Consider the following 72,089-nt stretch of genomic DNA (forward strand, 5'->3'; position numbering starts at 1 on the left):
GAATAGAAAAGATTTTGGACATTGAATTTGTGTTTACCCACTTAGATGATGGACTTAGGGCTTGACATGTTTTAAGGTAAGTCGAGCTAGCTCATGGATTAGGACAAACCCACCCGAATGCATGCAGCCACGTATAAAATTTAAACCAAAAAATGTTGGTTTTATCTCGGGCAAGCAACCATAGTCGAGGACCTAGGATCTCGAATAGTCGAGAGTCCAGACTAAGTGAGCTAACCAAATGTATATTTGTTTTCAAACATACTGAGGTAGCCCAAAACCTAGGGCCGACTAGAGATAGCTAGCTAGAACTAGGAAGCTAGCTTTGCTTAAGATCAAATAGATTTTGAGATTCGAGTGTGCAAACTTATGTGTTTGATATAATCTTATATTGTTTTTCTTCATTTATTTTGGATGGATATAAAGATTATATATTTTTTGAATTGATTTTTAATTTGAATAATTTATGAACATGTCATTACTTAAAAAAAATTACAAGTTTTATTTTTGGTTGCAATATTTGCAATTAAATTAATATATGAAAAATATTTTATCTTTTCAACTTTTTTTATAAATTTTAAATATTAAAAATTTATATGTTGTAACTAATTAAAAGCTCAAACAAATAATTTTTTTCAACAATCAACAAAGTTAGTTTGATCTGAATTTCTTTTGGATTTTATCATTTTTTTATATAAAAAAAATATATTATATCAAAAACATTCAAGCAAATCACTCATTTCAATTAAAATATATTTATTTTATTTTTATTAAATTTAATTATAAATAAAAAAGGCATTTTAATAATTAAACTAATAAAATTCTAAATGATCTACTTTTCTTATCAAACAATTTGTTTTTTTTTATCCAAAAAATCAAAATCAAACAAGCTCAAGTGGTCATTTGAATAGTTATAATATATATAATTGTATTTTAATCAAAATATCTTTATTATCGTACATATTTATTAGGGTAGGTAAACCAACCTTTTCTGCAGTAATTGCACTGGTCTCTTTCCTATTTGGGTCTCACATGTTGCAGTTCTATTTATAAGGTTTTTGAATTTTTTTGAATTTTTTTTATAAATTTAAAAATAAATAAAATATATATTTTACGTTACTTTAAATTAAGACATTTTAAGTGAGAATCAAAATTCGTTATATTTATTCTCTTAAGAAAAGTTTGTGTGTTTATTAGGCATAATTTTGATATTTAAATAATTTAAAGAATAAAAAAATGATAATTTGTGATGATTTTGAGAAGATGGAGATTTATTTTATTTTATTTTATTGATAAAAAAGACTTACAAAATATTAATATATATAAATAAAATAAAATTAAATTAATAATTTAAAATAAAATTTATTTTAGTATTTTAGTTAATAAATTGATTTATTTGATAGATGAGATAAAAGATTGAAGTGATGTTTAATTTTTTTTTTAATAATCAAAAATTGAACCAGTCTTAGGACTTGTTTGATGTTGGATATTGAGATAAAACTCAATTTTTACCACGAAACTCAAATATCAAATCAAAAATCTAATTATTAATTTTATTCATTTAAATATTAAAATTACCTTTTAAATCTATCATTTATCTCTAAATCATCTTTCTCTAACTTAAATCATATGCTCTAAACTCAAAAGGTAAATTAGTCTTCAAATTTTGAAAATTAATTTTTTTCTAATTTTTATCAAACAAAGAATTTTAGAAGTAAATACAGATAAAACTCAAAAAAATCATTTCTCAAACAAGCCCTTAGGTATTAGTATTGGTCATATATTTATCATCCATGGTTTAAAGCATTTAATGTCCGGTTGATTTAGGGTTACTTATATATTTTAAGTTTGTTTGATGTTATTTATTTGAAAAAAATTAATGGTTTTTAATATAAAAAAAAAGTAAGTTATTTTGATTTTTAATTGGTTTAATTGTTATAATGTTTTTTTTCTTTAATTTAAGTTTTATAAAATAAAATAAAAATATTTTAACTAATGAATTATTTGAGAGTTGAAAAGATATAGTATTGAATAACTGAATTTTGTATAATTTTTCATTACAACCCACATCAAACGAGCTCTAAGATTCGTACATTAAATAATATATTCATTTAGTTGATCCACTATAGAATATATAATTTGTTTTGAAAGTCTTTTGTCTTAAAAGATTTGTTCTTTTTATATATTTATTTTTAGGTGTTATTTATTTTGAGCATTTAATGAACTTAATTGTTTACATCTTTAATATTGAAAAGCCTAGTTTGGAGGTGAGTTATTTAAATAGTTTAATTAAATCAAATATTATTTCACTTCCTCTTTAAATTCTTTTCAAATCTATAGTCGGGAGTCTGACAAGTTCAAACTCAGAAATTTAAAGTTAGTATCCATCTCGTATTGCCCCTAGACTAGAGGGAAGGGGAAAGAAGGATTTTAGGTGTTTGATGGTTTTGAATATTATGTTTAACATTTAACTAACATGTTTTTTTTAATAATTATAACTTATTATTAAATATATCTTAAATTTAATTATTTATATTATATATACATAAATTATTATTTTTTATAAAAATTAATTATTTAATTATACATTTAAATTATTATTTTATATTTTTGAAGTATAATTAGGAGTGATAGTTCTATCTAAATATTATATATATATAATTTAAAATATCACCTTATCTATAATTACTTATAAGAAAAACTTTTTTAACATTAATATATTATTTATTATAAAATTAATTATGACAAAGTATTATGGAGTAGTTATCAAATTCAATTTTTAGTTATCAAATATTTTATTTGTTTATTTTATAATGTTAAGTCAGATGACTAATAATTTAAAATAATATAACTGTAATTATTTTTATCAATTATCAAGTTATCGTATTATTATGGTTAAAATAGTTTAAATTAATTAGTATTGAGTGAGTATTTAAATAATTAAGTGAATATTTATTATATTGTATAAATAATAATTTAAATGTATAATATATATATATATATATTAAAATATAAATAATTAAATTTATAAAAATAATAATTTAAATATAGATATATATACATAATATAAATTAATTAAATTTAAGATGTATTTAATATTAAGTTATAATTGTTAAATTTAAAAATAAAATTAAATATATATATTTAGTTGAATAGTAAATTAAATTAGTTTATAAATAAATGAATAATTAGTTTTGAATTTTAAAGAAGGTTGTATTAAAAACCACATATCATTTAATTTATAGAGTGAGTTTTTTTTAATATGTCTTACGAACGGGGCGATTACTTGCGTCCTTTAAGTTTTATCATAATTTATTTATTTTTAGAATAAGTAGTATTTAATATTTTTATTTGAAAGATAAAAAAATTTGAGCCTTGATTTTTTATTATGTATTAAACTAGGGGATGACAATGGCATTTGGGTACTATTGATTTTGTACATCATCTCAGTATAATTATTCATCCCTAATTTTGTTCAATCATCATTCTTGATAATTCAAATGTTCCATCCGAAAAGAATTCCAAATACGTTAAATTATGACATTTTTATAATTCATATTTTCTTTGTCAACTTGTAATAAGAATGAAAAAATGATAAACTTAATATTATGGATTTCAAGGTTGGTTATCAACCACTTACTATCCCCGAATCCGACGAATATTTTAATTTTACTCCATACCCCAAACTCGGTTTGATTTTAATTATTCATCCCCGATCTCATCCGAGGAATATATGTGGGTATCATGTTTTTGGGTACCTTGGAATTCTTGGTAGTTTCCTGTTTTTATTTTTATTTTATTTTACCTATAAGATATCAATTTGTTTGTATTTATTATTCTTACAAGACCAACTTTAAATAATGATGTTCCTATGAAAATTTAACCTAAGATTTTTAATCTTTTAGGTAAAACTTTACCATTAAAGAATAAGCTTTTTCTTTTATTAACAAGCTTGAAACAAATGTTTAAGAACACAATTTGTGTTATTTATTCACTGTTGTATAGCTAATTGGGTCATATGAGTTACATCATTTATAAAAGAAAATAATTTTGACATGTTAATCTATAATATAAATATGTATTTATAATTCAAATTTATATGAAACTTGTCATTGTTTAAATCTATTCCAATTTCCAAATAATAATATAATGGAAAAAAAAAGAAGTTCATTTTATTTCTTAAACATTAAACCTGATTTACTTCATCTTCTTGCATCAAACCTGTTTTTGTTTCATTTAATATCTTATTTATTTAATATAGTAAGTTAATAGACATTTCCAGTCATAATCTTCTTCTAAAATATTTGTTCTATTAAATTTTTAAAAAAATTAAAATAAATCAATTTTTAATAAATCAATTTTTTTATTAGTAGAATCTCACAATTATGACATTCATTCAAAGTTGGGTAACTTGAAAAAAAATGTTAAAAATTCAATTTAAATTTAAAAATATTTATATTTGAGTGGATGTATTTATATAAATGTTGTATTTAAAAAACAAATTATAAAAAAAACTCTATTATTCCATCTTAATTTTTTTCAATCATTTAATTATTCAATTTATTCAAGTACTTAACTTTTATAAAATTTAAGTTTTTAATATAAAAAATAATATAATAATTCAACCAACTAAAAAAACAAATAAAGAAGTAAAATAACCTACTTTTTCATTAAACAAAACTATATTTTTTTAAAACAAATAAAAAACTAAACTAATCCAAAATAAAACAAACTCTTAGAACTTGTTTGATTAGATATAAAAAGGAGAAATTTGACGAAATGACCTTAAAGACTAGGTTATTTGACCTGGTGGTAATTTGATAATTTAATTGCGCTCGTGGTTCTATATTTTTTTATACGATTTTGCCCTTGTCGCGAAACGCTAAGTGACTTAGCGTTTCGCGAAGTGGATTAGGGTTAGTATAAATACTCAAATATTTTCATTTTCTTAGTTTTCTTTCTCTCTCTTCTCCCGTTCTCTCCTTCACGGCGGCCAGCGGCGACGACGGGCGGCGACGGACGGCGGCGGTTATCTATACAGATCTATACAGATTTACAAGATCTTCTAACATAATCCATTTATGTTTTTATCTATACAGATTTACAAGATTTATAACCCTAAATCTATTTTGCATGCAGGTTTCCAATTCTAGGGTTTAGGGTATTCAGATTTCCGTTTCTAAGGATTTGAAGGTCGTCGAGGTAGATGTTCATTTCAGATCTGATAAACAGTTATGTTCATGTTTACATTTTCTTCATTTCAAAACCTGTTCATATTTCGTTCATATTTGGTTCATATTTGGTTCATATTTGTTCATATTTGTGGGTTCATATTTGTTATTTGGTTCATATTTGACCATTTCGTTAAGTGTGGTTCATTAATGGGTTTTGCATATAATCTTGGATCATATGAGTTCCGTTTCAGGGAAGATTCGCTAAGGACTTACCGTTTCGCTAAGTGCTTAGCGTTTCGCTAAGTGCTTAGCGTTTCGCTAAGTGTTTAGCGTTTCGCTAAGTGCTTAGCATTTCGCTAAGTGCTAAGCACTTAGCGAAACGGATCTTGTCTGTCTTCATCACTGGTGAGACTGAGCTCAGGATTCCTAAAGGCTCCAGTTAGAGCCATGAATCCTTTGATGGTTGCAAAAGCCTTAGGTGTAATGTAAGAAAATAAGAGTATAATTGAAATTTGTTTGTTTGATTGATTGTAGTTTCGAGAGGGATTGACTACGGAAAGATCTGAACGTGATTGGGTTTGGGTTGATCGGATGGTTAGCACCTTCCAGTATTCCGGCGATCAACGGACTCTTTCCAGCATTGGGACTGAGCAATTAAAATATATTTTTGTTTCTTTCTAATATTAATATACATAAACAAGTAACAAACAGGTTAGGCTGGTTACTTGACACTTGAGATTGTTCTTGGCATTGACTTTTGGACAAATTGGATTCAAGAGCAGGACTGAAGATTACTTCAGTAAATAAATAAATTAATTCTAATTAAGAAAATAATAATATGTAAAAACTGAACTACTTTCTTTGGTATTTGTTAATGAATGTTTAAGCTGCTTTTGGTATTTGTTAATGAATGTTTAAGCTGATTTTGTTTCATTTCTTTCTATACCATTTCATTTATGCATCAAACTAAAACATAAGCATTTCTCTACAAATGAACATTTGATTTATGCAAAAGTAAAAAAAAACAAACAAACATTTTCTATACCATTTCATTTATGCATCAAATTAAAACATAACCATAACAAACATTTTCTATACCATTTCATTTATGTATCAAAATTAAAAATAATCATTTCTCTACAAATGAGCATTTGATTTATGCAAAAGTAAAAAAAAAAAAAACTATAAAAATACCATCTGTGGGAATTGAACCCACAACCACATGGTTAAAAGCCACACACTCTACCAGCTGAGCTAAGACAACTCATGTTAAAATATTTAGCGAAACAATAAGTCCTTAGCGAAACGGTAAGTCCTTAGCGAAACGAGAAGTCCTTAGCGAAACGGTAAGTCCTTAGCGAAACGGGAAGTAAACCCTAAACAACAGTGATTCGAAGATGCATAAACCAAACATCAATAAACTTGAAATATCATAAGATAAACGTACCAAGTGGAACAGTGCTCGTGCTCGTCGTGAAACTCATTGTCGTTTCGCCGCCGTAGCCGCCGATCGCCGCCGCCCAGTTTAGAGAGAAGGAGGAGAAGAACGGGAAGAGAGAGAAGGAGAAGAAAAGAAATGAAAAAAAATGAGGGAAGTTATATTAAATAGTAAGGGTAATTTGGACATTTCACACATTTTCACTTCGCGAAACGCTAAGTCACTTAGCGTTTCGCGACAAGGGCAAAATCGTCCAAAAAAAATAAAATCACCACGAGCGCAATTAAATTATTAAATTACCACCAGGTCAAATAACCCAGTCTTTAAGGTCATTTCGTCAAATTTCCCTATAAAAAGAGTTGTTTGAATTTTTATTTAATTAAATTAATTACTAAAATATCTTTTATATATTTAGAATTTAATATAAATATAATAATAATATTTTAATTAATAAAATAAATAATATAAGGGTTGATAGAGAGAATTTATTAAAAAAAAATAAAAAACCCCAAAAAATCCAGATCAAATAAGACATTAATTGAGTCTTGAATGTGAAAGAGATTAACATTATTTCATAATGTAACAAAAGCTATATAACTCTCAAACATAGTTCAAAATAAGTAATTAAAGTTTGAAGAAGCAAACATAAATTAGTTTAAACTTTTAAGGGTAATAATAAGCCATTGTTGCAACTAATAAATTAAGCATTAAAAAGACCTAATGCCCCCAAAATTACAACATCAAGTTTCTTTTGCAATAGATAAAAGTCTCAGCAAATTGTATTCATCAAAACCCCAATCTTCTAAATATTGAAGAAGCGATAAATAACCGAAAACCGAACCTCCAAATTAGTGGGCTCGTGTCATTTTCATTTTAGGCATCGCCTTCTTAAGCTGACGAGAGCGCTCTTTAGACTCTTTCTTTCGAATTGCTTCGGAACTAAGCTTGGTTTCACCCTCTTCCAAAACCTTTCTCCTTTCAGCCTTCTTCTTCTGCAAAGCTTCTTGTCTCAAAAGTTGGTATTCCTTGTACGCCTCTTGCGCAGCTTTCTGTCGTGGAGCTTCTGTCTTCGCTCGAGCCTGCAAAAAGAAAACAATGTAAGAGGTATTTCTTTTCTTTTCTAATCAGGATTTATTCTATGGAGAAAGTCGGCACAAACCCAACTTAAATCAGAGAAGACTCTTTCCACTTAAACAAGTTTTATGGAAATCTAACCCACCTGAGAACTGAGTTTGTATCGGCCAAGAAAATCGATGTAGTAAGGAACGAGAGCAATTAAACGAGACATGTCAGCCATGTGATTCGCATCGGGGAGAGCAAACTTGAACACTAATGCTTTCCTTTGGTTTTCGGTTGGGTGTTGATCCGAAAAGTGCATTGAGATGAAACCCTTTCCATATTTTTCAAATGCTTTTTCACCAAATACCTGTAAAATCAGCCATTGATATGATTTAGGCAGTTTGACAAAGGGTTTTGGATTTAATCCAAATCACCATTTATCTCATCATCAAATAAATCTGTCAAATTATCAACTAAATTAACTGGTTAACCCAAATAATCTACTTTTTCAATAAGAAACGCATAAATAGATGAAACATAAGAAACTATTGCATCACATATAAACTATTTCTCCCCATCTAACTCTCCTCAAGCAATTACATTATAACAAAACTCCAAAAATATGAACTCTCATAGAGCAAATTAAGCTTTGATTAAACACCCCTCGGATACAGATGAGATATTGTTCTACAATTAGGCAAACTAAGAGTGGTAGAGCATTTAAGTTGCAATCAAACAACACCTAAAGGTCGTAGTGAAATTCGGTAATATGTATGGGTTGTTAAACATAAGCTCTTATTTATTTGACAAAGGATATTTAGTGGAGTTAACTATGATGGGAGAAAGACAAAAGGAGCAAATTGAATTGATTTGATAGTTATTCGAGAACCACAAATTGGAGCATTACTCTTTTATATTTGTTTTGTGTTTTTCTTTGAGGTCTTCTTAGTTTTGATTTTGATTAACTAATGAATGACACATGATGTCAAGACTTAGTGACAATTGAACTCCCTTTCCTAAAAGGATCTCACACCCTGAGATAGCAGATATTGCTTTACCATGGGCAAAACTCCATAGAGTGATAGAGCATTTAAACTGCAATCAAACAACACCTAAATGTATGCAATGAAATTTCGATATATGAATGGATAGTTGATCATAAGTTTTTGTTTGTTTGTTTTATGTGATCAGAGTTTTCCATACCAACTCGATCAATCTCATGCACTCCGCAATGACACCTATTTCAATCTAGGTGTTTTAAGTTGGGAATTGGGATCGAACCTGACATATGAGCTTATTGGGATGGGTGATTATAAGTTCTTGTTAAAACAAATATTTGACATTTCCTATAATAATAGTCAATCAACCAAGTGTGTTCTCTCTATAACAAATCAAATGTTGGTGGCCAAAGTCAGCTAATTTCAATGAACCTAACTCATGATGATGATCATCACTAAATTGAAACCCAAGATCACTCCCCCACTATCTAATCCTTAGATGGTAAGAAAATCCATATAATATTTGTTGACATTCTAAGAAACAAAGGATATACCTGTTCAAGAACAGTTTCCGTAATCAGATCTCCAGACACCTCCTTAGACTCTGAAATCGCCACCAAATCATCAGTTACCCATTTCCGGTTGCTTGGTGGTGTGATCAAATTTCCAAACTTCTGAAGATCCCTAACCTCCTTCTGCATCGTCTTGGCTAGCTTCTTCTTTGCAAGAGCAAAAACTACCTGATCCATCGCATCATCATTCATATAGACCTCAAAAGTGATCTCATCCTTACAAGGAACAACTGCATTGTACAATCTTGATATAAGATCATGTCGACTTTGAAGCTCCATTGTAGCCAACAGTCCTTGACAAAACCTTCTTCCACTAGCATAGAACTTGAATACAGTTTGTCCTTCTTTCAACAACAACGGTGAATCATCACCTTCCCCAACCCCCATCAAACTAAAATTCTTCTCGAAAATCGAATCTTTACCTGCAAACTTAGCCGCCCAAGCTAGTGCAATATGCTCATTCTCCTTCTTACCAGTAAAATAATTAATAACAAACATGATCAAAAACGATCCGCATACAATCTCCACCGCATACGATTGCGGAAACCTAGATTTACTCGATTTGAGTGTATCTTTCGAATCCGAACTCGAATCATCAGTGACGACATCTTCAGCCGCTTTTATACTTTCCTGCGGCTGTTCTTCAGGAAGACCCTCGAATTCATCTTCATCCCAATAGAAATCAGATGAAGACGAAGCTTTGGTACGAAGATCGGCCGGCTGAGGTGACTCATCAGACGTAATCAAGTCGGAGATAGTATTGGGTGGACCGTGATCTGATTCAGGTTCGGAGTGAGTAATAGTAGTAGGCGGCGGAGTACGTCGGGGTAAATCAGTTAGCTGGAGCGATTCGTCATCCAAGCCTTCGTCTTCATCAGCGTCAAACCCTTCGAAGTGCGAATCGGCGGCGTTGGCGGATAGAGAGAGTCGATGGATAAGGAGAGAGAGGATGGAGATGAGGGCTAAGGAATACCATAGTGTTTCGCCGGTTCTAGGTATGAAAATGGAGAGAGGAGAGCACCAGAGTGATGAAGATCGGTGTTTTGCCATGACTGAGCAAAACGATGATGATGATGATTCCTTTAGAGATTGGGGGAAGAAGGGGACCTCTCTCTTCTGCAAAATTGGAATCGTGGAAAGCAAGAAAATCTGCTAGTTTAATTACAAATATATAATAATAATAATAATAATAATTCTTTTCACCTTAATTTTTTATTTTATAAATTCAAATTTTAATTTATAAATTCAAATTTTAATTTATAAATAATATCTAAAAATAATTAAAATAGTCTAAATAAAGGTTAAATAATATAAAAATTAAAATTAGGTTAAATTTATATGAGAAATATTAAAGGATTAAATTTGGGAAAAGAAATTTGAAATGGAAAGTATGTAGATTCACTTTCATTCTTTTAAATTCTCTCCCTTATTACTTACTTTATATTTATATTTATATTTATATATATATATATATATATATATAATAAATAAATAGTGTCCTTAATATTTAATAAGAAAGAAAATTTTCATTTTCTAAATCCATGATATCATGGGTTGTCACATATTTTCAACATTATTAACATTCGTCTCATTAAACTTCTCGATATCAACCCTAGAATTTTCAAAATTATTGACTGAATCAAGAAAAAAAACTCACCAAAAAATTCAAACCGCAACTAATTAAAACAATAGGACGGTGGTCATGGAAGTCGAAATCCGCTAAAAGTGTAACAAATAACAATTCACTTGCCAAAAAATATCATGAATGCGAACGATCTAGAAAAAAATACGTTAATTTTGAAATATTTATATATATATATATAAATATATATGATCAAAATTTTGAGAAATTCTTAAAGTACATACCAACATTTGAGAATCTATTATTGATGATATATTTGATTTTTCTTAAATAATGCATAAAGTTTAAATTAATAAACAAAAAATAAAACATTAAAGTGGTGAATTCAAATGACCTCAAATGAGTAAAAATCAAATCTTGCAGACTAAAAACCTTCCTCTTCTCAATTCAAATCCTTAAAGCAAATTTATTTATTTGTAAAAATCTAAAGAAATCCAAATCAAATGTAATAAATACAGATGACAACAAAACCTTAGTAGCAGCCTATCATGGGTAAAACATAAAACAGACAAATAAAATATCAGAATCCAAAATAATCCAATAAACCCGGTTTTGATTTTCTATAATCCCAATTTCGATAGAAGTTCGCGCCATCTTGGAGTTTCTTCGTCGAATATGTAAGTCAGAGGTGAAATCAAAACTCCACTACCTCCAATCTGGCAGAATGAAGAATTCAAGATAAAAGAAGACAGTCATGTAATTTTCTAGAATTATATAAAAAAAAAAGGGCAGGAAAGGATCTTACGGCTCTAAGCTGTTGAACGGATTGATAGAGAGATTTTTTGGGCACGCAAATGACAATGGCATAGTAGTCCGCTGATACTTTCCCATCGCGCTTGCAGAACACGGGGCTTATGGTTGGACCCTGCAAAATAAAAAATAAACGAACTTTATTAACATTTTAAATATTAAATATAAAAGATATTTTAGTCATTTAACTCAGCTAACCTCAGATAATCCACTTTTTCATCATTAGAAGAATAGAAAGAAAAAAACACTTAAAATGAGCACTACAGGAGTGAGGAAAAGAAGGAATTGAACATTGCCAAATCAAAGTTGGATAAAGAGAAATGAATGTTGCAAAGTGGTGTCATTTCCGTCGTAGAATAAACCAAAAGGATCAAACCTAGAAGTGATTATGTTAACGTATATGTGGAAATTTGTCTCTATATGAACCTGAGTACTTACAAGAACCTTGATCTAGATCAAAGACCCACAAATCAGAAAAGACCCAGTTTGGAAGGGTAGACAAAACATCTTTTTCATTTCTTGTGCTGATTTTGATGGAGTCATGAGGACATTATTTGTGGCACATCTTTTCTTTATGACATCTTTTTTCTTGCTTGTTTAACTCATAACAAAATGAGCTGCAATTATCTATGATAGATGCTACACAAAACTATATTTCCGAAGATTGGTTTGGTTATGTTTTACAGAGGTGGATAGGCTTGATTGATGTAATGGGCCATTAGTAGTAGTTAGCTGGTTTATTATAGCTTTATTATAAATAGAGGAATAGTTAGAGTTTATTGTTAAAAGACAAAATAATGTTATCATCTATATTCTTTTGTTTCTCGTATAATTTCTCTATAAACCCTAGATCTGTTACATTAGTATCAGAGCTAGGAGCCTCTGTCTGTGGAAATCCAAGCATATAAATTTCTCTATAAACCCTAGAAACAGTCTTTTGCCTTTCAACATTAAACATCTGCTATCATAAACCCTAATTATTACTCTATTTAAAATAAACCAACTAACTACTAGTAGGATCAGCCCGACCCATTACATCAGGCCTATCCACCTTTGTATCAGTTACAGGTAACAGGTTATTATTATTTAGACAGAGAAAGGATGCGAGATCAAACCTGCAAGCCAGATAATGAATTTTGGCTCAATATACGTTCAGCCACCTCTTCTTCACTGTTTCCTCTCATGTTGGCTGTTACCTGCAATAAATAGTTGCAAATATAGATGAGAAAGAAAATAAATAGTTATCTTCTTGATTGATTCAGAAGAAAATAACACACAGTGAACTGTCCGGCGGCCTTCAGATGAGCCTCCAGCCTTTCAAGAATCTCGTGGGTAGCATCAAGAACACCTTTCCTTTGGACAAGTGATTTCCTACTAGCAACAAGAACGGCCTGACTTTCCAAGATGATTCCTCCTTCAATTTCTTTCAGATCATTTTCTCTCAATGTTGTGCCGCTACTCACAAGGTCCACTATAGCATCAGCAATCCCCATCTAAAATAATGTTGAACCCATGAGAGATTAGCCAAAATCCCTTCTACTATAGATTTTATTTTTATTTTTTCAACAAGTTCAATCAATCCCCTTATCCCATCAAGTTTTTTTAGTCATTCAAATCATTAGCCAAAAATATCTAATTTATTCTTACAAGGATATTTTAGTCACTTAACCCAAATAATCTACTTTTTCATCCAACAAGGTTTGTTTTTTCAAATAACCCTACATCAAACAACCTCTAAGGCTCTCAAACAATTCAAACATGACTGCTCTCACGTTCCTTTCGTTCCATAAGATCACATAGATGATAATAAAAATTGGTGTACAAATTCTTATCAATCCCTATATGTATTAACATCATGTTCCTTTCATTCCTTTTTATATGTATGTCAAATGAACATGGATTTTTCAATTACATTGGAAGCAAGGAAAAGCTCAATCAATAACTTAATGAAAAAAAGAAAACAGAATTACTAAATCCTTCTATGACTAACAAGCATGATTATAGTTATTAAAGCTCAAAATCCTCCTCTAAATCCCTCCACTAAAAAAACTTAATCCTAATAATCTTTTTGTGCTGATGCGTCATAATCCTATTTAGGGGAGTATGTAATTAATGGTGTAGGAATTTGGAGGAGAAGATCTTGATTCAAATGTAAGATGCAATTCCAAAACATGTAATTCTGCTAGCATTCCATATCATGCAATTCCCGTACAACTATTTGCAGAATATAGACATTTTTATCTAAAAGATGTATGATAAACCAGCTCAGCTCACAATTCTTACTACATCTTCCTATTGTTAATTTTCATTCCAAAAACATAGACATAAAGATTTATACGGAAGAAGCCTAGAGGGGCATAATTTAATCAGCAGTTGGATAAAACGTGCCCTGTCAATCAAAGATCTTGCAAGACCACCAGGTAATATCCAGATTATATATAGATGTTAAAATAGTTCTCAATTGACAAGAAGAAAGATTACGGGCTTGATTGATCTGTTTTTCTTTTACAAAAAATGTATATATTTTAAAAAATAAAACTGGCTTGATGTAAAAGTGGTTATTTGAGTCAAATGACCAAAATAACCTTTGTATTTAACATTTTTGAATGTTATAAAGAATAAAGTAGTTATCTTTTGGTAATTTTTACTATGATTTGATAGAAGAAGTGATTGATGACTGATAAACCACATCAAATAAGCCCTAAAGTATAAGAAATTATCACCGCAGGAGCTGCCTCAAGTGCTCCATCAGCAGTTGAAAAGATGACGTGCTTCAATCCACTTTCCTTCATGAATTTTGGCCCCAGCTGCCCAAATAAGGTAGAATATACCATTAATACCAGGAGCCTAAAAAGGAGAAAACAAATGGAGCTTGACAAAATTAGTGAGAATTAAGAGTGAACTTTCTACATCATACATAGGTGAAACCAGTGGCAACTCTCAGAGGCTTCTCAGCAGTCCACTGGGGCATCGCTGCCAACTCTTTCAATGAGTTAATGTTCTCAAAGATACCGTACTTGGGAATCTGCATAAAGAAAGCTGTATCATGAATTCTACTCAAGAATTAATGGGGAGTATAAGTAGTGGTCAATTAAGGAAAACAAAAACTTACTGCAAGCGATAATCTGCAGTCTCCATAATCAAGGGCATCATGAACAAAGATTAGATCTTCATTTTCCTACAAGAAGGATCCATGGTTACACAAAGAAGTTCAAATGGTTCCATTAAGTTTCATTCATCAGATGATTCATGATAGTAGAATTTCTAAGCATCTGTCTCCTTACGTCTTAGTGTTAACAAATGATACAAGGTATTTGTGGAGTGGTTGCAAGAGTCATTTATCATATTGGTGACACTGTAAAGTAAATACCACATGTCATTATTTTATTTGTTAATACTAGAGGAGGGATTATCTAGTTAGACATGTTCCAAACTGTCTTATAGAGCAAGATTGGAGAAAGCTAATATTTTTAACATGATCTTTGGAAGTCTACAATTAAGGGTGCTGATAAAACTGAAAATTAAGTGTGAATGTTGAATACTAAATTTTAAGTGCCCAACTAGTTAAGTGCAAAAATATGATAAATAAACCAAATGAAAATCTTTTAATTGTTTCTATATATGTAAGTTAAAATGTGGAACTAATATAGAGAAAGTACTTGAAGACTATTATACCCTTATAACAACGCAATTTAATTAATTTACATGGCTTAAAGTTATCTTTTGTACGCTCTTAATATTTTACCAAGTTAACTCATTCATAACTTTACCGAATTAAGCCAGAAATTTCTAGTTTAATTTGAGTTGAGTCTAAATGATTAAGAGATTTAGACAGTTATCAAATGAACTTAATTCAAATAAAAGCACTTAATTATTCAGATTAAGTGATAAGTTGTACTTCTGAAATACAAAAAGCCTCTCCCTTTTTTTCTCATATTCTTCTACATAGTATCATACTGTGACCAGGGTAACTTATGTTGCCTCGGTCAATGATGGAAACTTTCTTCCTTGCTGGTGGAGATTAATATATATCATACTAGAATTCGTCTTATTCGTTATTTAGTTTCCTTGTTCAATAATCTGTCATGCTTCTATACTCCTCTTTCGATCCTTATTATCCAATTTAGTTTATTGGCAGTTTAACCCTTTATCTTGTCTTAAGTTTGGATTATTTTATTTCCATCAAGCTGGTTATTCCTGTTTCTCCTTAGCTAGTTAAGGCTGTAGACGCTGATGGTTTTATCCTCTTTTACTGTCTTGGTCTGTATCAAACTTGTAGCCTACAAATGGATGGTGTTGCAAACCCAAGACATTTAGGATGTTTACTGAACATGGGTCTGAGGGAGAGCGCTACAATATTAGATTAGTGATAATCTAGTCAAATATGTTTTTAAAGATAAATTTATCTTGAAATTAAGTTTAGTTAATCAACTCCCTTGTAAACCTCTAAAGGCCCCGCATTCTCTACAACTAAATATAAAAATAAAAAATCTCACTGCTTATCATATTTCTTCTGTAATATCCAATTCAAAATATACATTCACCAGCCACAGGTGGGAACCTGTTTTTGTATCACTTAAACAATCGTTTCTCCTTGACCACATTTAGAGACAGGTTAGTTTATTTTTTCTATCTACTTTTCCCAGGAAAAGCATATGGATATTTTTTAGGAAATACTTTTAGCATTATAAAGAACTTCGCTTGACAGCATAAATATAACAGCTGGCCACGTAAACCCCAAACATTGTGGTCTAATTTATCATTCTTTAGTCTCCTGAATATGAGTCCCACCACCAGATAGAAAAATATATATATTTGTTTATCACAATCATCTCTTGGAAGAATTCAACTGTCGAGGATATATAACTTCCTGAAAACAATTAAAAACAACTATTTATTTTTTTTACCTGTCCATATTCATAAACTGTATCCAGGCCCACTATACCAAGGTCTAGATCCCCTGACACCAACTTCCGAACTATATCCTTTGGCCGCTGAAACCAAACTTCCAAGTTTGCCAGCTGCAATCAACAGAAATAAGTGTCTATTATATTTTAACAAAACATAAATACTGCAAGTACATTCCTAGAACATTCAGATGTCAAATAAAACCTTTTCAAGCAGGTGTAAGTAAATCATATATATTTCTCTACTACAACTCACTAAGTTGAGGAGGTCTCCAGGACAGTATTTCTATGGTATGTGCACAACCAGACTAGGCCAAGAAAGCAAACCCCAATAATCCACAGTCAAACATAGGATCAAGCCTGAATTATGGATATAACTGCAATAGATGGTCCAATACTAAATAAAAGAGTATTTCCTCTAGATGGAAGAAGATTCTCTTTGAAGCCAAGTTCTTACTTATTTTGAACATAAGATAAGTAATGAATAATCTTGAATGAAAGAAACACTACGGCATTTTTGCGAGAAGAGTGACATTCACAACAACATCAGTGGGATTGCATATACTAGTGAGTTACAGAATAACACGGGATACTTTTAGCTTCTGAATATGATAGTTGATCAACTCAAGCATAATCCCACAAAAAAAGAAGACAACATAGTAAGCTCATGAAAATTCTTTGTTGAGCCCCAATTATCTATGACAGAGAACTTATCAAGCTACTTACAGCTGCATAGAACTTCAAGCATGTACACAATTACAGACATAAACATATTCCAATATCATTTTATACCTGAGGAATCTGTGCAACATACTGACGAGGATTCACCTGTCTAACTGATAATTGGCAGTCCTATTAAAAACACCAGCACAATGCATTAGAATCAGAAAGCTTAATTACAGTTTCCAGCAATATAGAGACGAAAAGAAGGCTTGCATGTTGATACCTTGAGGAGATCGAGAGTATCTGAAGCCATTCGTCCCTTGCTAGGCAAGCCGAATCGAATTTCATTTCTATCAGGTATTCTCTTATCCGTGTTGACATACGATACGGTGACAGGAGATGCTGCTAGAGCACAGGAAGAAATGGTGAATTTGAGTGACATTCGTGAAGAATGAGTAAATTTAGGAAGCAAATCAGACGTCGGAGAATAGGCAGTCGAGGCTGCGTATGGACATTGCCGGAGGAAGGGATTAACGACTGACATGGCCGGAATTTAGTGCTGAAGAAGAAGAAGAAGGAATGTGAAGAAGCTAATCGCCGCCTAGCGAAAGGAAAGAGAAATGGGGGTAGATTCTGTGACTCTCTTTCTTCTCTCGTAATTTAGGCTATGATTATATGTGACGGGTGTATGTTTGTGGACTGCATTTGACCGTTCATCTTCAAGCATATTCTGATTGAAAATAAATAAATAAATAAATAAATAAATAAATTATAACTAATTTATGTAAAATAATATGAGTTTTTTTTTTAAAATTACATCATCTATCTACACTTCTACACTTTACACCGAGGATACATACAAATAGTTTTTGTTTTCATAAGAGCACCACAGTTGGGGAATAAATGGTGTAGCAGGTTACAAATGGGTATCAAAAATTTTGATATTGGTGCAAATTTTATTTCCAATTGATGTAGCCCAATGACAGTGCAGGTGGTTATTTTTTTGTTTTGTTTCTTTTTTTAAATACTACTTTTTGCATAATAATTGATCAAAATAAAAAAATATATATATCATTATTTTTTATTTTTCGAGATCTATAAATAGAGGCTTAGTTTGTGTCATTTGGACACCAATTTTTTTTGAAAATTTCCACCATATTATCATCCTTGTTTGTATCACTTTTCTTTTGAAATCTTCAAACTCTTTCATGGATCATTCACAAAATTACAACTTCTTTCTAAATTACTTCCCAAATTAAGCTCAAAACTCAAATATACAACATTCGAACCAAAACATTGAACGTCCAGAAGATCTCATGAATACCGGAATCCATCCTAATTTTCCACAACAATATATGAAGCCACCCAACTTTGGCATGCAATACCTGTATAACCATCCTTATATGCCTTATGGCTATCCACATATCTCTGGAAATAACTTTCATGTCGCTCATACCAACTATCCAAACAGTGAACAACCAAATGATCTAAACACACTCCGTTTCAGTAGTGGTTCAACTAATATTCCCGAATTTTCTACACAAATATCTCTAGGGGATGTTGATGGGAATACCCCAACCACTTTTCTTGCTCCAACCCAACAATCAACCCGAAAATCATACGATTCTTGAAGCACGGAGGACAACAAAGCTTTACTAAATTGTTATTTCCATTTTAGTAATGATAGTGAATTGGGGAGGAACCAAAAGGGCGACACTTTATGGGGTAAAATTGCAGAATTTATAAATGACAAGTTTGAAGGTGAGAAACCAAGGACTGGATTATAATGCAAAAGTCATTTTCGTACCATCAATAAAAAATCGCAACTTTTATTGGTTATTATAGTTCAGCATGCAAAACTAAGTGTAGTGGTTGGTCTGATGATAACTACGTGGAAAAGGCTTTAGAGTTGTACCGCGATAATGAAAAACAAAGGTTTTCCTTGTTGAAAGAGTGGAAGATGGTCCGTGACCAACCAAGATATATGGTAGGAGCAAATGAATCTAAAAGTAGTGGATCAAAGAGAAAAAGTGGAGGTGATGAAGTTGAATCCTCAGCTCCATCCATCGTACGTTCAGAAGGTAGGGACGCAACAAAGAAGAAAGCTAGAAAAGCATCAACTTCAAGAAAATCAAAGGCTAAAATTGATGAGGAGTTATCTAATGTAGCCTCTACTCTTGAAAAATTTGAAGAAAGGAGGGCTAGTACTGCTTCGGCTATGTTGGAGTATGCCCGTGTTAGGAAGTTGGAGATGTTGATGTCCTTGAAGAATAAAGAAGAGCGTGATGTTGTGGACGAGAATACTTATCAAATGTAACTGAGGGAATTGTTCACAAACTAATTTGAGTGTTATGTACTTTCAAAGTGTGTGTTTCAATTTTCAAATGGGTGTTCTTCAAATTATGTGTCAAATGTGTGTTCTTCAATACATAGAGATTCCAACTTGATAAGAACGTCCTCACCCCTACTACATTCTGACTTGATAATGACAACACTCATACATAGAGATTTCAACTTGATAAGAACGTCCCTACCCCCACTACCTTCTGACTTGATAATGACAACACTCATACATAGAGATTCCAACTTGATAAGAACGTCCTCACCCCCACTACCTTCTGACTTGATAATGACAACACCCATACATAGAGATTCTAACTTGATAAGAACGTCCCCACCCCCACTACCTTCTGACTTGATAATGACAACACCCATATATAGAGATTCCAACTTGATAAAAACGTCTTCACCCCCACTACCTTCTGACTTGATAATGACAACACCCATACATAGAGATTCCAACTTGATAAGAACGTCCCCACCCCCATTACCTTCTGACTTCATAATGACCACACCTATATTGAGAGATTTTCAATATAAAAATGGTATGCACATCGTATGATTTCTCAATTCAAACTTTTCAACTTTAATCTTCTTCTTCATATCATCATATGGATATTCCCCTAGACCCTTTCAATCTCGAAGAGATTCAACAACAATGGGAGTTGAAGGAATCTTTACTCAAAAGGTAAAAAGAACTTCTCGAAGAGCTTCAAAGGCGAAACAATCGATCACGTAAAAGAAATTCTATAAACAGGGACCATGGAGCTACCCATTAGAGGCTCATGGACGACTATTTCGATGAGCCATGCACTTATACTAAATTGCAATTTAGACGTAGATTTCGAATGAGAAGGCAATTGTTTCTCCAAATTGTGAAAGCCGTAACAAATTACAACCATTACTTCACCCAAAGGCGGAATAATGCAGGAAAACTTGGATTGACACCGATCCAGAAGTGTATAGTTGCCATGCGCATGCTTGCATATGGAGTAGTCGGGGATGCCTGTGATGAATATGTGAAAATTGGAGAAACCACTACACTTGAGTGCACTCGTATTTTTTGCAAAACAATAATTGCCTTGTTTCAAGATGAATACTTAAGACGACCAAATGGGGAAGACTTGCAGAGGTTACTCCAAGTTAGACAAGAGCGCGGTTTTCCTAAAATGATTGGAAGTATTGATTGCATGCACTGGGAGTGGAAGAATTGTCCTAAGGCTTGGCAAGGGCAGTTTATTAATAGACACAAGGACACAACAACAATTATCCTCGAGGTAGTGGCATCTTATGATTTGTGGATATGGCATGCTTTTTTTGGCATGCCCGGAACATTGAACGATATTAATGTATTAGACAGGTCACCAATTTTTGACGACATTGAGTCTGGTGAAGCTCCTACTGTGAACTTCACTGTGAATGGTCGATAATACAATCTTGCCTACTATCTTGTTGATGGAATCTATCCTAAATGGCCCATCTTTGTCCAATCAATTCAAATGCCCCAAGGAGACAGAGCGCAATTGTTTGCAAAACAATAAGAAGCATGCATGAAGGATGTAGAATGTGCATTCGGGGTACTCCAAGCACGGTTTGCTATTATTCGCCAACAAGTTAGTATGTGGGATATTGATGGCCTAGGTAACATAATGAGAGCATGCAGAATTTTACATAATATGATTCTGGAGGATGAACGAGATTCGTATTCACGAAATTGGGAAAATATTGACTTCGAACGTTTGAATAGTTTCGGGTCTAGTTCCTCAGTTAATGTCCAAACAGAAGTGCTACCTCAATTTCAAGTGCATGTTCAAGGCCGATCTGAATCAAATATTCATACTAAGGTCGATCTACGTGACAAAGCATAACATATTCAATTGAAGAAAGATCTTGTCATGCACATTTGAAATAAATTTGGAACAACTCTCGATTAGAGTTTTAAAAACACTACTTAACAAATTACCAATGTTTAGAGTGTTTGTTTTCTTCTTCGTTTTAAATAATATATGTATGTTTGATTTACCAAGTGATGAATAATATTGTTTGTGGTTTAAAAAAAATGAAATTATGTGTGTATATGCTTCAATGATGTGGAAGTGAGAGAAAATGAAAAAGTAATTTTGATACCTTCAATAACACTCTACTGTAGGACATGCTAAAAAGTGAGTGTTGGAATAGGTGTTAAGCTAATGTGGCAGGGTATTAAATAAAAAAAATGATACCCTGTTGTGGATAATCTAATGAGCAGTGGCGCCCGGCCACCGTACACGTATTAATTATTTTTATTTAATTTAACAAATATTTCACTGTCATAAATTTTTTTCCTTAGTAAATATAAATTAATTTTTTCATTGGTAAATTATTAAATTCTTAAAATAATAAATTAAGAAAAAAATTATATATATAATAATGTTTAATTTTCAAAATGTTCAGATTGCCGGGTCGAGAACCGTGGTTAATTTATATATATATATATATATATATATATATATATATATATATATATATATATATATATATATATATATATATATATATGAGTAAATGAATATTTGAGTTGGATTGTGGGTTGACCCGCCTATAAATTTAAAACGGTTAAAAATAAAATAAATATATATGTGAGAGTAAATTAAAAATGTTATCACATTTTAACCATAATTTTTTTCTCTATTTTTATATCATTACTCATGCAAATGTACGTACTATATGCTAGTTAAACTAATTATGTTGTGGATGTGTTGCACATAAGGTTGAGTCCAGACTGATAAATGAATTGTTAAAAAAATAATTTAATAGTTTTAGCTTTAATTGGTTAGAAAATAATTTAATAGTTTTAGCTTTAATTGGTTAAAAAATAATTGGGATAACGACTTATAAATGAAAGTAAAAAAACGAATAAACGTTTGTGGCCATTTTTTTTATCTCTTCGTATTCTTCTTCGTATGTGATTTTCATTTTTCCATAAACGAGCAAGTTTGCAGAGAAGACTATGTAGTTCATTATTTTCTTCGTCTATTCTTTTTCCACAAAACCTTTGTTCATCGTTCTTATGTCTTTTTGACTTTATTGTCGTTCGGAATTACTCGTTCTTTATTTTTTAACGTTCAAAAATGGTAAATCTTCAACACTATTTATCTTTTTCCATTTGAAACCCTTTTTTTTTTTAAAATAACAACGATATGTTCTTGTACTTTCTAGGATATCATTCCTAGAACTGCATCCAACACGTCTGTCGAAAAATTACAAATGTAAGTTATTTCTAATTTTTTACTATTTTGTTTCTATTGTAGATGCTTTAGCTTTTTAGTTGTTAGATGTGTAAAACCAATATTCGTATTTGAGTAACTGTTATGTGTTGAAACAAGATTTATGCTCTATCTTTTTAGTTTGGTAGTTGTAAGTTATATGTATTTAAATTAAGATCTAGACCAATATTTTTGAAATTTATGTTGAATATATTCTTATGTTGATGTCATCAGACGTTTAAACTTTTCTTATGTTCAAAATTTTCTGCCATTTGAAGTGTTTGTCAATTACAGTTCTGAAGGTCATGTTAAACGTTAAACAGTTGCATGTTTAACACTTTATTGAGCCGTGTTTAGCGCTTAAATGAGACATGTTAAGCGCGTCTACAGACTAGATTTATTTCAAAAATAACTTGAAATTGCAATTTTGAATGTCATGTTAAGCGCTAAATAGAATAACACGTTTATGGGTTTCTTGGATGGAATTCAATCACCAAGTCGCTGTTATAGCTGAATTCCCGATTAGAGTGTTAAAATTTCCATAACAATCTAAGAAGAATAAAATAGACCGTGGAAACTACCGTATGAGACACATGAAGACATATGTAAGAGATGAAACAAAATGGGATTGTGACATTACAAAATAAAATGTAAGTTATACAATTCTAACATGTTTAATTGTTTGAGAATTCTCTGTACTAACCTATGGAGACTTGCTTTTTTTAAGACAAGGGGAATAATTGAGACACTTAGGATAAAATACAGTGTTGCGATCCTGAATTCAAAGTTCAACAAACAGAGGAGCTTATTGCCTAAAATAAGTAGAGACTTATACCAAGTTGAAGAATAAGGACATACGAAGAAAATGTGTATATATTTGACACAAATGTATATATGAACAAATATTGTTAAGATTTATAAAAATGAAAGTCTTAGTTTAATAATTTAGTATTATTGATTTATGGAAATGAAAGTCATTTTAATAATCTTATTTGTAGTTATGTTTTAAGGAACATGATCTTTTGAAGCACTAAACATGACCTTAGATTACACTAAACATGATCTTCGTTTGTACTAAACATGTTCCCAACAGATACACACAAGTTCAACAGAACACAAGTCTAATGCAATGGATAACATTGACAATATTCATAACATCATTACATTATTCAAAAAAATGTAATTTACAATATATTCAGAAATGAACATCCTTAAAAAAACTCAAGTCTTTACAATGTTCACAAATAAATATCATAATCTCCTGTGTTGTCAATGGGGTAGTAGACATTCACGTCAGTTTGTGCATTCGTTGTCGACCTTACGATCCTACCTGCGAAAGTTGCCAATAACATTAATTAAACCGAAAGAGCTAAAAAAAAGAGCCAAAAATTATTTCAGTTCAAAAACGCTAAACATGGTTTTGTAAAGCACTAAACATGGTTATTTGGTGCGCTAAACATGAAACTATAAAGCGCTAAACATGGACATATGAACAACAGTGTGTTGAATATCTTTGACGCGTCTATTTGAAAAGCCATGTCAAACATATAATTTGGCAGTAAAGACTTCTAATTTATCTCTAAATTATTCCAAGTTAGTCCGAAAGGCTTAACATGGCTCTGTAAAGCGTTAAACATGACTCTTTTTAGCGCTAAACATGACTCTGTTTAGCGCTAAACATGACTTCTGAACAATAGTTTGCTGAATATGTCAATGAATGATTATTATCTTTCATTCATAAGAACTAACTACTGACATGATTGGCTAGTAGATTAGAGTTCTAAGATTAGTAACTCTAAATTCATTCCAACTTAGTCCAGAAGGCTTAACATTGCTTAGTACAACGCTAAACATGGCTATGTTTAGCGCTAAACATGAGCTTCTAAGCAATAGTTTGTTGAATATGTCAATAAATGACTATTATCTTTCGTTAATAAGAACTAACTATTGAAATGATTTGCGGGTAGATTATAGTTCTAAAATCAATAATAAAAGCTTGAGAAATATTGTTAAACATGGCAATTATCTTTCACTTGCATACTAGAAACATTAAACCTAACTAAATTAATAGCAAAACAATGCTAGAAACAAACTACCAAAATAAAGCAGTGTCAAAATAATACAACAAAGTATAAGCCTCAATAAACAATAACATAACAACACTAGAATTTATCAACCAAACTACAAAAATATTAAAAAATAGTACATTTCGAGTTTCAACGGACGATTTGTTCCATACTTCATTTTCTATGACGTTGTCTCTGTTATATAACTAAAGTTGAAAACCTATCATCTCGGCGAAAAAAATTATAGTCTCTGAGCTCACGTATTGAATAAATCTAATTTTAAATATAAAAAAAACATTATAATAATTTAACTAATTAAAATTTTAAGTAATATTATTTATCAAAAGTCTCCTTAGATATATAAATTGTTTAGAAACCTTGGTTAGAGTTTGAAATGAGAGTGGAGATTAATCGGATTTTTTTCTGGTCTAATAGTTATTTTAATAAGTTGTTTGTTAAAACATATTTAATTGTGTAAACAAAAATTATTGACAAAATCGTTTTAAGCAATTATAGAATACAAGTTTATATGATTGGTAATGAGTTAATCACATTAAAGATAAATAAAACAACTCCATACTACTCCCAAGTCAAACAAAATAGTCACAAATTTATTTCTTCAAATACTATACATCTCATTAGGTGCTACACTCATGTTAGTATTGATTTCTTTTTCGTAATTGACCTCCACTACAATCATCTCATTGCTATGTATATTTATCAAGACTCGTTTACACACTATTTGTCGTTTTGATATCTCGTATATGAGTCAGTAGATCTATAGTTCAAGCATTTGAATGTTATCTTCATTTAAGTCTTTCGTAAATAGAATTCTCTTATTCGGTAAATCTTAAGACATTTTGATATAAGTTGTGAAGTAACAATCTATTAGGAGGTAGTAATATGGTCTATGAAATATATCAATTTTATATCACCTTTCAATTAACTATGGATTGTATATATTAAATTTCAAACATTCATGCTATGAATAAATTTAATTATATTTTATTTTGTTTATTAGTGAACATTACTGTTTTTTCTAATAGTTTTTATCTCATTGTTGGATAAAATCCATATTTGGAGCCTATAAGTAATTTTTTTTTTTTTTATCTAAAACCATAAATATTAACCACTTAGGTACTTATGTTAAGCTTATTTAATTTTGTAATATATATTTTTAAATTTATGAAGTTAATAAAACTCTCCACAACATGGACTTCAACTTTAATTTAAAGTGTTCTTCATTAAAATACATTATTTAATAAATATATTTTGTCTTCAGAATCCAAAACAAATTTAAACAACATCGTACAATTATTTAATTATTTTTTGTTTGTTTGTAAATTTAAGGTTTGTTTTTTAGTGTTAAAAAAACTACATTTAAAACATGTTACACGATTTTTTTTCTAAAATTTTGATAACTTTGAAAATTTAGTTTTGTATGATACAAAAATTTTTTTATTAACAATTTATATTAAACTTCCACCTTCATATCATATATCACATTATAAATTATATCACTGAAAGAAGAGGAATGAGAGAGCTACTATCTTAGTAATTGATTGCTAATGTAAATAATCTCATAAATTTGTTCAGGTAGATATTTAAATAGTGAAATTTTGTGTAATTTTTTAAAAAAAAGTATTAATATATATAATACTTTTTAAATATATATATATAAATAATATTTTTATTAATAAATTAAACAATATAATTAACTATAGATTAAATGGAAAGCTTGATAATTTTGTTTAGAAATGATGTAATATTAATAATGTTTACTCAAAATTCTGCTTAAAGAAAAAAAAAATTAATGAATAAATTTGTTTTTGGCTAATAAACAAAATAAGAAAAATTCAAATTATAACTTTATAACATTATTATTTAATAAAAATATTAAATTATACTTCCTCTATTTAAAAAATAAATATTAAATATAAATTTAAAATTAGTTAGATATCAAATTTAGACTTTTATTCATCTGAACTTCTACTTTCAAATCTTATATTTCACCTTTTTATTTTGTTTTAACTATAACCACACAGTTAAATTATTATTTACTGTGTATTTATAAATAAATTAATAAAATATTATTATCACTAATTTAATAATCGCATCTCATCGATTTCAAAGTTTTGAGTCAAAACTCTCAATTTGTTAATTGATATTTTAGTTTCCAAATATTTATTTATTTATAAATAAGTATATAATAAGTTAATTACATTTGAAATGGTTAACCTCATTTTATATAACTTTAAAAAAATAAGAAACTTCAAATTGTAAAGTTTTTAAAAAAGGTCTGAAATGTTAATTAACCCTCAATTATAATCTCGAATTTAATAATTCAGACAATAATTTTTTTTATATAAAAAAAAATTATTATAATTCAACAATTAAAAACTTAAAAATCTATTTTTTTTATAAAATAAAAATTTCCTAAATAATTCAATTTTTTATTTTATTTTATAAAATAAGAAAATTTCATTCTTTTCAAATAATCCATAAATGATGCATAAATAGTTGACGAATTTACCCTTGTATGTATAACCTGTATGTATTTCCTTTCTCATTTCAATCTTCTTCGCTGATCCAAAACCAAAAGCAAGAAAAAGCATCAGTCCCTCCTCCCAGCTGTTCACACCAACCTCTCTCTCTCTCCATCTCTATCTCTTCTTGCTGATAGATCTTCCTCATCTCATCTTTCCGATTTCAAATCTCCTATCTCAATTCAAACCAGATTTATACAACTATATTTACGTAAATTCCGTCAAGATCTACCGTAAACGTCATCATGTCCAGATAATTCCTTAAACCTATACGTGATTTACTGAATGAGTTATGGCGGAAGCTACATCCACGACGATACAGCAAGTGCATCACAGCTTAATGGACTCTTACAAAGGCATGTCATCTGACAATATCAAGGGTTTGGTTTTGGCATTATCGTCAAGTTTTTTCATCGGCGCAAGCTTCATTGTAAAGAAAAAAGGATTGAAGAAGGCTGCCGCAACCGGTATTAGAGCCGGTAGGTTTGACTCAACTTGACTTGTTCAAAACGTAATATTCGTTTTAATTTCGAGTTCATTGAATTTCAAGATGCAATCTGTCTTTCTCTTGTTTTTTTTTTAATTGTAATCACAATCTGCACTGTTGGTATGTATTTCTGTTCAGATTTGAAATGAGTGCTTTAATTGCTTATAAACTAATGTATATCAATTGGAAAATCAGCCTTATTTGTTTCAGTTATGTGCATTAAGAGCTGAGACATTCAGACTATTAACATTCGTCTTGTTTGATGACATTTATCCTTGATTTACAGGTGTTGGAGGCTACTCATACTTATTTGAACCATTATGGTGGACTGGCATGATAACAAGTATGTTGTACTGTTCTTCTACTATGATTTTTCCATAAGGTCCGGTGTAAATTAGGATATACCTAACACAAATATGGAGTTTATGGTTTGTTTCTTAGCATGTTTCATTTTTTGTACCATGCCATGATGTAGACATATGTTACGAACTGTTATCTTTAGGGTTATATCAACGGTAGAGACTACAAGGCATCAGGGTTGCGATTTAAGGAAGATAGTTGGCTTAATCTATGTTTAAGATGTGCGGAAGAATATTAATAGTTGGAGGTTGTTAGATAAATAGTGTAACAGTAGATTATTGAGACTTAAAGACATTAGGGTTGCGATTTATTGAAGATAGTTGGCTTAATCTATGTTTAAGATGTGCGGAAGAATATTAATAGTTGGAGGTTGTTAGATAAATAGTTTTAATATGTATCGCAGTAGATTATTGAGACTAAAAGGCATCAGGGTTGCGATTTAAGGAAGATAGTGGGCTTAACCTATGTTTAAGATGTGCTGAAGAATATTAGTAGTTGGAGGTTGTTCGATAAATAGTGTAAATATGTATCGCAGTAGATTATTGAGACTAAAAGGCATCAGAGCTGCGATTTAAGGAAGATAATGGGCTTAACCTATGCTTAAGATGTACTGAAGAATATTAGTAGTTGGAGATTGTTAGATAAATAGTGTAAATATGTATCGCAGTAGATTATTATTACGAGATTATTGAAGTTGTAAAACAAGTCTCCTTCTCATCTATGAAGAACTTCTCTATTATTCTCGTATCCTTTATGGAAACCCTAAGGCTGTGTTTCGATTACGAGAATTGATATTAGAATTCCAATTCTATAAGAATTGCCATCAAATTACAATCTAATGTCTATGTTTGGAAAAATAATAGAATTGTAATATTAAGATATTCTTGTGATATAGCAAAATAAGAGAAGGGATTCTTGTGATTTTTTTCCTCTCTTTTAAATGCTTATAAGAATCTAAAACTCATTTTCAATATAACCAAACACAACCTTAAGTTAATTTTGCTTCTTCAACTTACATCAATGTTTTGTTATTGAGCTTTCAAAAATTGCTCAAAATTGCTTCCCGGCGTCAATTTTTGTCAACTCCATTAAGTTCTAAAGTCATCTATACATTTTGCATCTATTTAATATCAATTATTGGCTAAAATATATTTTTATTTTTAAATACATATCAAGACAATAACGGAGTTAACAAAAAATTGACGACGTGAAGTAACTTGAGAGCAATTCTTACAGGAGCAGGGAAGAAAACGAGATTTTGATGCGAATTAAGGAAGCAAATGAGCTTCTTTACCTTTTTTTAATGTCAAAGTTAAATGGAATTACGTGTTTTTGTGTTTTTTGTTTTATCGTCTGCTCCTTACTTTGGTTATTAAGTTTATAAGTTTAAAGAATGCAAGTTTCGCTAAGTGATTGATCTGCAAATTGATCACATTGATAGTATCTCTTAGACTGCTTCTTGAGTATATATTTCCCCCCAGTTTATGCTCGTTTGTTTGTTGAAACAGTGATTGTGGGAGAAATTGCTAATTTTGCAGCATATGCATTTGCTCCTGCAATTTTAGTTACCCCTCTTGGTGCACTCAGCATTATAATCAGGCATGACAAAGATTTACTTATCAATACTTTCTTTGTTTCATTATTGTCTATTTGGTTTCTCTTACAGTTAGCATACCTTCATTTTACAGTGCTGTTCTTGCTCATGTAATGTTAAAGGAAAAACTTCATATATTTGGGATTCTTGGTTGTGCACTCTGTGTGGTGGGTTCTACTACTATTGTTCTACATGCTCCCCAAGAACGTGCCATTGAATCTGTCACAGAAGTATGGGATCTTGCAACAGAGCCTGGTAATTTCAAACAGATAAGATTACAGTTTTTGTTCAGTGTCATTAAAAAAATCTGTAAATATTTTTCCTTTTTGCAAAAAAAAGAAGAAGATAAAGATCACAGTTTTATTGGGTGCAGCCCCATTTGGAAACACTTTTTTGAATCTGTTAGATACAAAAAAAAGTAAATAAATTTCTGAATCTGTCTCTGATTAAGTTTAGTTTCCAAATGTTTATGGTAATCCAGGTACATAAATCCTTAGTTTTCACTTGGAGTTGTTCTCTACTTATGTTTGGTATGTGTCAACTTTTGGCAGGTTTCCTTTTCTATGCAGCTCTGGTTCTAACAGCTGTTTTCGTACTTATATTTCACTATATCCCTCTATATGGACAAACACATATAATGTTTTATATTGGAGTTTGTTCATTGGTTGGATCCTTGTCAGTAAGTATTAAGCATGGACTTTGCATCTTCTTATTATTACTGAATTTGATTTTCCCCAAATCGTTGATTATGAAAACTAAGAGAATCTTGCATAACAGGTAATGAGTGTGAAAGCTCTAGGAATTGCTTTGAAGCTGACATTATCAGGAACAAATCAGCTATTATATCCCCAAACATGGGTCTTTGCCATTATTGTTGCTACTTGTGTGATTACTCAAATGAATTATCTGAACAAGGTAAAAGGAATGTTCTATAAATATGTTTAGTATTTTATCATAATCTCGTTAGAAAATCACCAAAGTTGAAATTGATTGTGATTTTTTACGGTTACTTTTTGGATCATGATTCATCTATATTGTGATTTGTGTTGCTTCATTCGGTAAACAAATAAATTCCTAGATCATAATCCAAATTATAGTATAATTTATTGCTTCATCTGGTATACAGATTACATCAATTGTGTTGTTTTGCAAATATAACAAATGTAGATTTTTCTGTATTTTTATGATCAACATGAAAAATTTGATACCAAAACAGCCAGTTGTGTGAAAACCTGAGTTTAAGACTAACTTGAGATGACACACTCATAGAGCTTGTTTGATGTTTGGTCCATCTAAGATTTTTTATTTTATTTTATGAAAAGGTAGGTTATTTGTGTTTTTAGTTAGTTAAATTACTATAATATCCTTTTTATTTCAGTTGAATGACTAAAATATCCTTTTTGTATTCTACTTGCTCGTGGAGAAACCTCTTTATAAGTTTAGTGATCTCATCTGGAGCCACGCTTGGATGAGAAATTTTACTGATATTTTGGAAAGTCAAAATTTCACGATATTGTCACTTTTTTTTTGTGAAAAAATATCTATTTGATGTTTGGCTTCCATGTATGGCTGTATTCTCCTCTTTTTTTCCCTTATCTAACAATCTTTTCTTTCCCAATTTCACTATCATTTTTTTTGTGTGAATACAACAGGCTCTTGATACATTCAATACGGCAGTTGTGTCTCCCATCTACTTCGTTATGTTTACTTCGCTAACCATTATAGCTAGCGTGATCATGTTTAAGGTAACATTTTAATACCTCTTGCTTGAGAAAAAAACACTTTCTTGAGCTGGATCTGGGTCTGTACGAGAAAATGTCAATAAATATTATGGATTTTTTGCAGAACATTTTTGCATTCAAACCCCCGTTCTAGCTTCAGACAGCGTTTTCAAATAAGTCAATTATATTGAATATATTCACATGATGTTGAACTAAGCTTTTTAGGTTTCATTTTTCTTCTTTCTTTGGGTAAAATACATAGGATTGGGATAGACAGAACCCAACTCAAATTCTGACAGAAATATGTGGATTTGTGACAATTCTATCTGGAACCTTTCTTCTTCACAAAACAAAGGACATGGGCGATGGTATTCTTCCTACCCTTTTTATTAACGAAAGATTTTGTTTTAAAAAGACGTTCAAAATTGGTTTTGTTTTTCCCTTCATGATATGGTTGCAGGTTTATGTACATCTCCGTCGATGAGGCTTCTGAAACATGGAGACGACGAAGAAGATGGTTTTGGGCAGGAAGGTGTTCCTTTAAGAAGGCAGGATTCATCGAGATTGTAATATTATTTTCTTTCTATTTCATTATTCTTCGGTCTTTTTTTTTATCTTGATGCGGGTTAAGTTAAAAGTCGTTTTAATCCCATTATTATCCCCGCAACATTACAGTAGATTACTAGAAAAGAAGGGTAAGGAAATGTAATTGATGAATTGGAAAGATTAAAGTGTGATTAAGTAAGGGTTTAGTTAGATCAAGTGATGAATGATATGATAATTCAACTCTATACTTCATAGCTTTTTGGAATTTAAATTCTTTTTATGCCAATTCTCTTAATTTTTTGGCTTTATTTGGTTTCATCTTTTATTTATGTATTTTTATTTTTATTATTTGAAATTAGTTTATTTTATTGAAGAAGTTATTATGCTGGTAATATTTTGTCATAATGAGAAAAAAAAAAAAAATCACTTTAGCTTGAGTTATGTATGTGTATGTTTATTTTACATTTTAGTTTTCATATAAAATTAATATTTATTATTTTAAGTTTATTACATAGGGTAGCTTAAAAATATTTAGTTGAGATTGTTGTGGGATAATTCTTTAAATTGTTTGAGAATTTTCAAATAATTTTAAATATAGAGCTAGTTTGATTTTTTTTTTTTTTTACTAATTTTGATTTATTATCGTATATTATTTTTTCTTTCTAGCATGACACCTATAATTAGGAAGTCTTAATTCTATTTGAGTTATTTGAATAATTATCCATTTCAATTGGTTGTATCTTAATAATTATTTAGATATAATTATATACATTCAATTTAAAAAATAAATAAATAATAAAATTATATACTATAACATTAATATAATAACAATTGGAATATTTTTTTTTAATATATCAAATTTATTCGTTAATCATAATACTAATTAATTATTTATCCTAATAAATTGATTAATATATTATATATTTTATCAAAATTGGAATCACATATTATTGAGTTCAGATTTTATGGTAACTATTTCTCAATCAAAATATGTTTACTTTATTTTGATAAGTTTAAATATAAAGAAACATTATAATCATCTAACCTATTTAAAATTCAAATATAATAAAAATATATTATATAACCCAACATTAAACAAGCTCCTAATTATATCATTCAGTTTTAAACTAGTTAAATTTCTAAATGAACTGAAACCTAAAATCTTAATTACTCTCAAATACTCAAAATAAATAAATAAAAAAAACCCAGTAAAACTTAATAATTTAGTTAAAGATAAAATAAAATAAAAAAAATATTCTCAACAAATTAGTCTGTTTTGATGGTACTTTCATCATCAGATTAGCTTGGCGATTCTCTCTCTCCTCTCTCTAACAATGGAAGGTTGGAGTCCTTTGATGGAAGGCTGGAAAGCGAAGCTAAAGCAAGCATCTTTTCTCTGGCTCGATGGATTTCGTGAGGCTTGTTGTCTTCATAGAGTCGTAATCTACTGTCTCAGGTTCTTCATTAATCATCCCTTTCTCAAATATCCTATTTACATTACATTGAATTTCCTGTTTCTGATCGATTTTTCTTTCTTTCCTTGTGTCAAATATTCCTAATGAAGATCGAGACAGCTTATGATCCGTACAGGACAGTGTTTTCTATTGAATGGTTTTATTTTTTTAGGAAGGTAATTAATTAATCTATCTATCTATTAGGTTTTTAACTTTTGAATTATTGAATTATTGATTATGAAAGCTCTTTTTTTTTTCTTTACATCTATGCAGTATCTTCATTTTGAACTCAGTTGTTATTCCAGCTTTGTTTTGGTTATTACCTGATCTTTGTCCACGAATTAGTCTTCAAGAACCTTGCTCTTATGAAGGTGTATTAATATTCTATTCCTTTTTACGCCTTGGCCTTGTACAACTCTTCTATGTGAGTGCACTTTTTAATGTCTTCTTCTTGATGCATTTTACTTTGTTTTCTGTATGCCTGATGGATTTTGTTTTTGACAGATCTTTTGGTTCTATCCGTTGTATATATTCAGCTTCATTCTAAGCACTCTCTGGTATTGTACCCCTCTTCTTCTTCTTTGTAAATCTTTCCTTTTTTATTGCATTCGTGCTGAACTGTAGATAAAATATATTTGTAAGGATGTTAAGAATGGGAAAAGGTTCAATATTTTGCAATTGTAACTAGGAATCTAGCTAAAGGTGCCAGCCCTGAGTCATTGATCTTGAGAATTGTTACAGAAAAGAGATTTATGGTGGAACACTGAACTGGTCTGGTTTTGGATTTCTGGATTTTTCGATTTACAATCTTATTTTCATTTAAAAAAAAAAAGATAAGTTTTGTTCTAAGGTGGAATATTGTTATTCATGTTAATGTTTATGACTTTTAAGATGTTGATTAGATGAATTGTTTAAGTTGTGAATAGATTTGCTGAAATGGTTGTGAATTTTCTACCTACTAGATTTGTCAAAGAAAAATCATACAAGCATCACTTGAGCTAGGGGTTTCCATTATTTTTCTGCCCTTTGATAGAATTTTGATATGGTACAACTGTTGCAAACCCTATATTTAGTTTGTAGAATTCAATGGGAAAGGGGAAGATATAAGGCAGTATGGTAATCAGTAGAGTAAGTTGGTATGTTATTATGTTATATATAGTCTAGAGTAAGTATTATTTGGAGTTATGAATGAAATAGTGTTGAATCTGGTTTATCTCGTGTAAAGGCTTAGGTCATTCTTGTTCCTATATCTATAGGCTGAAACTTATCAAAAAAGACTTGAGCCGAGATAACTTTTCTTCGTATTAATCAATCATTAGTATGTCACTAAAGGGACTATGGCCCTATTTATAGAACTAAACCCTAATCCTAATCAAATACAAATAGAGAAGGTAACTTGAAAGAATAACATAGTTATCCAATATTTCTAATTAATAAACACGGGTCATAACTTGATTAGACAAACCCTAATCTTTATTTCGTAACAGCAACTTGTATGCATTTTCTTTTAAGAAGAACTTAAGAGAATAACATAAGTATCTCATATTTCTAATTAACTAACCAACTGTCATCACATGATTGGACCTTCAAAACCCTAATCTCTATTTCGTATCAGCAACTTTTATGCATTTTCTCACACTTTTTTTTTGCACTCAAGAGTCGGAACTAGCAAGTCTTTTTTGCTTAGTTTATATGACAATAATAAGAGTTTATAGTATCTCTCAGTTCCTCTCAATCCAAACCATGAGTTAAATATTGGACTAAATTTTAGTTTTTCTCTTCAAACCCAGGTATAACGATATTGCTAAATTTGGGTTCCTTGCCATCGAAAGTCCTGAAAATGATGACAAAGATTCTAGAAACGACGAGCATTCACTCACAAGCCATCAAGAGTCGCAATACTCGCATAATGCTAATAATGCCGATAAACCAATTAATATTGGAGGGTAGGTTTCCTTAGACCTTTAGACTACCGTTACAACAGCTGTAAGTATTAGTATTGGGTTATGGTATGATTGTAAATACAGTGGCATTATTGTAAAAATATTGAATAGAAAGGTTCAATTTCACCTTCCATCTCTCCGATTCTGCTTTTCTCGTGTACATTTCTTATTCATACCTAGATTATAGATTGGTATGTGACAGTCATACCCTAAGCCTATTTACAACTGTAACAACTAACAATGTCAGATGACACATAACAATCTTTGAACCCCCGTTCTCTTTTTGCAGAATCATGATTGGAATAGCCGAGCAAACATATTCACTTATTCTCTTGAGTTTCTTCTTCTTACAGGTAATTTAGTGTTATCTACTTTTGTTTGCTTGGCTTTGTAGTTTTCACCTAAAGGCCAAAAACTGTCTGTTTGTTGGCGTTTAATCAGGTTTATATCACGGGATTCATCCCTTATGTTGGGAAACCGTTAAATTTCCTACTTCTGTCATGGATGTATGCGTACTATTGCTTCGAGTACGTATTTTTAGTTTACTGTAAATATTTTTTATTACATAAATTATATATATTATTGTTGGTATTGAATTTCTGATGCATATTATATAGTTTAGGTACAAATGGAATTTCTCTGGGATAAGTTTGGACATAAGACTTGACTTCTTTGAATCAAACTGGGCATTTTTTGCTGGATTTGGTAAATATTTCTAAACCAAATTGATTGCAAATCATTATTTTTTAGCCAATATATGGTCTGTATAAGATGTATTTTTCTTTTTTGTTGTCAGGAAGCACTTGTGTTATTCCTTTGATCTTTTTCTCTCCTCTTGTTAGCTATGGTGTTATGGCTATCCTCTTTCCACTGGTATGTCTTCTCTCTCTCTCTCTCTCTCTATCTATCTATCTATATATATATATATATATATATATATATATATATATATATATATATATATATATATATATATATATATATATATATATATATATATATATATATATAGCATTGTGAAACATAAAGAGCTAGTTGAAATTATATTTAAGTTGCAAAAGTAGTAAAACCAAATTGTCCTAATATGTATTGCAGGTTAAGTTACAAATCTTATGGAAAAAAAGTTAACAACTATACTACAAAATAAGTTTTCTTTTTCTAATTTTAAGAAACTAGCAAGACCCTGCATAGTCATGACCCGCTTCAATTTAAGACGTATTTAGTGGGAATCAAATCTGAGTCAATTGAGCTATCTTAGTGGGTTTAAATTACAAAATATTTTGCAATCAACAAATTAACAAAGTCAGAAATGAGATGCAAAATATGTTGCAAACAATTTGAAAATAGTCTAATGACAGTGTGCTGCCAAAAGTGTTGCATGCATTAGCACTGGTGAAAATTACAATATTCTCATGACATGTTGCATTTTGTGGTATAATGTTTGAGTAAGTTGTTAATAGTGTGACTAATACTTAAATATTTGCAGTTTAAGTTTCAAATACATGTTATTTTTTTGTAGTGGAAGGTTTAAATTCTTTTGAAAATAACCTGGTTTTGAGGGAGAAGATGTTATTTAGTTTAGATGTCTATAATATTCTTTCTTTGTAATTAATATTTTTACAAAATAAAGTAAGAATATCTAGTATTTTAGTTGATGGCTTGAATGATTGATTGATAAAGTGATTGATGATTATTTGTTTTTTCTAGTTTGTTTTGACGGCTACTGGTTCAGACGCTGACAAACTCATGACAACTTCTCGAAGGAAATGGAGGGGCGCTGGACTAAAAAGACTTCCAATATTTGCAACTGCAGATTATATGTCGTGAGTAATATATTCCTTCAGTTTTAGAAAATGGGTTTGTTTTATAATATATGCTCTAGCTATATGTAACAATATTTAGGGTTAATAATGGTTTTAGGTGAGAAGGTAGAATGGCCTAATTAGCCCTTTAAGGGATAATACAGAGGAATCATCCTTTCAACATTCAATTCATATCATCCTTACAACATATTGTATCTATTTCCAAATGAAGCCAATTAATATTGTTGAGCTGCAAAAATGTCTAGTTCAATATACACATATTATAAAGATGAAATGTGCAAATAATGGGGATTGATTCTGATCAGATGTAATCAGCTACTCAGGTTGTTAGCAATGTAGCTGATTAGGTTAGTTTTACTAGTGAAATGTAGTATGAAACTTATGATAGATATTTTTTCCTTTGAAATTGTAAATGTTTTTCATTATAAATACAAGGGCTAAATCCCTTTTTGAAAAATAAAATAAATTTAATAATAAAAGAAGGCAAAACACTTGTTTTTTTCTATTTTGTGATTCGAGATTATTTTTGGAAGTGGCTAGCATGATCCTATAGTCATTGACCCCTTTTAATGTAGAGGGTTCATGTTGGAATTGAACTTGAGACTTTTGGTCTCATAGGTTAGATTCTTGTTAATTGAATAACTTAGTGAAACACTTGTTTAATATATCTTCTAGCAACTTCTAACCGCTAGTCCTTCTAGAAGCTACCATCAACTCTTAAAAGTGAGAACGACCACTCTTCTATGAGCGATAGCCCGCCCCCTTGGATTTTGGTTTGGTTAGTTTTTCAATGGCTCGAGATTTTAGTGGTTTGTTTTAACTTCATTTACAGGTTGAAGGTCTTATCATTCATTCCATTTGAACCTAAAGACAAAACGAAGAACACCTAAGCCAAAGAAAAGGTGCCATCTGAAGAAGGTATGTCATAAAACTTATAATGAGCATATTTGAAAATGGTTTTATTCTTATTGGTTTCTCATTTGGATGTTTCTAAGAGCTCGATTGAAGTTGGATTTTTTTGGGGTTTGTTTTATCAAAATCTTCCGATCACTCAATTCAGTCACTAAAATATCCTTACTATATTATAATAATTTAACAAATTAAAAACTCAAATAACTTAAAAAAAACTAATAAAATTCCCAAATAATCTAACATCAAACCAGCTTCAAATATTCGGGATGTTTGATTAAAATTTTGTCTTCATTAGGTTTTTTTCTCTCTAAATGGCTGGGAAATGACACAGCTCTTTTGAAAACAAGAAGAGTCATTTGATACGATTGTAGATAGCGATATATTATGTGACGCCACTTTGATTGATTCTTTCGGCTTACTTCTATGATGCCAAATTAGTGTTAATATTTACAATTATTTTGTTTGGGTTCATTTATAATGTTATGCTACAAACTTAAACTATATCTACCATATTTGAAAGAAATTATTGCATTCTGTGTTATGTAGGTACAAGGAAATGCTCAAATATTCATTGTACATATGGATAAATTAATTCTTATTGCTCAATATTATCTTCTATAGAGAAAGTTATTTGATATTATCTGTTTATTTTATTCTTTTCTGTGAACTTAACAAATTATCATTTATATATGGGCTCCAAAGTAAAGTTTATAGTTTTAAACATACAAGTTATCACGATTTTAACTGGTGTTTTTTTTTTTTTTTCTAAATAAGAATTAAACATGAAAATTTTGATGTTTTAGACAAGTTTTTTTTTCTTGAAATTTGTTAGGTTTGATATTGTTATCTATCCTTGTGAATTGTACGTTTTCTTTTTATATTAAACTGCACCATTAATATATCATCCCATACAATTAATTTTTAACTTGGGCCTTGTTTTATAAGGATTATTTGAAATTTTTTAAATAATTCATCGTCCTCTTACCAATCTCTTAACTTTTATATATATATATATATATATATATATATATATATATATAATAAGGATAATAATAAAAAATTAAAAGTGATGCAATACTCACCTGTTGGAATTAAAGATTTTTTAAATTGATATTACTTCATATATATATATAATTTTAAATATAATAACTTTATTTGAATTATAATTAATTAATTATATACAGTATTTGTGTTTCTATATAATTTTATAATGGTATAATTATTTTTTAAATTATTTAATTTTTTATTTATTAATTACAATTTTAAAGGACAAATTATCCGTGCCTCTTTAATTACTCTGATCATTTATTTTTTAGTCTTTAAATTAATTTTTAAAACAAATCGTTTCTTCAACTTTTAAAAAGGTTACCAACTATCCTTTCGTCAAATTTTTAGTTAAACATAATGGTTTAAATTTAAAATATTAATTTTTATATATTATTTTTAATAATTATTTTTTATATTTATATATATAATTATTAAATCTCTTTTATATATATATACCTGTAAAATTTATTTTTATATTTATATAATTATTAAATTTCTTATATATAAATAATATATATTATTTATTTTTATCTATACATATCTATATCTATATAAAACACAGTTTAAAAATAATTTATATTATATATATATATATATATATATATATATATATATATATATATATATATATATATATATCATCTTTAATTATTAAATTATATATATATATATATAAATAATATTTATATAATATATATTTTAAAAAATAATTTGAGAGTTAAAGATAATTGAATAGTTAAAAAAGTCATCATTAATTTTAACCCTCAAATTATTTTTTAAAATATAAATTATATAAATATTATATCTATAAAAATTAATGATAAAAGATAATATATAAATTATATATATATATATATATATATATTATATAAATTATTTTTGAACTTTGTTTTATATAGATATAAATATATAAAAATAAATAATATATATTATCTATAAATTAAAGAGATTTAATAATTATATAAATATAAAAATGAATTTTAAAAGATATATAAATATTATATATGTAAAGAAATTTTATAATTATATATATATATATATATATAATAATTAAAGATAATATATAAAAAAATAATATTTGAACAGTTATATTTGAATTAAAAAGTTGACGTAAGGGCTATTAACGATCTTTTAAGAAGTTGAAAGGGTAATTTGTTTTAAAAAAAAATTTTAGAACTAAAATTAAGTAATCGAAATAATTAAAGGACCGTTCAAATAATTTACTATATTCCAAATAACCAAACATTAAAATAAGAACAATATAATCTTGATTTTTTTTAGTTTTAAAAAAAAATTATCACATCACTATTATTTACTTTATTTTTTAAATATTATATGATATTTTGATAATTCATTCTTATAAAATTTTCAAATAATTTATTTTTTTATCAAACAATTTTATTTCAAAACAAAATTCTGAGATCAAACTAGTTCTAAGGGAACATGAAGAATCTAGACCGTTCATCATTTATCAAAGAAATTTCAATAACTGGGCTATGATGGGATTGGACGGAGGGGACCCATTCATTTTCTTGTCGTTCCTTCAAACAGTATTTTTTTTAAAAAATTATTTAAATAATTTTGTTTTTTTAATAGAAAATATTTTAATTTATAAAATTATAATTAACCAATAATAAAATTTTAGAGATTATATATATAAACTTATTTAAGACCTTGTTTGGATTGGGGTTATTGTAATAATTTAGAAGTGGAAAATGAGTAATGATTGGTGATAATTTTGAGGACATGAGAATATTTTTAGTAAAATTACTTAAAAGGTATTGATATATAATAATAAAGTAATAAATAGTAATTTAAAATAAAAAGTATTTTAGTATTTTTGGTAATGAATTAAGTGATGTGATTGATGAGAGGAGAAATAAAAAAATATTTGAGTATATTGAGTTATTTAAATAACTCCAACAGAACCAGGCCTAATAAGTCCTTAAAATAATTATATAAAAGAATGAGGTTAGTTGTAGATATTTTTTCTTTTATTTCTAATTATTTTATTCAACTAACTTGATAAAATATTGTTACAATAATAAGTCTAGTTTAACTAAGTTAAAAAAAAATTGTTCATATAATTATAAGTTTGAATTTTATAACTACTAAAACAATATTATTAATAAAAGTTTGAAAAAAAATGAATTTTTAAGTATATATAAACTAGTTTGATTAGTTTATAATCTTAATAAATTGTTAAATTAGTTTGAACAAATAAGTCAGTCGAATAAATAAAAACAAATTTAAACTTAAAAGAAAACATAATTAATGATTTTTTTTGAATATATTGAATATTATCAAATATATTTAAGGTGTTTGTTGAATAAATTAAACATGGTAGAGCTTATAATTCTAAACATGAAAAAAGTAAGAATATACTAATTTAAGCTTTATAATTTGTTAAATTAAATTTTAACTTATTTAAATAAACTTTGAATTATTAAAAAGAAATCTATTGGTGTTGATTAAAATAAATTGTGTTTTTTTTTTGTTGTTTTTTTTTAAATTGAGTGAAATAATATTTAGTTATAATTTAATTATTTCTTAATATTTTACATGTTTATTATTGCTGTTTAGTTTTTGTATTTAATTCAACTATAACCTAACATCATTTAATTCATATTTTTTTTATTATATTCAATTAATTAATTATAATATTATAATATTCTTTTAAAATATATATTATAGGATCAAAATCACAAACTAACATTAATAAATAAATATTTATTTAACTAACATTTTTATTTAATTGTTTATTTAAAATAAGAGGAATCTTGACCGTCCATCACTCATCAAAGAAAATTCAATAACTGGCTATGATGTGATTGAACGGAGGGACCCATTCATTTTCCTGTCTTTTCCTCAAACAGTAAATCTCTTAATAACATAAAAAAATTTATAAAATCAAAAAATAATTCAACTTTAACCTAATAAACTCTAAATAATTTATCAATTAAAATATATTTAAATATTAATATATTTTAAATTATTTTACAAATAACTCAATTTTTCATAATTTTATACAACAAGATTATTTAATTCTAAATAATTGTTTAAATAATTCAAATCATATAAGATTGGTTCTTTTTGAATTTTAAAAAAACTTAACAAGAAATAATTTTTTAATAAATTATTTCTTAACAATTATATTACTCATTTCATTAACTAAAATATTAAAATACTAAAATAATTTTTATTTTAAATTATTATATTATATTTTATTTATATATCAATATCTTTTAAGTCTTTTAAAAAAAATATTCATAGCCTCCTCAAAGTTATTATCCAAACATTATTTTTTTCACATTCTAAGTTTTAAAAAAAATTCTAATTCGAAAAAAACTATGAAGATAAATAATGAATTGTAAAATATAAATGAGATGAAATATTTGCCTTAATTATTTAGTTTAGGTCATAGGAGGGAGAGAAGGCACAAAAAATGAAGTGAAAAATGATTAAGCAATGAAAATGATAAAGACAGACACTGACTTCAACCATAACCCACAAAAGTCAATAAATTTAAATTTATAAATAAATAAGTCAGTATCAGTCTCTCTGATTTCTTCATTCACATGTAGAGAGATAATTTGAGAGATAATTTATTGATTTATTTGAAAAAATAACTTAATTTATTATAAAAATATTGATTTTTTTTTTTATCAAATAGTATTAATTATTTTAATAGTTATAAAAATTATTAAATAAAAAACCAAGATCAAACAAACTGATTGTTTATCTTTATATATAGTTAATCATGAGATGGACTTTATTATTATTATTATTTTTTACAATCCCACTTTCTTAAAGTATATGCCAATAATGTCATTATATCCTATCTTGCAATTTTTTATTAATAAAATTATCACTTTAGTTATTGAAATAAAGAATAAAAATAAATATTGATTGTGGATGAGTTTGAGAGGTGATTGATATTTTTTTTAGTAAAAAGATTTAAAATATATGGATATATATTAATAAAATAAAAAATAATATTTTAATATTTTAATTTAATGATAAAAAAGTGGAGTGATATTTAATTTTTGTTAGATAATTTAAATAACCAAAACCAAAAAAGTACCAACTATAAGAGTATTGACTAAAAAAATAACCATAATTATATTCATTTGTTTTATTAAAAATATTTTAAATTCAAGTTAACTTTATAAAAAAATATCATTTTTCATAGAAATTTGGTTTCCCATGTATAAAGAGAAACAGTGTGTAAGAGGGAAAAAAAAGGAGACTGGTTTGGCTTTCATTTCTGTCATAAAGCAAAAGGAATCCAAAGACACGGGCTAGTTTGATTCCCAAAATACTCTGTCATACACCTTTCAAATCTGCACCTTTATTATAGCATAACTAAAATCCTAAAATCAAACTAAACCTTATATTATATGAGATTAATTTTAAGAGCTAGGTAGAGGTTGAGTTTTTTAATACCCTTATTTAAATATTTTTTTTTAAATCCAATAAAATTAAAAAAACATCAAATTTCAATTTTGTAATCATATCTTAATTAAAATCCCAAAAAATAAATATAATTTTAGTCGCTTTCCTTCATCATGCAAACAAATCAAATTACTATAATATACAAGTTTTTTTTTTCTCCTTCATCTAGCTGTCTCTTTAAATCAAACTATTTGAATTACATCTTCAAAACCCGACAACAATCTAGAAAAATCTTCAAATGACAATTCAAAAAAAAAAATTAATGACAATTTTTTAATTACTTGTATGGTGGTGATCATCCCTTGGCAGCTAGCTTCATTAATATTCCTTCAATCCTTTTTAAATGTCTGAAAAAAATAAAAAATAAACATTCATCACAATTTCCCAATAATCATTCTTACAATAATTCTCGAACCAAACAATAATTAAAAATTAAAAATCTGACCTTACACTGTCACTAAGAGCTGTTTGGATCATCTTCTTCATCATCATCTTCATCTCCACTGTCGGTCGCTTGATTCTGTTGTTGGTTTTGTTGGGTTTGTTGATTTTGTCGATGATGATGATTTTCCATTGGATGGTTTTGGTTTTGATCAGAATTCATATTCAACCCACCTCTTGAATTATTATAAGCATTCATTGCTGCCAACATACCTAGATTTGTCTCCGGTATACCTAACCCTAGATGCTGCGACGGTTGTTGTTGCTGGTTGTTGTTTTGTTGCATGAACATGGAACCAAGTTGAAGTGGGTTTGTTCTTCCTCCTTGAAACTCAATATTTCCCGGCGGAAGATTGAATCTTGGCATTAAATGTAATTGATTCCCACTAACCGCAGTTGGAAAAGGCCACATTTGTGGTTGCTGTTGTTGTTGATGATCTGATTGATTAGAACCAGATATAATCGGTCCTGCAGCTAGGGTTTGGTTTATACCAGTACCACCTGTATTAACCGGCATCATCCAGATAGTTCCGGTTCCTGTACTCGTCGGTGCCGGCGCAACCGCCCACATAGCACCGGCAGGCATCATGGTATTAGCATGATGCCTTAACATGTTAATAGTTGGTTGTGTTTGTGGTTCTGTTTGTCCTGTTTTGAATTGTTTATTCGTCGGAGAATTAGCTGACCCACCTGAACCAACCGATGATGCTTGTTGATGTGAGTGTGAGTGGGTGTCGTCTTTGAATAAATCTTCCCGGAATCTTTTTCTCAAGTAGTTGTCGGGGGAAGACGATGATTCGATTCCTCCGCCGCTGTTTCCGCCGTCTGCGGCGGAACTGGGTATGGTGTCGTTGATCTGATCAACAGTTAATAGATGGGGATGATGATGTTGATGAAACCCTAGCATTTGAGAGAAACCAGCTGGTGATCCTTCTTCGTAATTCCTTTGTGAAAGGGCTAATGAGCTGAAAAATGAATGAGGAGCTGATTTTGATGGGCCGGCGGAGATGGTTGAACCTGAGCTACGAAGAGAGACGTTAAGTGTTGAGAAGTTGGCCGGAATTGTACCAGTTCCGGTGACGGCAATAATGGTGGGCTCCGCTTGTTGTAGTAACCACTCGATTGTTTCGCCGTCTGATTTATGCCCAAGTTCTCTCGTCAGCTGAAAGACCCGAGCAGCACAGGCGGCCGGCATTCGGATCCGCCGTCCACGTCCATCAACCTTAGTATGTCGATCCTTCGCCGGACGTTTCGCCGGCGGAGCTGTGATCTGGGTCGATTGTGCATCTCTTTTTGGAGTTTCCGATTCGATGTTGTCGGATCGGGTGGCTATAGCTAGAGAAGCATCAAGCTGTTGATTCTGCGGCGGCGGTGGCGGCGGAGTTGGGGAGGCGGTGGATGATGAAGATGAAATGAAAGGTGGATGTGAACGGGCGGAGGAATCGAAAGGAGGTGGTGGTGGAGGATGTGAACGGTTCAGATGAGGAGAGAGAGAATGATGGTTCTGATGATGGTGGTGATGAGTGGTGGTTGCGGCGGTGGTGGGATTGTTTTGTTTATTTGAATTCTGCAAATCTGTAAGCTCCATGTGGGGCTTCAGATGGGTCTGCTTCTCCTTCTTTATTTTATATATTTTTATTATTATTATTTGAACCCTTCTTTCTTCATCCCCATGAACCCTATATTTCCATTGCTGCAGAAAAGGAGAGAAAGAGAGAGAAAAAAAAAACCTTTTGATCCTTGCAGAGCTCTGGACTGACCTAACTTGTAGTTTGGCGGGTGTGTCCACAGATTGACTATTTTTTTCAATTGCAAGAGAGAGGAGAGAGAAAGTGGGGACCAAGGTTTGAAGAGAGAGAGAGAAAATGAATGAACGAAGAAGACCAGGAAGAAGAAGAAGATGGCCGTTCGTGGGGTCTCCACTCCCTTTATAAGGGAATCATAAAATTAGACTTTGAGTTAAACCTAACACCGCGTTTTACCCATTCATTTTTGTTAATGTTACATTATTGCAATTAGCCATATCATTACTCCTTCCTTACCTCCTTAGTTACTTCTCACACTCATTTACTATTATAGTTTATTCAAGTTTATAATGTTAATCAAATTAATAACTACTAAAGCCTTGTTTGGATTTGAGTTTTTAAAAAAATTTAAAAGGAGAAAAAAATAATGATCGATGATGATTTTGAGAATGTGATGATTATTTTTTATAAAAAAGACTTAAAGGGTATTAGTATATATAAATAAAATAAAAAATAATAATTTAAAATAAAAAAATATTTTAGTATTTTGATTAATGAAACGAAAAATAATGATAAAAAAGACTTAAAAGGTATTAGTATATATAAATAAAATAAAAAATAATAATTTAAAATAAAAATATTTTAGTATTTTGATTAATGAAACGAGTGATGATATGATTGTTAAGAAGTAATTGATTAAAAAATTAATTTAATTTGAGGTTTTAAAAAACTCAAAAAAACAAACCCTTAAGAAAGTTGTTAAAAATATTAAAAATATGTTTCCTCTTCACTTAAAACATCTAAAATTAAGGTGGAAGTAATAATTATGTTCTTAATCAACTTAATGGAATTATCTTTAACATTAGAAAAAAAATGTTTGAATCAACCAAATTTAGAATGTATTTATTGGGTTGGTTGAATGTTTATTTATTTATATATATTTTATTACAACGGTCAAATGTTTTAAAAAAAAATATATTTGGTAACATTATTTTTATTACAGTAAATTTAATAAAAAGTTATTTATTTATTATTTTTCAAATTTAATACAAAGATTTATTTTTACTTTTTATTTTAATATTTTTTAAAAGTAATTATTAATATGAATAATTTCTTTTATTTTGTTATTTTAATTGAGATAAGATTATGATAAAATACTATTTTTTTTATAATAATAATGAACTTTAATTTAATATTTTTTTAAAAATCATACTTTTTGATGCATTTATTTTATTATTATTAATATTATTTGTTTTATAAATAAAGATGAGAGAGAGTCCAGGGTGGCAGATAGACAGTGCAGGTAAGCATCAGATAAAGCATATAATGCAGTAAGACAGCTCATCCAAACCAACCCCACACTTTTTTTTTTTTCTTTTTTTTTTAATATTAACTTTTATCATAATAATATTCTCTTTATCTTTTCTTTTCACCTTTCTTTTCTCTTTTTCTCTCTCTCAAACGTATCTTTTTATTAAAAAAAAAATCTGGCAAAACACTTAAGGACTTGTTTGTTACTGAGTTGTTTGGAAATAATTTATTTTCTATTTAATTTGATCATTTCAACGAACTTACAAATAAAAGTATTACTTTCCTATTAATAGCCCATTTCTAAACGTTACAATAATTTATTGTTTAAAAAAGAAAATGTATATTTATTTAAATGATTAATTGATCCTATAATTCAAATTATAAGTTTGTTTGATAATAACACTAGTTTCATTAAATTTGATAGTATTTCACATATTTAAATCCACAATATGTAATATGTTTGATATATGACTTATACGGAATAATTTATTTATTATAATTACTGTAATAGCTTTATTTGTGTTTTCATATAAAATCAAACCAAACATACCTTATTTATATGACTATTAAAAGAAAAAGAAAAAAATATGTTATGTAACTTTTCAACAACTAAATAATTAAATTCACCAACTCAAATATCAAAATATTCTTACTTTACAATATATATTTATAAGAAACATAAATTTAAATTTATTTTGAATTTCAATATTTTATGAATATGACCCTTACACCGACAGTCTTAAGAAATATGCAAGTAATAATCCCAAATAGTAACTATACAGTTAGCCTGTTTGCAAAATAGTTAAAAGTTTATTAACTACTCGTATTATTTTTAATTTTTTTATTTCAAATATTAATAAAAAGAAGAAGAATTAAAAGCAGTATAATTATTATACAAATTGGTTGTAAACTAGGATTAATTTAAGTTAGTTGTTGAAGCTATATTTTTTCAAAAATAAATAATTTGTTTATATTGACAACTGTATCTAACCAATATAATTTATTAATCAATGTTAATTAGCATAGATTATTTGTGCTCATGAACTTTTATAAGGATTTGTATGATTTTTTAAATATAAATGATTAAAATATCTTTTTTTATATTTAAACTTAAAATTAAATAAATTAAAACAATAATATTTTGTCATTTAAAAAAAATGAGCTTGTCATGATCACAAATACTAACTATTTATGAGTTAACTTGGTTTAAAATAGCTAATTGATACTATATATATTAAAATCAATAAGAAGTAATTATATGATAAAAATAGTATTATTAGTAAATTTACAAATCAAGATTTTCTTTTTTTTTATTTCTCTAAGATAAAGTTATAAATTAATTAACAAAGACAATCTTAATTTTTTTTTACCCTTGATTGATTTTTTATCCTAATTTTGTATGATTAGAATAATTCTATAAATTTTCAGTGGATTGTTTGTTATTCATATCCTCCGATTGTGTTGGTGATGTTTTATCGCCGTGTTCATCCTCTTTTTAGCAGCAAAATAGATAAAGTTATCGGATCTGAAATTATTTTTCATTTTCCCAATAAAGAGTCACCGAATAAGTTCTTTCAGTTGGAGGCCCTCTTATATGTATCATCCCATTATTTTTACGAGTTTATTACTTCTTTGACCATATGTTTAGATGGCAAGTTATCACTTGATTTCAAATTTCACACGTACTACAAAGAAGAAGCAATAACCCATATATATATGTTTTGCAGATGATCTACTTTTTGTGGCTTATGCGGATATTGAATCTGTTAGTATAATCAAAGAAGCTCTAACAATCTTTTCGAGTATTACAGTTTTATACATCAATGAGGACAAAAGTCAGGTTTTCTATGGAGGAAAACAATGGAGAAAAGAATGAAAAATATTCAATATTATGAGAATCAAGGAATGTGAACTACTAGTGAAATACCTTGGAGTACTCTTGTCATCAAAACAACTCCGATATAATCACTTCAGACAACTGATAGAAAATGTTAGAAATTCTGTCTTGGGTTGGGCTACGAAAAAACTGTCTTATGTAGGTAGAATCGAGCTCGTTAAAAGAGTCATCTTTGAAATTATTGGCTACTAGGCACAACAGATAGTCAAACCAAAGAAAGTAATGACTGAACTGGATAGAATCATGAGAAATTACGTCTAGGGAACACAAGACATATGAGGCAAAAATGTCAAATGGGAGGATGCTTGCACTCTCATAAAAGAAAGCGGACTAGGAATAAAAAGTTGTGTTGAATGGAACAAAGCCCTCACCATCAGGAACCTATGGGCGTAGGAGTAGAAAGCGGACTCCCTGTAGGTCAAATTGGTGCATACAAGATTTATGAAAGAAGAGAAGAGTATCTAGACACGAAGCATAAATGAAAGAATGGCAGAATCATTGAAGAAAATCCTAACAACAAGAAAAGATATCTTTCAAATGGTGCAAATCACAATTAAAAATGGAAGAGGAGTACTATTCTGGCATGATCCTTGGCTGGATAATATTCTCATTATGTTCAAAGATGAAATTCAAGGAAGCATAGTTGAAAGAAGTTGCATCAAGTAATCATTTAGAGACGTCTATGAAGGTAAATGTGATTTACTTTTGAGGCGTATTCTAGAAGGTGATAGAATCCTAAACCTAATGAGACAGAAGCAACTCAATGAAAGAAATGATAAAATATGCTGAAATAGAAAGTAACGTAAGTTTATTATAGGAAAGGCATGAGAAATGGTTAGAACAAGAGGACATGAGATAAATTGGCATAATGTAGTAAGGTCTCCAAATATTATTCATCTTCACCAATTTATTTTCTAGCTGGTATACAGGAAAATGTTGACAACAAAAGATATAATTTGAAAATATATGAACATTCCTAATATCAACTGTGTCCTATGTTCATGAGTTGAAGAAAACATAAACTATTTATTTAGTGAATGCTCTTTTATAATATGAATCTGGAGGAGGTATGTTGCAAACATGAATATCATCAACTTTCTAGGAACATGGGAAGAAATCCAAGAGTGGATGAAGATTAATTCACAATATCTGTAAAGAAAGAAATTCAAGAACTCACAGTAAAAAAGTAAAACTACTAAAGATATTTGGGAAGATATAACTTCAGATGAAAATACACTCATTCAATACTAGAGAGGAATCAAAATGAATGAAGAAAATAGAAAGCTCTGCCAAATATGAGATATTTCGTTTGAGAAAGTCACAAGTAGAATTAAAGTAAAACGTTATAGGCGTTAATTGATTGTTGTTGATGTCTGTAATTCAGTTTTTGTTTTATTGTCAAATATAGAAATGGTCTAGATCTGATCTTAAACTTTTGTATTTTTTTTCCTCTTTTGAGTTTTTTTAATAAGATTACGTTAAACTGTTTTCAAAAAAAAAATTATCATTTGACATGACCTCTTCCGGCGTTGAATACTAACCAATCGGTTAATGACAAAATTCAATGTTTCTCAGAATATTTTATAAAGATTTTTTCGATGCTGTTTAATTAGTTTGTTCAATTTATTTTACTTCATTACTCGTACAAAAATAATTACTCAATCCAACAATGACAAAAATTCTAAATAAAAAATAGAGTAAGTCACCCTCAATATACTATTTTATTTTTTATTTAGATTATATAGTGTTACTCAATTCAATTTACATTGTCTTTAGTAAAAATAAAATATGAGATTAGATCTCCCAACCAAGACTCTTACATTTGAATTCATTTTTTTAATTATATATAATCAAACATTACTTAGCATGAATATAACATTTATTTAAGCTACAATTTAAATTTTGAATCAAATTAAAACTAAATTCCAAAATTGCACGCATTCGGAAGCATTGAAGTACAACAGTATGTTTTTCTATTAAAAAAAAAAGTACAACAGTATATTTGGATTTTTATTATTTTATTTTCCGACTGAACAGATGTTTAGAAAAAAAAAAGTGTTTTCCAATTTTTTGAATAATCATTGAGTTTTAGGAAATAATATATTATCCAAATATTCATTCTATTTAAGATATGAAGTAAAAATATTAACTATTATTCATCTTCTTTGAAAAGCTATAATTGTATAAATAAAATGTGTATTTATTTGATTGTCGATTATATATATTTACTATTATTATTATTATTAATATTATTATTTTATATTAAACTTAAATATTTAATCTTGTAGGAAGATTTTTTTTACTAGTTATTTTAATGAGTTAATTATTTATTTTACTTTTCCAAACATAATGATTTATATTATATAATTAATAAATAACTTAATCTTCAATGTTACAATAGTAACACTAAGGATGTTTATAATATTTACAAAACCGATCTACTTATCATAGCTACTTTATTAGCAAAATGTTTATACTAAAGATATTATTATTTTATTGTTCAATTAAAAATTAAATTTATTATTCTAAAATAGTATGTTTAATTTTCATTAAAAAGTATAAATTAATCATAATAATTTATTATATTGTTTAGATAACTCCAATGATTAATTGATGTGTTCAAAAAAAAAAGTGTATCCAACTCAATTTAAAATGTTTAAAATAAAAATAATTTTAATTTAAAAATAAATAACTCATCAAAATAATTCAAGATAGCTCAGTGGTAAGAATCGGTTTAAAATATTAAAATTCATGAGTTCAATTTCTATTTGTAAACGCTTTAATGAATAAAATTTGATGTGAACTCTAATCCCAAAAGAAAGGTGGTAGTAATTAATTCACAAAATTCTTTAAGAATGATAATTAATCAATAGTCCAACATTTTATAAAAGAAAAACAAAATACTAATTCAAGTTCATGAATAAATATTTCAAAAGTAAAGGATCATGAACAAGCAAATAATAGAAGTTGATGGATACAAATGAATTTATCACTAATAACAATAATAATGCAAATATTATAGAATATGCTTTATCACTATTCACTACTAATTAACCAAATTATATATATAATTTCCACTTGGCCCCACCTTTACCTTTTTAATAGTTGGATTATGGGATAGATAATCACAGTTAATTAAATAATTTAATTCTGACCCCTAAATCCAACCCACATCCCTCACCCTCAATCATACCATTAATATTTTATTCATTAATTGTAGCAAAAATAAAATAATAATTTCGTTAACCTTACATGACAAGACATATATTAATTAAGAAGATAAAATGATGACCCATAATTTAGTTATTAGTAAACAAATTGAATTAAAAAAAATTGACAATTTTTTTTTATCAAACTGTCTTAGTGAGTTCTAGTACAAATTGCCTTATTTTTAAAAGAATATATTTTTAATAGATTTACAAATTTTAATTATCAATGTACTAGTTGTAGTGATCTAATTAGGATGCATATATAAATACATCCAAATAAAATTAAAAAGCTAATGTTTTGAATTGACATGTATAGTTTCCAAAATTATAATTAAATAGTGATTGATGTTGAGATCCATAATATTGGATAGAATTATCTTTAAAATGATGTAAACACTAACTAACTGAATATGATTTGAATAATAATTATTATACAAACTTATATGGTTACAATAATTTTTACCAACGAATATCTGAAATGATGGTAAATCCACAACATAAAAATAATTTATTTTATTTTAACCATTCAATGGCTTAGCTAATTAATCAAAATATCACATTTTTTTTTATAAAATTTAAAATTTATAAAAATTATTATAATCCCATCAACTAAAAATCCAAACAACCTATTTTTTTTATTAAATATTTTTTTTCTGTAAAAAAAGTCTAATAAAATTCTCAAATAAACCCTCAATGATAAAATTAACACCTAAATCAATCACAAAAAATATAATTGCTCATAAATGTGACATCAAGGTCATTGGTATAATTTAAATGAGTAATAATTATGTTAAATGGAATCTTTGAACAATTTCAAACAATTCTCATAAGGTGTTCAAATTGTTAAAGACCGGAAGGAAATAATTAAACAAGTTTATTTTAAAATAATATGTAAATAACCTTTATTTAAAATATTTGTATAAGGATTTATTTTTTTAAAATATATTTTCTAAATAAATTATGGGTTAATTTAATAATAGATAGGCTTATTAACCTTTAGAGAGCTTGTTTTATGTTGTCTTATTTCACTAAACAAAATTATTCATCTCATATTGTCTTTTTCATACATTTAATTATTCATTAACTAAAATAATTTTATTTAATTTTATAAATTTTAAATATAAAAATATATTATAATAATTCAAAAAATTAAAAACTTAAATAATTTATCTTTTCGTAAAATAATTATAGAAAAACTCAATAAAATAATAGGGTTGGTTTGATCTTGAATTTTTAGGATTAGTATGGAGTTTATTTATAAAAAAAAATCTTATTCGATAAAATATATTATTTGGGATTTTTATAAAATTAATTACTAAGATTTCTTTTATATTTAAATTTGATAATAATATTTTAATTGATGAAGGATGTAATTTGATACTTAGAATATAGTAGTTTCATCAGAAAATCAATAATTAGAGTTAAAGATCTTAAAAATCACTAAACTATCCATATATTATAAATTTTAAAATATTTGAATACAAAAAATGTTTAATACATAATAATTTATTTATATTTTATATATTTTTTAATATATTTTTTTAGACATTAAGTTAATATTGCCTCTATATATTTATACCTAAAAATCAAGATTAAAAGAAAAATAAGAAAATATTTTAAGTCTTTTAAGTTTTTTTAATATATCTTGAATATTATTCTAATAATTAATCACTTAATTTATTAATTAAAATATTATTTTTATTTTTATAAAAATATAAATAACTCATTTTTATATTAAATATATATATATAATTTAAAAAATATTTTAAAAGACTCCAATAAAATGATAGTCAAACCAATTATTATTGTTGTTCTTGGCCAAGGTGAGATTTGAAAAAATATCATATTTTTTATGGCTTGTATGGATTGGAATTATTCAAATAATTGAGTTATTTAAAATAAAAAATAAAAATTATTTTAATATTTTGATAATTGAGTGATACAATAAACAAGGTAAAGAACCTAATATTTTATATTATAAGATTTTTTTGAGTTACTAATTATTTATATAGCTAATACTAAACAAGTTAATTTGTCGAGTTAATAGGTATTATTATACTATTTGTGATAAATAAGACCTTGTTTGGATAGGTTATTTAAAATAGTAACTGATTGGTAATGATTTTGAATATTTTTTGATAATTTTTTTTTTAAAGAAATTAATATATAATAATAAAATAAAAAAATAAATGGTATTTTAATTAATAAATTAAATAATTAATCAACGTAAGAAAGAAAGTGAACCACTATTTTTTTTGTTATTAAATAATCCTAACCGAATAATGCCTAAGTAAATCAAGTTACAAGATAAATAATGTAAGTATGATTTTTGTGTTTAGAAATAGAAAAGGTGGTAATAATTGTTTTTGTTAACCAAACAAACAGGGCATAAGAAAAGTAATGAAAAGTGGGTGTTAATAAAGGACAGTGGTCACAGTGAAATTACTATTCATGCATCATGCCATCTTTGTTTGGTTCTTCATATATAAATGGATTCTTGATTGAGACCTCTCTTTCATTGCCTTTCCTTTTCCACCATCTCTCTCTATGTTTGTTTCTAAATTATTTTTGTTAAAAACTCAATGAATCCTTATCAAAATCTTATTTTAAGAACTCTTACTTTACTTTAAATAACAATATTTTATTTTTCTAAAAACCAAACAAGTCCCAAATGGCATCAAAATTTGTAAATGATACTTGTCAGAATATACACAGCTTTCAAAAATTACAGTACAATAGATTTCACTGCTGTCAAAAATTACTCTTAAATGTCACTTTTAATGCTGCTAATTCAAGAGTTGATCCTCATTGCATTCTGTTCCAACCAACTTCCCTTTTTTAACCTTTTCATTGCATCGTTTTTACTGACCCCACTGCAACCAAGTGCCTATAAAAAAAGGAAAACAGTAATTATGATAACAGGAAATGGTAAAATATATATGCCCTTATAAATTTATGTCTTACTTTTATTATAATTTTAATATTAAGAACTTGTTTGATCTTGAGTTTTTATTGAAACTTTAATCAGTTTTTTTTTTGTTTAATAAAAATAATGTTATTTAAAATTAATTATCAAAATGTCCTTTTATATATATTGAAAATTTAAATTTAAATAAAATAAATCTACTTTAATATTTTAATTAAATTTATTGGTTTCATTTGCACTTGGGTAGGTTTGTCTATTTAAATGCTCAACCACAATGTTTATAGGAATTTACTTCAAGTAAGGCCTTGTTTGGAGTTGGAGTGGGGTTATAACTTTTGTTCTCATTAAAATTAAATTTATGAAAAGTTAATTTTTTAAATATAAAATTTAAAGGATATTAATATATAATAATAATATTATTTTTAATATTTTAGTAGATTATTTGATTTCAAAACATATTGTGTGTTTTTTTAATATAGAAAATTAACACGACACGTCACAATCATTACTTAATTTTCATCTAAATAATGTTGACTATAGGTTATAGATTTCCTTTTGATACTAAAAACTTGATAATCTTTACTACAACTGATGTTTTTGGATATGGTTGAGAATGAATTACATTGGAAAAGTGAATTGAGAAATGTTTTCATTTGTTTGAAAAGTTGATATATTGTTACTAGAGGTGATGATATCATGAACAATATTCCGAATTTGAATAAATTGAATGTGAAAAGGGGAGAAATGATATTGGTTATGAAATCAATTGAAACAAACCTAATTATAAAGAAAAATATTTCTCAATAGAATTCAATTTTTTTTTAGTTCAGGAACGTCGTCTTTTTTTTTCAGTTTTTTTTAAGAAAAAAATGAACTTTAAGTAAGAATGATTTTTGAAGACATTATATATAGATAAAAATTTACTCACCTTATTATATATATATATATATATATATATATATATATATATATATATATATATATATATATATATATGAGTGAAGAGAATTAGTCTCGTTTCTAGATTTTGTTCGTGAAAGACCATAAATAACAAATAAAAAGGATAAATTGTTACAATATATGCTAGAATATTGCTTCTTGAAATTTTGTTGGAACAACTTATTAATTAAATTTTGATACCTTCATGTGAGATTTGAGCCAAACCTAATAATTTAGGTATTACATCATTTAGTTTAAATTTAATATATATATATATATATATATATTATTTTTATTGAAAAAAACTTATTTAGACCTATGTAGTTGTATTATTATCAGTTTATTTAAATATATAAATTATAAAAAAATATATAGATATATAATATTAAAAATTAACTTATATTTCAATTTAATTTTTTTTTCACCAAAATGAGTTTATAATATTTTTATATTCTTTAATATAAAAAAATTTCAACTCAAAATATTTAAATTTAAATAAATTTGTATTTAAAATAATATTTTATTTTATATTATAAAATATTAAAAAAATAAATTAATTAACAAATAATATATAAATGCGAGAAGTGAGTAAAGAGTAGAAGAAATAGAAGAGAAATCAATTTTTAATAATTAAAAACAAATAATCCGATTTAAATGAGTTATTTCCTTTTATTGTGGTAGTTCAAGTTTAAGAAAATCAGTTTAATAAATTGATTTGGGTTGGTAATTGGACCTCAACCTAATTAATTTAAAAAATAACTCCTATATATTATACTTGGGCTTAATATATTAAAAAAAAATAATTAGGGAGAAAATTTAAATGAAGAAATGAGAGATGAATATTATAACAAAATTTTATTGAAATTTATCTTTCTCATTTAATGTCACGTCGTTACTTCTTCGTTCTTTCCCAAATTCCATTCTTATCATTTTACAAATAGATTGTGCTTAAAATGGGCCAGCCATGGTAAAGAATCTGCTATGAAATAAAATTTTAAAGATAGATCAAGCTTAAAAGTGAATTTCGAGTTCAGACGGTTAAAATATCGAATTAACTCTTAAAATCTCCACGATTTCATATAAGATTAACGAGAATTAACTCTTAAAAGAAACTCGCACATCGTCATTCTTACACAAATACTGACAACAACGTATGGGGGTTTTATCACCGGCAGTTTAAGCGATACAAACACTGTTTTAAATAAAGTATTATAATTATTATTTTTTCAAATATGATTTCAAATAAATTTTAGATTTTACAAATTTACACCTTGCAATTAATTTTATATAAACTCTCGATTTTGACCGAATTGATGAGAGCCTAATTCTAAGAAAAGATTTGAATTAAAAAAATTAAAATGCTTAATACTTGCTTCGGCCCAATTTAAGGTATATTTAAAAAATTTGAAAGATCATGATTATTACTGGGCCTAATTTAATATAAAATTTCTTTTAAAGATTAAAAATATAGCAGACTAAATATTGAGTCTCGGCCCAATTTAAGATATACTTAAAAAAAATGTAATATGAATTAGAAGATTACAAACTCAGTCTTTATCCAATTTAATAGATATATTTTTCTAAACAGATCGTTCTTAATAGAGGCCTCATGCCTCCCTAACCTAAGATATATTTTCTTTAAAACTAGATCTAAATTAAAGATTAAAAATATATGTAGTTTAATACAGGACCCAAGCCCAATTTAAGTAAGATATAATTTTTTTAAAAAGACAAAAAAAAAAAAAAAAAATAAAAAAAGATAAAAATAAATAAATTTAGAGCGGTCAAAATAGTGAGTTTATATAAAATAGTTATTTAATTGTAACTTGTCAAAATAGTGAGTTTATATAAAATATACTTATTTAGTTATAGCCGTCTCCATATTACCCTTTGTGACCTGTTCAAGAAGTTTGTCCTGGGTTGACGCTTTTGACGCCCGCTACTTAAGAGATTCGATTTCTCCAAAGATAGTGGCAATGATCATATGAAATGGAGCAAGGGAGTCCTGGATAAGGCCACGAAGATCCGCCGTTCCATGTGATGATTCCTCTGCCAAATGAGGAGTCGATTGTTGATGTGGGGAGACGACTTGTAATATTTGAAGGGGAATAGCCTTTTCACTTTCCAGAATGGTTATTTCCTAGTCAGCGATGGAATAGGCTCCTTTGGAGATGGAGATGATTGTGGAGGAGGCACCTGTTCCAGTGCTGAAGATGAGAACTCGGACTACTTAGTCTCTCCACAGACATTTGTGAAAATTTCAGTTGTTGCTGTAGATGGACTGGATGCAGTCGAGGAAGTTTGCTACCAGGTTTGGGAAACAAACAACTCGGCAGCTGGATAGATTGGCGCTGCATTGATTGGAGCTGACTCTGGGGGAGGAGTTTAGTCAGGCACTTCCGGCGATTGGGAGGTTAGAGGAATGGCCAGAGGTAATGAGTGGTGACCATGATGGCCTAGCAACCCCTAAAGACTCAGTACCATGTTTGATTGCCATGGTTTTCGAGGTGAGTGAGTCCAGGATCTGTTGCAGCTTCTCATTAACTCTGACATCCAGTCATGCGGTTTTGTCCGTTGGCCTGTAATTAGCCATTCTCTGGTGAAGGAGTGTTTGCAGGTTAGCTCCTCTAAGATTGATTGCAACTAACTCCCTCCTGTTGAGAGCCTCCTGAATGTTGGTAGTGGAGGTCCACTTCAGGATTGCGTTCTCTTGAATTATCAGCCCTTCAATCTTTTTGTTAAGATCAATAGCACTTGTTAAAAAATCAGAGAACCTCCCGTGAAGCCTCCTATCTCTCCAGTTGTCGAAGAGATCCTGCCTTTCATTTGATTTCTCCTCTATCTCATCCATTATGTGATCTATTGTGAGTTATTCTAGTGAGGGAGCCTTGGGTTGAAAGATTGCCAATTATTTTCCTTTTCCTACAACTTTGGCAGGTCATGCAACAACTGAAGCTGGTTCTCTTATTTCGATACCTTTAGCAGCTGGAGCTGTTGCTAAGGTAGCTGTTGGGGAGACAATTGTTAATAAAATAACTGCTGCTGGAGTTGTTGCTGTTGGCTGTGCAGTAGTAGGATTATCAGCTGACCCTGCAGCTGGTGCTTCAACAATGCCTTCAACTTGAGCTTCAGCTGATACTACGACAGGACGTCCAGCTGGTACACCAGAGTGTGCTACAATCTTTGTTGTTGTGGTTTCCTCCAGCTGGGCCTCCTTGGCCTTAGGGACAGTATCTACTGATTCTCCTGTTGAGTTAATGGCTCGATTGCTTGAGCTTTCAACAAATTCCTCAAGTAACAACCTCCTTTTCTTTCCTAGTGTCTTAATGTCTTGTATTTCACCTGAGTGTCACTACTTTGCTGAAGGCGTTTTGCTGACGCACAGTAACAACTGATATACTATGCTTGGCAGCATACCTTGCTCCTCAACTAAGTACTCAACTGATAGCGCGTAGTATTCAACTGATATACAATGCTGATAGCAGATTTTTCCTATCAGTTGAGTTAATATACTCTGCTGAAATTACAAGTTGCTTATGCACAATTTCGTCTGATGTACAATGTCATCAACCGACTATTCTTTCAACTGAGTTAGAGATAACTATTTCAACATGTCCGACTTATGAACTGACCATCAAATTCCCCCCTAAGTTTATATATAATTAATAAATTAATTTAAATCTAAAAGACCTAAAATATTTCTAAAGTAAGAAAATTTATTTTCGGGGAGTGGCTTTGTGAAGATATCAGTCACTTGTTGATCGATTGACACGTATTCCAACTAGACATGCTTTTGCGCTACATGGTCTCGAATGAAGTGATGTCGAATGTCGATATGCTTCGTCTTTGAGTGTAATACCGAATTATATGTGATCTGTATGACACTGGTGTTATCACAGAAGATTGACGACTCATCTGTCCTAATGCCAAAGTCCCTCAGATGTTGTTGAATCCACAACAGCTGAGCACAACAGCTTCTGGAAACAAGGTACTCTACTTCTACTATTGAAGTGGCAATAGACGTCTGCTTCTTACTGAACCACGAAATCAGACGATCACCAAGGAACTAACACGTTCCACTAGTGCTTTTCCTGTCAATCTTACATCTTGCATAGTCTGCATCAAAGTAACTAATCAAGTTTTAACTGGAATATCTTGGATACCACAGTCCAACACATTTAGTTCCCTTAAGATATTTCAAAATACGTTTAGCAACTATGTAATGAGATTGTTTAGGATTAACCTGAAATCTTCCACACACGCCGACAACAAACATGATGTCTAGTCGGTTAACTGTTAGATAGAGAAGGGAGCCAATGATCCCTCGATAGGCTGTGATATCAATATCTTGACCGCCTTCATCTTTGTCCAGTTTGCTCGATGAGTTAATGAGAGTTGAGGCAGCTGAGCAGAACTCCATACCGAATTTCTTCAGTAATTCCTTGGTGTAATTAACTTGATTTATGAATATTCCACTTTCAAGTTGCCTAACTTGAAGTCCAAGGAAGAACGTTAGCTCGCCCATCATGCTCATATCAAATTTGTCCTACATCAACTTAGAGAACTTTTCACATAATTTGGGGTTAGTTGACCCAAAGATGTTGTCATTTATATCAATATGTACAAGTAAGATATATGAGTTTTTGACAAATTTAAAGAGTATTTTATCTACTGTGTTAGTAACAAAATCATGCTAAAATAAGAATTTTGTCAATGTATCATACCAAGCTCTAGGAGCTTTCTTAAGTCCATATAATGCTTTATCTAACTTAAAAACATGATGAGGCAAAATATGATTTTAAAAACCAGGAGGTTGTTCAACATAAACATACTCATTGAGTATACCGTTAAGAAAGACACTCTTAACGTTCATTTGATATACTTAAAATTTTTTGAACGCAACATATGCTTAGAAGATTCTAATAGCTTCTAACCTAGCTATAGGGGCAAATGACTCCTCAAAGTCAATTCCTTCCTCTTGTCTGTATCCTTGAGCTACTAGCCTAACTTTGTTTCTAATAACTAATCCATCTTCATTTAGTTTGTTTCTAAATACCCACCTAGTTCCAATAACATGTTGATTATATGGTCTGGGAATTAGATGCCAAACTTTGTTTCTTTCAAATTAGTTTAGTTTTTCTTGCATGGATCAAGCAAAGTTTCATCTACTTTCTTAGGTTCGATTTGAGATATAAAAGCAGAGTTTGAATATTTATCAATAAATTGGTTTTTAGTCTTAAGAGGTGTAGAGGGATTCCCTATGATTAATTCTGGTGGATGATTTCTGTTCCATCTGAAGTTCGGTCCTAAAAGGTCAGTTGTCTGATCAGCTATTCCAGCAACATCCAGATTGTCAGCTGCCTAATGACTTTCAGTCTAGTTGACTGGTTGAACATCAACCGTGTCAGCTAGCTGATCAGATAGATTGAACTTCACCGTCACTATCAGATTGTAGATTGTTTGCTTCCAGATAATTCATTAATTTCATTATAGTTATTTTCAATAGATTCATCAAATACAACATGGATTGAATCTTCAACAGTTAGAGTTTGTTTATTAAAAATTCTATAGGCTTTGCTGACTGAAGAATAACTTAGCATGATGCCAATATCTGATTTGGCTTTAAAAGTAGTCAGATGATTTTTGACATTGTTGTGAATAAAACACTTACATCTGAATATCTCAAAGTATGATATTTTAGGAACTTTGCCATACCAAATTTCATAAGGTGTTTTATTAAATCGTTTATTAATCATCGACTTGTTTTGAGTATAACATGCTTTATTGATAGCTTCTGCCCAAAAATTTTGAGACACACCAGAATCAACTAGCATTGATCTAACTACTTCTTTTAGTGTTCTGCTTCTCCTTTCAACAATACCGTTTTGCTGTGGAGTTTTGACACTAGACAACTCGTGTCTAATATCAGATTCCTCAAAGAAAGTAGACAAATGATTGTTTGTGAATACTGTTCCTCTATCACTTCTAATTTTTATAATGCTTAAGGATTTTTTTCATTTTGTAGTCTTCTAAGAATATTAATTAAGTTAACACCAGTTTTATCCTTAGATACTAAAAATACTATCCAAGTAAATCTTGAGTAGTCATCAATTATGACTAGGGTATATCTCATTCCCCCTAAACTAGTTATTTGTATTGGACCGAATAGGTCCATGTGTAGTAATTCCAGACATATATCAGATTGGACATTCCCTTTATTTTTAAATGTTGATCTGATCTGTTTTCCTATTTGACAAGCTGGACAGACCTTGTCTTTATTAAATTTCAGTTTATAAATTCAGTTACAAGATCTTTTGTACAAATATTATTAATCGTTTTAAACTTTAGATGATTAAGTCTTTTATGCCATAACTAGTTTTAGTCATTTTTGGCAATCATACATACAGGATCTGAAGATTTATTCTTCTAGTTCATTTTATAGGAGTTTCCTACTCTACTTCCTGTCAGCAGAGTGTTCCCCATTCTTTTGAAATTCTACTATGTGCCCATTATCACACATTTGGCTTATGATAATTAAATTGTAACATTGATTTCTACTAATAGCACATTATTAATAGTAAAATTATTGTGGAAAATCTTACCCTTACCCACGATTTTACCTTTCGAGTTATCACCGAAAGTGATTTTTGGTCTAGTACATTCTGATATGTCTGTCAGCAACCGCTGTCTAGATACCACATTGAGTCTTCCAAACTGTTGTCCTATTTTACCAACACATATATACATTGACAACTTTGGTGCCCATATTCATTTGGATCAATGGTTAATTAGTCTCTTAGGGATCCATACTTAAGTTATTTTTATGGATCTCCCATTTTGTGTTTTTGGTAATGTGTATGTTTCAGACTTGACAGATGTCTTTCTGCCTGCTGATGATCCGTTAGTTTTAGAAAATGATTTTTGATAAAACATTCCTGACTCTCTGTCAGGTTTGTACTTACTAGACTAGCTGACTGCCCTGATTTTGGGCTTAAGACAACTTCACTTTTGGTCAGTTGACTTAACATATTTAATTTCATCTTTAAAGTCAAATTGTTACTGTTTTGATTAGTTCGAATGTCAGTTGAATTTCCCTTGACGAAACTTATGAAGTTATGTTTGCCGTTTACCGGGTTCAACATGTTGCAAGACTCAATTGAATTGTCCTCAATAAATCCTAGACCGGATTTGCATCCGACATGCCTTTGCTGCTCATGCAATTGCTTGAGAGCATTTCCAGACTTAGTCCATGAACTAACCACATAGTTTAATCTTTGATTTTCAACAGATAAATTATGAACCGTTTTTTTGAGCTTCTCATTCTTTGCTGATAGCTCATTCATTTTGTTTTTCAAAACTTCTGGTTCGTTATTTTGAGTTGAAAAACTTGTATTGTTGGATTTTTTTTTTCAAATTTATTTCGTTAAAAAGATCTGACAATTTCTTGTACTCAATGACCATGTCATTGAGTGCAGTAACTAAATCATCTCTTGTGAATTTTTCAGAGGTGAAATCAAATACCTCGTTGTCATCTACCATGAAGCATTTGACAATTTCTTCCTCATTGTCACTTGAGGAGCTCTCATCGGAATCACTTTCAACCCATTTGCTCTTGCTTTCCTCAGCAAGTAGAGCCTTCCGTTCCTTCATGTTCCTAGAAGATATGCGATTCTCCTTATACTTCCTCTCGAATGGCTTCTTGTCATCCCTTTTGGATTTCCTGCAGTCAACCTTGAAGTGGCATGGTCTGTTATAATTAAAACATTTTAAGTTAGCATTATACTCATTTTTATAATTATTTCTGTTAAGATTATAGTTAGAATTATTCTTCCTCATGAATTTGTCAAACTTTTTGACTAATAATGACATCGCATCATCACTGATCTATTCAGCAGACTTGACAGATGTCAAAGCAGGTGGCTCTTCAGCAGTCACCAATGCTTGTGTTGTGATGGAGGTGGACGACTCCTCTTCATTCCTTGAGTTTATCTCAAACTCATAGACCTTCAGATCAATAAAGAGATCATGCAACTCGATCTTGTTGAGGTCCTTGGATTCCCTCATAGACATCGTTTTGATATCCCATTCTCTAGGCAAAGCTCTCATAGCTTTGATAACAACTTCCCTGTTTCTATATACCTTTCTCAGGGTTGAGAGTTCAATGATTATGCTGCTAAAATTTTCGTCGAACTCAGTCATAGTCTCACCCGGGCGTATCCTGATGCTGTCGAACTTTTGTGTGGCAACCATCAACTTGTTTTCTTTTGTTTGGTTGTTGCCTTCACAAAGTTGAGTCAGCTTCTCCCAGATATCTTTGGCAGAGGAAGATGACTTGATCTTACTGAACATGTTCTTGTCCAAAATTTTGTAAAGGATGTCTTTGACCACGTTGTCGAGGTTGACCTTCCTCTTGTCTTCACTAGTCCACTCGCATCTAGATTTCCTCGTCATCTAAGGAGTACCCTCTGTTGTATTTGTGGCTGTGTTGACCTTTAATATCTTCATGGGACCGTCTGTGATGACATACCACATGCCATCATCTTGTGCCTCCATATGTGCTTGCATTCTGATCTTCCAGTCATCATAGTCTTCCTTTGAGAACATTGGAATCTTGTTTAGGTTAGACATGATTCAGATATTTACAGTATCTTAAGAATAGAAAACTTGGCTCTGATACCACTTGTTATGATCAAAAACAATAGTAGAGGGGGAGGGAGGTTGAATACTATTGTTATATTTTTCACTTAAATGCGATTTTAATCCTGTTAGGGATTGTAAATTTGTTTTTATTCTTTGACAAATCATAGCAAGCTCTTGAACGGTTTAAAGGGCGGAAAATGCTTGTAGAATTTGAAGCGACATATATAAGAATGAATGAAGCAATGAAAAGACAACATAAGATTTTATGGATGTTCGGAGATAAAACTCCTACGTCACCCCTTCTTCTGTTTCTAGAAGGATTTCACTAGAAGACTTTGATTTGTATAGCCTCTACATAGACCCAATCAGATCACATGACTTAACACTTGCCTATCTGAACTCCTGCCTCTCACACTATCTTGTTGAACAGACAACTCTCTGTTCAACTTACACAAGTAAAATGATTATGAAAATGATACAACATATTATCGCTAAACGTATATCGTATCGTGTATTTGTAAACTTTCTTGTGTGACGAATGATTGTCGAACCAGAGCTTCACCGTTGTTCTCTAATGCCTTTTTATATTTGAAGCATGGCAATGGTCGAATCCATTCTTTCAATACGTGACAACTGTATGTATGACGTATGCATGGAGTACGGGGTCGTACATGGTTTTAGTGCGCATGATAATGAAATATCCGTTTATCGTTTTACATGTCAGAGTAGAGAGCTGGTTGTACATTTTTGTCGTATTGCAGTTTATCGTATTCAGTTGACATGGAACTCAGATGATAGCGAGCTCTACTGATGATCAGCTCTACTGATAGCGAACTCAACTGTTGAAAAGTTCTGCTGATGAGCTACTCTACTGATAGCGAGTCTTCAGCTAATGACAACTCTACTGTTAGCAAACTCTGCTGATGGAGCAGCTTAGCTGATGGCAAGTCTGCTGTTAGTGCATCTTCAGCTAATTCCTAGTCTGCTGATGACAACTCTACTGTTAGCGCATCTTCAGCTGATAGCGAGTCTGCTGATGGCAACTTTGCTGCCAGCGAACTCTGCTGATGGAGCAACTTTGCTGCCAGCGAACTCTACTGATGGAGCAATTATGCTGCCAACGAGTCTTCATTTTTATCTGCGCATTAACACATTACTAAACTTAGTTTTATTCCTTCAACAAAACCATCATCAAAACCATGTGTATTCATTTTAATCAATTATCACGTTTTTCATAATTCAACTTAATTTAACCATTTTTCCATTTAACTTAATTTAACAATTTCCCCCTTTTTGATTTAGCTATTTCCTTTTAATTTAATTTAACTAAAAGTTTACTTAAAATTAAACTCGTTAACCTTATTTGAAATCGTAAAATTGTAAAATTTTAAGAGTTTGACTCGAGAATTTAATCACCGTCACCTTTTCCCAATTAAGATATATATATATTTTTTTTAAAAGAAAAGAGTAAAATTATGAACTAAAATATTTGGTCTTAATTTGAGTTTAATAAGAATATTATCACTTTTATTTTGTATTATTTATTTATTTTTGACAAATATTACGTACAAATAAAATAAAATAAAATATATACAATAATTATATTTATTTAATTTTAATTTAATATAGCTAGGCATAAAATTATATCATGGCACCCACTTACTTAATAGAATTTCAATAATTTCATTTTAGGAGTAACATGATTACACAATTGCAACATTTATATTTTGTGATGTTTGGTTATTTGATATAATTTTTGAATATGATACAATCAATTCTTTCAAATTTTAAAAAATTAAGAATATTTTTTTGATGATGTTATTTAAATTATTTAATTTCAAATGAATGAATGTTTTTAAAAATAACCATTTCTTAAAAAAAAAAAACTCAAGATCAAATTAGGCTCAGTATATTTATTCTAGACTTTGCTTGAACTTGGGTTTTTGGGGTTAAACAATGAGTTATTTTATATAATTTTATTTACTTTAAATTATTTAAAATTGAGTTAATTATTTGGAGGTTATTAAAAAAAATATATTTTGTCCAATAAAATTGATTATTATTTTTTTTATCAATGATTTAATTTTAATTAATAGTTTGTTTGATCCAAGTTTTTTAGGAATTATATTATTTTTTAAAGTCTTATTTAATAAAAAAAATAAGTTATTTAGAATTTTGTAAGATTAATTATTAAAATATTATTTTATATTTAAAATTTAAATTTGATATAAATAAATAAAATTATTTTAATATTTACTTATTGAATTAAATAATTTGATGATTAAAATAATAGTAATATAATAAAAAAAACTTAAAAAACTTAAAAAACAATCTCAAAACTCTAAAATGAAAGGAGCTCTTAATTCAAATGTTACATATAAACATTAATTTACAAATAATATAAAATTATATCTACAAACTTAAAATAGTCAATGGAGAATCTAAATTAATAAAAAGGATTGAATTGCTTAATTGATATTATATTCAATAATTAAACCAAACAAGAATATATTAAGGGTAAGTTCTCAAAATAGTTTGTTTTCACTTTAACTTTCCAAACTAACTAACAAACTTAATTAGTTAATTATTTTTTATTTATATTGAAATCATTAAAACTCATTATTAAATATATATATTTAGATTATTATTTTTATTAAAATATTTAAATTATTATTTTTATAAATATGATTACCTATATATATATATTTAAATTATTATTTTTTATAAATTTAATTATTTATATTTTAATATATATTTTAAATTATTATTTTTATAAATTTGATTATTTATTATAAACACCCACATTTTTTACCCAAAATATAATTAAATTTGATTTACTTTAATAAAATAAATTATGAATAAATTAAACAAATTAAATGTGTTTTTAATAGACTTTATATATATTCTTTTAATTTGTGTTTTGTTTTGCTTTAATAGATGGGAGAAAAAATATATTTGTCTAAATCAAACTTTTCCTAAACATGACAAATTACCTATCCCTATTCTTTAATTTTCTTTTTCTTCTTTATAACAATATGCTCTATTTGTCTAAAAGTAACAAAAGACGTATAAAAGTCTAGAGCTAATCAGTTTCCCAAGCGAATGGAATGAAATCAAAGAAGCGACACTACTCAAAGCCAAGGAAAATAGATTTGCAACAAGCGTGTTCAAGTGCGGCTTTGGAGCAGTGGTGTATAACATTTGGTAAGAACGGAATGCAATGGTATATGGCAGAACCCGCAGGAACGTTGAAGAGTCGATGGATAATCTTCGTTGACCATACAAGAGGAGCCATTTCTACTTTCTGCGCTTTTTTCCAGATTACCTCCCATATTTTCTTCGATATCAGCTTCCCATTGTCCTCATCTTTCCATTTATGAATATCCGATCTATCGTGTAGTTGTATGTTACTTATATGACTAAGTATCCTCTAACCTTATGGATTTCTTCTTAGGAGTGAGTCCAAATTCCCGTCTTTAATGTCTCTGATTTTCGCTTCTGCACAGTCCTTTCTGATACGGGTATTTTGAAAAACCTCCTTGTGGATGATAGGTTGTTTTTCGAACCAGAGGTCATGCCCGATTATAGTGCCTTTCCCGTCCCCTAGCCGAATGTTATAAATCTCTGCAATATCGCTTCTTAGTTTAAGAATTTTTTTAGAGACCATCTCATACCTTCATTAATTTTGCAAGTTCATATGCTGGTTTCGTATTTTATAAACCTCGTATGCACCCATTTGATCCATAGTGACTCCTGATTGCGCTCCAAAGTCCACAAATGCTTGAAGGTGAGAGCTTTGTTCCACTCGATACAATTCTTCAAGCCGATGCCTCCCTCGTCCTTCAGTTTACAGAGAGCGGTCCATTTGGCTTTCTTTCCTCCTCTTCCACTACTGCCCCAGATAAAGTTTCTCATCAGTGTGTCGAGCTCCTTCATTACCTTCTTCGGAATGACCATCTTCTACGTCTAGTAGCCAACTATGCCCATAACCACGATTTTGATAAGTTCAATCCTCCTTGCATAAGAAAGTTTTTTCGCTGCCCATCCAGATATCATGTTTTTTACCTTTTCAATCAACGACTTATAGTGTGAGATCTCGATCTACTTCGCAGTTAACGAAATTCCTAAGTATCTTACGGGAAAGCTGTCTTCCTTGATGCCCATGATGTTGAAGATGTTCTGCTTTGTTTCTTCCTTCACGTCTTCAAAAAATGCCACACTTTTTGCTTTTATTAATAGTTAAACCTATAACCTAAGAAAAGAATGTTAATGCAGCCCTAATAGTTTTAATGGAATCAATGTCTGCGTGCGCTAGAATGAACAAATCGTCAGCAAATCATAAATGAATTACCTAATCTACCTCCCAAAATGGGTGAAAGATGAATGGACGATTCTTTCAGAACATCGCGAAGATGCTCTCAAAGATCGCCATGATAGCTACGAAAAGGTAAGAAGAGAGGGGGTCCCCTTGCCTTACCCCATTTCCCTCCTTGAAATAGCTTTTGTGGACTCAATTGACGCTAACAACAAAGCAAGATGATGAAATGCACTGCATAATCCAATCAATAAAAATCATAGGAAATACAAAAACAACTAGAAAGTCCCGAATGACTTCTCATCTAATAGATTCGAAAGCTTTCTTGATATCTATTTTGAAAGTCACTCTCGGAGATATTTTCTTTTTCCGGTAGCATTTTAAAAGGTTCTGCATGAGAAAAATATTATGAGAGATTGTCATACTGGGAATGAATGCAAATTGGTTAATATTTATAATTTTTCCATGACATTTTAAAATCATTTAGAATTGATTTTTGAAATTATTTTATAAATCACATTGCAGAAGGAAACTAGTCTTAAATTTTGTACTTTTTTGGGTACCGTAGTTTTGGGGATCAAGGTTAGGACCGCTGTATTCTATTGCTTTAACATCTTCCTGTTCTTGAAAAACTCCAAAACCCTATCAGTAACGTCTTTACCCACAACCAATCAATTGTCTTTGAAGAACTGTGCATTAAACACATCAGGACCCGAGCTTTTATTCTCATCAATACTAAATAGAGCTTCTTTAACCTCAACCCTCGTGACCACCCTTATCAGCTCGCGACTATCTTCTGTAGTGATTTTCCTATCAATAATCTGATACAAGGTATTTAGGTGACTTTGATGCCACTTTCTTATACCCATAAGCTGTTTATAGAAATCAATAGCCAAATCTTGTACACCCTTTTGACCCTGAACATATTCACCATCATCATTCTTCAACATGTATACATTGTTTCTCATGTTTCTAGCCTTGCATTTTATGTAGAAGAAAGTTGTGTTTTTGTCACCCAACGAGAGCCAACTCTATCTTAATTTCTGTCTAACAAAATTCTCTTTAAGCTGACTCAGCTTCTTGAAGTTTTCAAGCGTATTTCTTTCTATTTCATTGAGTTGTACATCACTATCATCCCTTAATAATATTTTTCTGAACTTCTTCCAGTTCTTCTCTAGCAACCAGAACTCTATTGGAGATATTATTGAACTTCTTTTTGTCAAAGCTTTGAAGACGATTCTTCAAGAGCTTAAGCTTCTCAGAAACCCTGTACATGTTGGACCCCCTAACAACTGTAGACCATACGCTTTCGAGAATACCCTTGAATTTGTCGTTTTGCATCCAAAAATTGAAAAATTTAAAGGGCATTTGCAACCTTTCTTCCTTTTCCTAGAACAATTTAATCGGGTAGTGATCAGATATACCCGGATTCAGAACGTGAAGTTGACTTCTCGAAAATTGGTTAATCCAGTTCTCATTTACTAGACATCTATCTATTCTATTTATTCTAATTTGCTCATTCCCTCTTGTAGAAGACCAAGTGAAGAAATTCCCAGAATTGGTAGGCTCAATACAACCGATATCTCTAATGCAGTCATTAAAGTCAATCATATCCCGAATTATTTCAAATTGTGGGCTACGATCAGATTCGTTTCTAGTTACGTTGTAATCACCGAGGACAACCCAAGATTTATCACTACCGATCCACTTTCTAAGACAATTCCAGAGGAGTCTTCTGTTAGTGTTTGAGTTGATACCATAGACAATATCAAGATTAAACACGATTCTTGTGATTCTGTCTTTGACCTCCACTAGGATTGCTTGATCATTCGAAAAGAGAGCCCTGACCTCATCAACTTTGTTATCCCAGATAACCCAGATTCTTTCCGTTTTGTCATTTGAGTTGTGAATGATTTCCCAGCTACTATCAATACACAACTTGCTAACCTTCTCAACGTTCCTACTTTTGACTTTTGTCTCAAGAATACCATAATAGTGATCTTCTGTTTCTCAATTATCCTCTTGATTTCTTTTCATTTTAGAGGGTCATTGAGTCCCATTATGTTCCATGTCACTATATTCATGAATGGATATAAGTGTTGGGTTCCTGACTTTCTAGACTGTCCTGGACCTCTTCATCATAGAAATCGTAAGCATCACTTTCCTCGCTAATCTCAATGGCTACAACTTGATTACATGGAATACTATTGCCATTGAGTGGGGGTTGCCTCATATAGATCTCATCTTCTTCTGTTATAGAGTTAGTGGCTTCTAGATCCATAATCTTTCTTCTTTGTCTTTGATTTTCAGCCTGTTCTTCTTTAGTAGGTCTTTTCTGACTTTAAACCTCTTCACTACTGGATTCATGTCTGTTATCAATTTTAATTCGCCCTACTTCAAAACCAAGGTTCACTGAAATATTCAAGACCAAATTGTCTTCTTCTACACTTGATCTTTTGATTTCAAAAAACCCAAGATTTTCCAGTCCATTCTCAAGAGCTTCCTTATTGCTTGTTAGTTTTTCAATATTTTTTTGTCCAGGATTCTCTTGTTCATTATCTCAAAAGGTGGCTCTGAGCCCATGGATCGGGTCATTTCGAATTCTGATAAAATTGCTTTTTTTCGGTTCCTGCTTGCATTTCTAGAATTGTGAAGAGTGGACTCACGACCTATTGGAGTGCCATCAGACCCAATTTTTATTGTTTCATATGGGCCAAGTATTCCCCATCCTATAGATCTTTGAATTCCAGAAACTTTAGAACCAGGACCTGTAGTTGCATCAAGACCAGTTCTTTGATAAATATTGAGACTAGTGGAATTAAGACCATCAATAGTATCATCCACCATAATAGGACTTGTGCTAGTATCAGGACCAATATAGTCGGGACCAGCAATGGTTGCACATTTTTCATTAAGACCAGTAGTAG

The 72,089-nt window shown here is 29.3% G+C and overlaps 5 protein-coding genes, 1 non-coding gene and 1 pseudogene across 10 annotated transcripts; 3 read left to right on the forward strand and 4 right to left on the reverse strand.

Moving 5' to 3' along the window:
• Positions 1-6,362: 6,362 nt before the first annotated feature.
• On the reverse strand, positions 6,363-6,435 carry TRNAK-UUU. The gene has a single exon. It is a non-coding gene; the product is annotated as a tRNA-Lys (tRNA).
• An 804-nt stretch (positions 6,436-7,239) lies between these two features.
• Positions 7,240-10,374, reverse strand: LOC124919011 (uncharacterized protein At5g49945-like). The gene is made up of 3 exons (XM_047459111.1): positions 9,221-10,374; positions 7,829-8,035; positions 7,240-7,688 (listed from the first exon to the last, which is right to left on the reverse strand). The coding sequence occupies exons 1-3, from the start codon at positions 10,286-10,288 to the stop codon at positions 7,458-7,460; spliced, it is 1,506 nt and encodes a 501-aa protein (XP_047315067.1). The 5' UTR covers positions 10,289-10,374; the 3' UTR covers positions 7,240-7,457.
• An 885-nt stretch (positions 10,375-11,259) lies between these two features.
• Positions 11,260-17,852, reverse strand: LOC124919013 (ATP phosphoribosyltransferase 2, chloroplastic-like). The gene is made up of 10 exons (XM_047459112.1): positions 17,484-17,852; positions 17,330-17,389; positions 16,538-16,651; positions 14,743-14,808; positions 14,548-14,655; positions 14,354-14,437; positions 12,908-13,123; positions 12,746-12,826; positions 11,626-11,745; positions 11,260-11,536 (listed from the first exon to the last, which is right to left on the reverse strand). Exons 1-10 carry the CDS (start codon positions 17,742-17,744, stop codon positions 11,441-11,443), a joined length of 1,206 nt encoding a protein of 401 aa, XP_047315068.1. The 5' UTR covers positions 17,745-17,852; the 3' UTR covers positions 11,260-11,440.
• A 2,473-nt stretch (positions 17,853-20,325) lies between these two features.
• LOC124933470 lies at positions 20,326-21,411 on the forward strand (annotated as a pseudogene).
• A 6,014-nt stretch (positions 21,412-27,425) lies between these two features.
• On the forward strand, positions 27,426-32,413 carry LOC124919014 (probable magnesium transporter NIPA4). Its single transcript, XM_047459113.1, has 9 exons — positions 27,426-27,876; positions 28,171-28,227; positions 29,753-29,843; positions 29,933-30,093; positions 30,390-30,517; positions 30,616-30,753; positions 31,491-31,583; positions 31,822-31,927; positions 32,020-32,413. The coding sequence occupies exons 1-9, from the start codon at positions 27,690-27,692 to the stop codon at positions 32,127-32,129; spliced, it is 1,071 nt and encodes a 356-aa protein (XP_047315069.1). The 5' UTR covers positions 27,426-27,689; the 3' UTR covers positions 32,130-32,413.
• A 979-nt stretch (positions 32,414-33,392) lies between these two features.
• LOC124919015 (protein EI24 homolog) lies at positions 33,393-38,872 on the forward strand. Of its 4 annotated transcripts, none has more exons than XM_047459116.1 (12): positions 33,393-33,561; positions 33,670-33,735; positions 33,833-33,983; positions 34,064-34,116; positions 35,350-35,505; positions 35,792-35,855; positions 35,944-36,029; positions 36,125-36,207; positions 36,299-36,375; positions 37,210-37,325; positions 38,158-38,243; positions 38,533-38,872. In XM_047459116.1, exons 1-11 carry the CDS (start codon positions 33,440-33,442, stop codon positions 38,213-38,215), a joined length of 1,032 nt encoding a protein of 343 aa, XP_047315072.1. In that variant the 5' UTR covers positions 33,393-33,439; the 3' UTR covers positions 38,216-38,243; positions 38,533-38,872. The 4 variants fall into 4 exon arrangements, with proteins under 4 accessions (XP_047315072.1, XP_047315070.1, XP_047315073.1 ...); XM_047459114.1 differs by having other exon boundaries at positions 38,784-38,872; XM_047459117.1 differs by lacking the exon at positions 38,533-38,872 and having other exon boundaries at positions 38,158-38,249.
• Positions 38,873-43,806: 4,934 nt separating this feature from the next.
• Positions 43,807-46,040, reverse strand: LOC124919016 (transcription factor TCP8-like). 2 transcript variants are annotated; one of them, XM_047459120.1, is made up of 2 exons: positions 44,190-46,040; positions 43,807-44,086 (listed from the first exon to the last, which is right to left on the reverse strand). In XM_047459120.1, the coding sequence occupies exon 1, from the start codon at positions 45,766-45,768 to the stop codon at positions 44,197-44,199; it is 1,572 nt and encodes a 523-aa protein (XP_047315076.1). In that variant the 5' UTR covers positions 45,769-46,040; the 3' UTR covers positions 43,807-44,086; positions 44,190-44,196. The 2 variants fall into 2 exon arrangements, with proteins under 2 accessions (XP_047315076.1, XP_047315075.1); XM_047459119.1 differs by having other exon boundaries at positions 44,185-46,040.
• Positions 46,041-72,089: the final 26,049 nt, after the last annotated feature.

This window comes from Impatiens glandulifera, chromosome 1, assembly GCF_907164915.1.
Source record: "Impatiens glandulifera chromosome 1, dImpGla2.1, whole genome shotgun sequence".
Lineage (NCBI taxonomy): Eukaryota > Viridiplantae > Streptophyta > Magnoliopsida > Ericales > Balsaminaceae > Impatiens > Impatiens glandulifera.

What these genes read in the sequence shown, in the direction of transcription:
- LOC124919011 (XM_047459111.1), bottom strand. Translation starts at nt 10,288, where the DNA reads ATGGCAAAACACCGATCTTCATCACTCTGGTGCTCTCCTCTCTCCATT. An exon ending in CGGAAACTGTTCTTGAACAG is followed by an intron (nt 8,036 to 9,220) that starts GTATATCCTTTG and finishes CTGATTTTACAG; the next exon opens with GTATTTGGTGAAAAAGCATT. An exon ending in GATACAAACTCAGTTCTCAG is followed by an intron (nt 7,689 to 7,828) that starts GTGGGTTAGATT and finishes TTCTTTTTGCAG; the next exon opens with GCTCGAGCGAAGACAGAAGC.
- LOC124919016 (XM_047459120.1), bottom strand. Translation starts at nt 45,768, where the DNA reads ATGGAGCTTACAGATTTGCAGAATTCAAATAAACAAAACAATCCCACC.
- LOC124919014 (XM_047459113.1), top strand. Translation starts at nt 27,690, where the DNA reads ATGGCGGAAGCTACATCCACGACGATACAGCAAGTGCATCACAGCTTA. An exon ending in GGATCTTGCAACAGAGCCTG is followed by an intron (nt 30,094 to 30,389) that starts GTAATTTCAAAC and finishes AACTTTTGGCAG; the next exon opens with GTTTCCTTTTCTATGCAGCT. An exon ending in CTAGCGTGATCATGTTTAAG is followed by an intron (nt 31,584 to 31,821) that starts GTAACATTTTAA and finishes TAAAATACATAG; the next exon opens with GATTGGGATAGACAGAACCC.
- LOC124919015 (XM_047459116.1), top strand. Translation starts at nt 33,440, where the DNA reads ATGGAAGGTTGGAGTCCTTTGATGGAAGGCTGGAAAGCGAAGCTAAAG. An exon ending in AAACCAATTAATATTGGAGG is followed by an intron (nt 35,506 to 35,791) that starts GTAGGTTTCCTT and finishes CTCTTTTTGCAG; the next exon opens with AATCATGATTGGAATAGCCG. An exon ending in TGGCTATCCTCTTTCCACTG is followed by an intron (nt 36,376 to 37,209) that starts GTATGTCTTCTC and finishes TGTTTTTTCTAG; the next exon opens with TTTGTTTTGACGGCTACTGG.
- LOC124919013 (XM_047459112.1), bottom strand. Translation starts at nt 17,744, where the DNA reads ATGTCAGTCGTTAATCCCTTCCTCCGGCAATGTCCATACGCAGCCTCG. An exon ending in ACTGCAGATTATCGCTTGCA is followed by an intron (nt 14,656 to 14,742) that starts GTAAGTTTTTGT and finishes TTCTTTATGCAG; the next exon opens with ATTCCCAAGTACGGTATCTT. An exon ending in CACTTGAGGCAGCTCCTGCG is followed by an intron (nt 13,124 to 14,353) that starts GTGATAATTTCT and finishes ACATTATTTTAG; the next exon opens with ATGGGGATTGCTGATGCTAT.